We start from the raw sequence: 72089 nt of genomic DNA, 5'->3' as shown, positions 1-72089 counted from the left end.
GCCACTGCCTTCGGCTCAGGTCATGATCTCAGGGTCCTGGGATCGAGTCCCTCATCAGGCTCTCTGCTCAGCAGGGAGCCTGCTTCCCTCTCTCTCTGCCTGCATCTCTGTCTACTTGTGATCTCTATCTGTCAAATAAATAAATAAAATCATTAAAAAAAACTTACATACTGTATGGCGACTGACATAACATGACATAACATAACATAACACAACATAAAAAATAATAATAAAAAGAAAAAAAGTGTTTAGAAGGTTGTGATCCTCTTGGTGTTTCTTTTCTCTATTCACAGGTGGCTGCAGGAGGAAATAAAAATTGTAGGTATTCTAGAATCAGTCCTTTTTACACAAAATCTAGGGATGAAGAGAGCTGCTGCTTTGTGAGAAACACCCAGATCCCAGGTCCCACTGGGGTAGGGGAAACAGTGAGAGAAACTTTCTCTCCTGTAAAAACTATAACCATGTTCTGCAGACTCTAGAAGGAAGTTGTTTATTTAGGTATGGTTTGTGTGTATGAGTGTTGGAGAGTGTCTATGTGCCGTGATTGTAAACATGACTGCGTGTGTGTGCGTGTGTGTGCATATTTCCTCAGGTGCTCTTTCCCACTTAGCACTTTCCCAGTGCAAGTGTAGATTTTCTAATGAGAAAATGAAAATACTCATGCACATGCTTTGCCTACATTAATTCATTCCTGTTTTGCTGCATTTATATCTGGGGGATTCTTCAATATTCCTTTCCCTGACCAAAGATGAAGCAGAGATGAATGGCCCAAGCTCTTGACTTCCTACATGGAATGGTCACAAAATGAACCAGGCCAGGGTCCCAATGTTGATGCTCTATGCTGCTGACCTGCACTTATCTCTCAGCCACAGGATCCTTAGAGAGAAAGGGAGTTTTAATATCCGTGTGCATGATTGGAAGTAGCAGAGTCTACAGAGGTCCTACACCCTGTCCAACATTAGAAAGAGGCCTAGTGGCCACATAGAGTAGGGTAGTTATAGGGCCACCTCACAGCTGATGGGGCATAGCATTGGTGTGGAATGCACCTAAAAAGCCTACATGTTCCTGGACAGTCCAAAGATTCTAAGAGGTGAGAGGGTACATGGAATATATTGCAGGTAACATCTGTTAGTGCTGGGGTCATTGCTTGGACATGCCTGAGGCAGAGAAGAAGCAGTGAGAGATTTCAGTGTATCTCAGGACTTTTTCATAAGCCTGCAATCACACACCCGAGGGATAGTGAGAAATAGGAATGCAATGGAAAACTTGTTAGCTTGGTGCAAATCTCCTGCACATCTGGGTTAGAGAGTATCAGCACACACTCTCCCTAATGGACTTCCCACTGGCTCGATGGCCCATGCCTGTATAATTAGTCCTGGCTCAATGGGCACACATGGACACACAGGAACATACAGACACACACTGCACAGGAAAGGGAGACTGGAAGGAAAATACCACATGATAGAAAATCATGAAACCCAGGGCACCTGGGTGGCTCAATGGGTTAAGCCGCTGCCTTCGGCTCGGGTCATGATCCCGGGGTCCTGGGATCGAACCCCTCATGGGGCCCTCTGCTCAGCAGGGAGCCTGCTTCCTCCTCTCTCTCTGCCTGCCTCTCTGCTTGCTTGTGATCTCTCTCTGTCAAACAAATAAATAAAATCTTTTAAAAAAAATTATGAAATTCTATTCCTGAAACAAAACTACACTATATGTTAACTAACTTGAATTTAAATAAAAAGATGTGGTTCATCGATACAATGCAGTATTACTCAGCCATCAGAAAGCATGAATATCTACCATTTTCCTTGACAGGGATAGCATTGTAGGGAATTATGCTAGTGAAAGAAGTCAATCAGAGAAAGGCAATGATCATATGGTTTCACTGATATGTGGAATAAAAAGAATCGAGCAGAGGGGAGGTGAGAGAAAACTGAATTGGAAGAAATCAGAAAGGGAAACAAACCATGAGAGACTCTTGACTACAGGAAACAAACTGAGTGTTGCAGAAGGAGGGGGTTGTGATAACTGGGTGATACATATTAAGGAGGTCATGTGATCTGATGAACCCTGAGTGTTATACAATTAAAGAATCATTGAAGATATGAGGGAGAGGAGATGCAACATGGGGGGTCGAGGGGGTAGGAGAAGAGTAAATGAAACAAGATGGGATTGGGAGGGAGACAAACCATAAGTGACTCTTAATCTCACAAAACAAACTGAGGGTTGATGGGGGGAGGGGGTTGGGAGAGGGGGTGGGGTTATGGATATCGTGGAGGGTATGTGCTATGGTGAGTGTTGTGAAGTGTGTAAACCTGGCGATTCGCAGACCTGTACCCCTGGGGATAAAAATATATGTTTATAAAGCTGTAAAAAAAAAAAAAAAAAGAAAGAATGAATCCCCAAGTTTTGTAGCAACATGGACGGGACTGGAAGAGATTATGCTGAGTGAAATAAGTCAAGCAGAGAGAGTCAATTATCATATGGTTTCACTTATTTGTGGAGCATAACAAATAGCATGGAGGACAAGGGGAGATGGAGAGGAGAAGGGAGTTGAGGGAAATTGGAAGGGGAGGTGAACCATGAGAGACTATGGACTCTGAAAAACGATCTGAGAATTTTGAAGGGGTGGGGGGTGGGAGGTTGGGGGCACCAGGTGGTGGGTATTGTAGAGGGTACGGATTGCACTGGGCAGAGGGCACTGGGTGTGGTGCAAAAATAATGAATACTGTTATGCTGAAAAAAAATAAAAAAAATTAAAAAAAAAATAAAGAATCATTGAACATTATATTAAACCATTAAAAACTTCAAATTAAAACCACATTGAGATATCACCTTACACCAGTTAGAATGGCCAAAATTAGCAAGACAGGAAACAATGTGTGTTGGAGAGGATGTCGAGAAAGGGGAACCCTCTTACACTGTTGGTGGGAATGCAAGTTGGTGCAGCCACTTTGGAGAACAGTGTGGAGATTCCTCAAGAAATTAAAAATAGAACTTCCCTATGACCCTGCAATTGCAATACTGGGTATTTACCCCCAAAGATACAGATGTAGTGAAAAGAAGGGCCATCTGTACCCCAATGTTTATTGCAGCAATGGCCACAGTCGCCAAACTGTGGAAAGAACCAAGATGCCCTTCAACGGACGAATGGATAAGGAAGATGTGGTCCATATACATTATGGAGTATTATGCCTCCATCAGAAAGGATGAATACCCAACTTTTGTAGCAACATGGATGGGACTGGTAGAGATTATGCTGAGTGAAATAAGTCCAGTAGAGAGAGTCAATTATCATATGGTTTCACTTATTGGTGGAGCATAACAAATAGCATGGAGGACATGGGGAGATAGGAGAAGGGAGTTGGGGGTAATTGGAAGGGGAGGTGAACAATGAGAGACTATGGACTCTGAAAAACAATCTGAAGGGCTTGAGGAGGTGGGGAGGTTAGAGGTTGTGGGAACCAGGTGGTGGGTATTGGAGAGGGCACGGATTGCATGGAGCACTGGGTGTGGTACAAAACCAATGAATACTGTTATGTTGAAAATAAAGTAAAAAATGATTAAAAAAATAAAGAGACATATTGATGAAAACTTGTTAATTGTAGGGGATCTTAACATGCCACTCAGCAACAGATAGATCATCTAAGCAGAAAATCAACAAAGAAATAATAGCTTCCAATGACAGAAATAGCAACCAGAAAACAAAAAGAGATAAAAGTATACAGATTGGTGTTCCAGAATTCATTGTTTATCCACCACACCCAGTGCTCCATGCAATAGATGCCCTCCTTAATACTCACCACCAGACTCACTCCCTCTCCCTTGCAAACCCTTAGTTTGTTTCTCAGAGTCTACAGTCTCTCATGGTTCATCCCCCTCTCCAATTTCCCCCAATTAACTTTTCTTTTCCTTCTTCTAATGTCTTCTATGTTATTCTTTATGCTCCACAAGTAAGTGAAACCATAGATAATTGATTTATTCTGCTTGACTTATTTCACTCAACATATGGGCCCTTAACTCTATTGTCAACTAATCTTTGACAATGCAGGAAAAGATATCCAATGGAAAAAAAGTGTCTTTAATGAATGGTACTGGGAAAATTGGACAGGTATATACAGAAGAGGGAAACTCAACCATTCTTTTACACCATACAAAGATAAACTCAAAATGTATGGAAGACCTAGATGTGAAACAGGAATCCATCTAAATCCTAGAGGAGAACATAGGCAGTAACCTCTTTGACATCAGCCACAGCAACTTCTTTCAAGACATGTCTCCAAAGGCAAGGGAAACATAAGAGGAAATGAACTTTGTAACTTCATCAAGATCAAAAGCTTCTGCACAGTAGGAAGAGTCAAGATGGTGGAGAAGTAGCAGGCTGAGACTACTTCAGGTAGTGAGAGATCAGCTAAATAGCTTATCTAAAGATTGCAAACACCTATAAATCCAATGAGCGATTGAAGAGAAGAAGAACAGCAATTCCAGAAACAGAAAATCAACCACTTTCTGCAAGGTAGGACTGGCGGAGAAGTGAATCCAAAGCGACGGGAAGATAGACCGCGGGGGGAGGGGCCGGCTCCTGGCGAGCGGCAGAGCAACGGAGCACAAAATCAGGACTTTTAAAAGTCTGTTCCGAGGAGGAGTCAAGATGGCGGAGAAGTAGCAGGCTGAGACTACTTCGGGTAGCGGGAGATCAGCTAAATAGCTTATCTAAAGATTGCAAACACCTACAAATCCAATGGGAGATTGAAGAGAAGAAGAACAGCAATTCTAGAAACAGAAAATCAACCACTATCTGCAAGGTAGGACTGGCGGAGAAGTGAACCCAAAGCGACTGGAAGATAGATCGCGGGGGGAGGGGCCGGCTCCCGGCTCCCGGTGGAGCAACGGAGCAAAATCAGGACTTTTAAAAGACTGTTCCGCTGAGGGACATCGCTCCAGAGGCTTAACTGGGGTGAAGCCCAGGCGGGGTCAGCGCGGCCTCAGGTCCCGCAGGGTCGCAGAAGGATCGGGGGTATCTGAGTGTCGCAAGCTTACCAGTATTAGAACGGGGAAGAGCCGAGGAGTGACTCTCAGCTCGGGGTTGCCTTGAACCGGTCGCAGGCTCGGTCAGCTTGGAGCGCGGCCGGAGGCCAGGGTGACGGGAGTCATTGGACGCTGTTCTCTGACGGCGAACTGAGGAGTGGGGCCCCAGGCTCTTGGCTCCTCCAGGCCGGAGACCGGGAGGCCGCCATCTTCATTCCCGTCCTCCAGAACTCTACGTAAAGCGCTCAGGGAACAAAAGCTACCGAAAGCAAACCCAGCAAACCCGAGCGGATTACTCAGCCTGGCCCCCGGTAAGGGCGGTACAACTCCGCCTGGGGCAAAGACGCTTGAGAATCACTACAACAGGCCCCTCCCCCAGAATATCAACGGGAAACCCAGCCAGGACCAAGTTCACCTACCCAGGAGTGCAGTTTCAATACCAAGGAGAGCGGCGGAATTCCAAGGAGAAGAAAGCAAAGCACGGAACTCATGGCTTTCTCCCCATGATTTTTTAGCCTTGCAGTTAATTTAATTTTTTTTCTTTTTCAATTTTTTTCTTTTTCTCTTCTTCTGCTAAATTTTTTTAACTTTTACCGTTTTCTTTTTTAACGTTTTTTAAATAGTTTATCTAAGATATATTTTTTTTTCCTCTTTTTATATTTTTTCTTTATCGGCTTTCTTTTTTTAATAGTTTCTTTTTTTTTCTTTCTGAACCCCTTTTTATCCCCTTTGTCCCCCCTCATGATTTGGGATCTCTTCTGATTTGGCTAAAGCATATTTTCCTGGAGTTGTTGCCACCCTTTTAATATTTTACTTGCTTCCTTCATAAACTCTAATCTGGACAAAATGACAAGGCGGAAAAATTCACAACAAAAAAAAGAACAAGAGGCAGTACCAAAGGCTAGGGACCTAATCAATACAGACATTGGTAATATGTCAGATATAGAGTTCAGAATGACGATTCTCAAGGTTCTAGCCGGGCTCGAAAAAGGCATGGAAGATATTAAAGCAACCCTCTTGGGAGATATAAAAGCCCTTTCTGGAGAAATAAAAGAACTAAAATCTAACCAAGTTGAAATCAAAAAAGCTATTAATGAGGTGCAATCAAAAATGGAGGCTCTGACTGCTAGGATAAATGAGGCAGAAGAAAGAATTAGCGATATAGAAGACCAAATGACAGAGAATAAAGAAGCTGAGCAAAAGAGGGACAAACAGCTATTGGACCACGAGGGGACAATTCGAGAGATAAGTGACACCATAAGACAAAACAACATTAGAATAATTGGGATTCCAGAAGAAGAGGAAACGGAGAGGGAAGCAGAAGGTATATTGGAGAGAATTATTGGAGAGAATTTCCCCAATATGGCAAAGGGAACAAGCATCAAAATTCAGGAGGTTCAGAGAACCCCCCTCAATATCAATAAGAATAGGTCCACACCCCGTCACCTAATAGTAAAATTTACAAGTCTTAGTGACAAAGAAAAGATCCTGAAAGCAGCCCGGGAAAAGAAGTCTGTAACGTACAATGGTAAAAATGTTAGATTGGCAGCAGACTTATCCACAGAGACCTGGCAGGCCAGAAAGAGCTGGCATGATATATTCAGAGTACTAAATGAGAAAAACATGCAGCCAAGAATACTATATCCAGGTAGGCTATCATTGAAAATAGAAGGAGAGATTAAAAGCTTCCAGGACAAACAAAAACTGAAAGAATTTGCAAATACCAAACCAGCTCTACAGGAAATATTGAAAGGGGTCCTCTAAGCAAAGAGAGACCCTAAAAGAAGTAGATCAGAAAGAAACAGAGACAATATACAATAACAGTCACCTTACAGGCAATACAATGACACTAAATTCATATCTCTCAATACTTACCCTGAATGTTAATGGGCTAAATGCCCCAATCAAAAGACACAGGGTATCAGAATGGATAAAAAAACAAAACCCATCTATATGTTGCCTACAAGAAACTCATCTTAAACCCGAAGACACCTCCAGATTTAAAGTGAGGGGGTGGAAAAGAATTTACCATGCTAATGGACATCAGAAGAAAGCAGGAGTGGCAATCCTTATATCAGATCAATTAGATTTTAAGCCAAAGACTACAATATGAGATGAGGAAGGACACTATATCATACTCAAAGGAACTATCCAACAAGAAGATCTAACAATTTTAAATATCTATGCCCCTAACGTGGGAGCAGCCAACTATATAAACCAATTAATAACAAAATCAAAGAAACCTATTGACAAGAATACAATAATAGTATTTCATCCCAAAGCAACAGAATACACATTCTTCTCTAGTGCACATGGAACATTCTCCAGAATAGATCACATTCTTGGTCCTAAATCAAGTCTCAACCGGTATCAAAAGATTGGGATCATTCCCTGCATATTTTCAGACCACAATGCTCTGAAGCTAGAACTCAATCACAAGAGGAAATTTGGAAAGAACCCAAATACATGGAGACTAAACAGCATCCTTCTAAAGAATCAATGGGTCAACCAGGAAATTAAAGAAGAATTGAAAAAATTCATCGAAACAAATGATAATGAAAACACAACGGTTCAGAATCTGTGGGACACAACAAAGGCGGTCCTGAGAGGAAAATATGTAGCGGTACAAGCCTTTCTCAAGAAACGAGAAAGGTCTCAGGTACACAACCTAACCCTACACCTAAAGGAGCTGGAGAAAGAACAAGAAAGAAACCCTAAACCCAGCAGGAGAAGAGAAATCATAAAGATCAGAGCAGAAATCAATGAAATAGAAACCAAAAAAACAATAGAACAAATCAATGAAACTAGGAGCTGGTTCTTTGAAAGAATTAATAAGATTGATAAGCCCCTGGCCAGACTTATCAAAAAGAAAAGAGAAAGGACCCAAATAAATAAAATCATGAATGAAAGAGGAGAGATCACAACGAACACCAAAGAAATACAGACAATTATAAGAACATACTATGAGCAACTCTACGCCAACAAATTGGACAATCTGGAAGAAATGGATGCATTCCTAGAGACATATAAACTACCACAACTGAACCAGGAAGAAATAGAAAGCCTGAACAGACCCATAACCAGTAAGGAGATTGAAACAGTCATCAAAAATCTCCAAACAAACAAAAGCCCAGGGCCAGACGGCTTCCCGGGGGAATTCTACTAAACATTTAAAGAAGAACTAATTCCTATTCTCCTGAAACTGTTCCAAAAAATAGAAATAGAAGGAAAACTTCCAAACTCATTTTATGAGGCCAGCATCACCTTGGTCCCAAAACCAGACAAGGATCCCAACAAAAAAGAGAACTACAGACCAATATCCTTGATGAACACAGACGCAAAAATTCTCGCCAAAATACTAGCCAATAGGATTCAACAGTACATTAAAAGGATTATTCACCACGACCAAGTGGGATTTATTCCAGGGCTGCAAGGTTGGTTCAACATCCGCAAATCAATCAATGTGATACAACACATTAATAAAAGAAAGAACAAGAATCATATGATACTCTCCATAGATGCTGAAAAAGCATTTGACAAAGTACAGCATCCCTTCCTGATCAAAACTCTTCAAAGTGTAGGGATAGACGGCACATACCTCAATATTATCAAAGCCATCTATGAAAAACCCACCGCAAATATCATTCTCAATGGAGAAAAACTGAAAGCTTTTCCACTAAGGTCAGGAACACGGCAGGGATGTCCGTTATCACCACTGCTATTCAACATAGTGCTAGAAGTCCTAGCCTCAGCAATCAGACAACAAAAGGAAATTAAAGGCATCCAAATCGGCAAAGAAGAAGTCAAACTATCACTCTTTGCAGATGATATGATACTATATGTGGAAAACCCAAAAGACTCCACTCCAAAACTGCTAGAACTTGTACAGGAATTCAGTAAAGTGTCAGGATATAAAATCAATGCACAGAAATCAGTTGCATTTCTCTACACCAACAACAAGACAGAAGAAAGAGAAATTAAGGAGTCCATTCCATTTACAATTGCACCCAAAACTATAAGATACCTGGGAATAAACCTAACCAAAGAGACTAAGAATCTATACACAGAAAACTATAAAGTACTCATGAAAGAAATTGAGGAAGACACAAAGAAATGGAAAAATGTTCCATGCTCCTGGATTGGAAGAATAAATATGGTGAAAATGTCTATGCTACCTAAAGCAATCTACACATTTAATGCAATTCCTATCAAAGTACCATCCATTTTTTTCAAAGAAATGGAACAAATAATCCTAAAATTCATATGGAACCAGAAAAGACCTCGAATAGCCAAAGGAATATTGAAAAAGAAAGCCAAAGTTGGTGGCATCACAATTCCGGACTTCAAGCTCTATTACAAAGCTGTCATCATCAAGACAGCATGGTACTGGCACAAAAACAGACACATAGATCAATGGAACAGAATAGAGAGCCCAGAAATGGACCCTCAACTCTATGGTCAACTCATCTTCGACAAAGCAGGAAAGAATGTCCAATGGAACAAAGACAGCCTCTTCAATAAATGGTGTTGGGAAAATTGGAAAGCCACATGCAGAAAAATGAAATTGGATCATTTCCTTACACCACACACGAAAATAGACTCAAAATGGATGAAGGACCTCAATGTGAGAAAGGAATCCATCAAAATCCTTGAGGAGAACACAGGCAGCAACCTCTTCGACCTCAGCCGCAGCAACATCTTCCTAGGAATATCACCAAAGGCAAGGGAAGCAAGGGCAAAAATGAACTATTGGGATTTTATCAAGATCAAAAGCTTTTGCACAGCAAAGGAAACAGTGAACAAAACCAAAAGACAACTGACAGAATGGGAGAAGATATTTGCAAACGACATATCAGATAAAGGGCTAGTGTCCAAAATCTATAAAGAACTTAGCAAACTCAACACCCAAAGAACAAAGAGTCCAATCAAGAAATGGGCAGAGGACATGAACAGACATTTCTGCAAAGAAGACATCCAGATGGCCAGCAGACACATGAAAAAGTGCTCCACATCACTCGGCATCAGGGAAATACAAATCAAAACCACCATGAGATATCACCTCACACCAGTCAGAATGGCTAAAATTAACAAGTCAGGAAATGACAGATGCTGGCGAGGATGCGGAGAAAGGGGAACCCTCCTACAATGTTGGTGGGAATGCAAGCTGGTGCCACTACTCTGGAAAACAGCATGGAGGTTCCTCAAAATGTTGAAAATAGAACTACCCTATGACCCAGCAATTGCACTGCTGGGTATTAACCCTAAAGATACAAACGTAGTGATCCGAAGGGGCACGTGCACCCGAATGTTTATAGCAGCAATGTCTACAATAGCCAAACTATGGAAAGAACCTAGATGTCCATCAACAGACGAATGGATAAAGAAGAAGTGGTATATATACACAATGGAATACTATGCAGCCATCAAAAGAAATGAAATCTTGCCATTTTCGACGACGTGGATGGAACTAGAAGGTATCATGCTTAGCAAAATAAGTCAATCAGAGAAAGACAACTATCATATGAACTCCCTGATATGAGGGAGAGGAGATGCAACATGGGGGGTTAAGCGGGTAGGAGAAGAATAAATGAAACAAGATGGGATTGGGAGGGAGAGAAACCATAAGTGACTCTTTTTTTTTTTAGATTTTTTATTTATTTATTTGACAGAGAGAGATCACAAGTAGACGGAGAGGAAGGCAGAGAGAGAGAGAGGGAAGCAGGGTTCTCGCTGAGCAGAGAGCCCGATGCAGGACTCGATCCCAGGACCCTGAGACCATGACCCGAGCTGAAGGCAGCGGCTCAACCCACTGAGCCACCCAGGCGCCCCACCATAAGTGACTCTTAATCTCACAAAACAAACTGAGGGTTGATGGGGGGAGGGGGTTTGGGAGAGGGGGGGTGGGGTATGGATATTGGGGAGGGTATGTGCTATGGTGAGTGCTGTGAAGTGTGTAAACCTGGCGATTCGCAGACCTGTACCCCTGGGGATAAAAATATATGTTTATAAAATTAAAAATAATAATAATAATAATAATAAAAGAATAAAAAAAATTAAAAGGACATATCATGGAAATAAGAGTCATTTTGGAAAGAAGTAACAAGGTCAATAAACCACTAGCCAGACTTATGAAAAAGCAAAAAGAAACACCCAAAGAAATAAAATCATAAATGAAATAGGAGAGAGCAGAACCAACACCAAAGATACAAATCATAATGACAGCATATTATAAGCAAATATATGCCAAAAAATTTGACAATTTTGAGGAATGTGGTGCAATGCCAGAAACATAAACTGCCAAAACTGTAACAGGAAGATAGAAAACTTGAATAGACCATAAACAGCAAAGAAATTGAGGCAGTAACCAAATATCTCCTGACAAACATGATTCCAGGGCTGGATGGCCTCCCAGCAGAATTCTACCAAACATTTAAAGAATTCATTCCTATACTTCTGAAACTGTTACAGAGAAAAGAAATGGAAGGAAAACCTCCAAACTCTTCCCATGATGCCAGCATTACCTTGATCTGAAAACCAGAGAAAGTCCCCATCATGAAGGAGAATTACAGACCAATATCCATGATGAATATGGATGCCAAAATTCTCACCAAAATACTACATTAAAGGGATTATTTCCCTTTAATTGGCTGCAGGAGTGGTTCATCATCTGCATATCAATCCATGTCCTACTGAACCAAAATAAAGGGATAATTTACCAAGTTTTGAAATACAGCCACACAGCAAAATGTGATTTCAGTGAATTACAAAATCATATAGAAGAGATGAGCAATAGAGTAGCAATCCCTTTCTCACATCTTGCACAAAAATAAACTGAAACGGGATGAAAGACCTAAATGTGAGACAGGATTCCATCAAAATCCTAGAGGAGAACACAGGGAGCAAATTCTTGGACCTGGGTCACAGCAACTTCTTGTTAGACGTATTTAAAGGCAAGGGAAACAGAACCAAAAAATGAACAATTGGGAATTCATCAAGATAAAAAGCTTTTGCACAAGAAAGGAAATAGTCAAAAGGCCACCTGAAGAATGGGAGAAAGTATTTGCATATGTCTTATCAGATAAAGGGCTTGTATCCAAAATCGAGAAATACTTTATGAAACTCAACACACAAAACCCAAAAAGTCCAGTCAAGAAAGGACAGCAGAGATGAACTGACATTTCTCCAAAGAAGACCTACAAATGGCCAAGAGACATGTAGAAAAAATCATCCACATCACTTGGTATCAGGGAAACAAATAAAAAGCACAATGACATAACACCTCACACCAGTCAGAATGGCTAAAATGAGCAACTCATGAAACAACAGACTTGGGTGAGGATGAGTAGAAAGGGGAACATTGCTACACTGTTGGTGGGAATGCAAAGTGGTGCAGCCACTGTGGAAAACAGCATGGAAGTTCCTCAAAAGTTAAGACTATGCTATGATCCAGCAATCACACTTGTAGGTATTTATGCAACGGATACAAAAGTAGTGATCCAAAGGGGCATCTGAACCCCAATATTTATAGCAGCAATGTCCACAGAAGTCAAAATATGGAAAGAGCCCAGATATCCATTGACAGATGAATCAATAGAGATGATAGGGTAGGTATACACAAACATGCATGCACGTACACACACACACACACACACACACACACACACACACACACACACACACACACACTGAAATATTACTCAGCCATCCAAAAGAATGAAATCTTGTATTTTCAATGATGTGGATGGAACTAGAAGGTGTTATACTGAGTGAGTAAGTCATTCAGAGAAACAGAAATACCATATGATTCACTCATATGTGGAATTAAAAAAAAACAGATGAACATAGGGAAGGGAAGGAAAATTAAATAAGAGGAAACCTGATGAAATTGCAAGAGATTATAACCATAGGAAACAAACTGAGAGTTTCTAGAGGGGAGATGTGAGTGGATGGGGTACCTGGCTGATGGGCATTAAGGAAGGCACTTGACAGAATGAGCACTGGGGGTTTTATGAACTGATGAATCAATAAATTCTACCCTGGGAATGAAGAATACAGTATAAGATAATTAAATTGACTTTACATAAAAATTGAAGCAAAAAATACAGTAGTAGCATATGTAGATCCTGGGAAAAGAGATGGTCTTGGAAAAGTCAAACAGATAGTTGCAACTTAGCTGAACTTCCAGTGGGCAGGGGGGCCCTGGAATTCTCATTTTAACCAGCAGGCATTTGGGTGTTTGCCCTTTTTCAGATTAACTATTTCTTATTGATTAGATTCCCTCAAGTGACAATTGAAAGATCACGTTTCCAATTACTTTCCTGTTGCTGTCTTTGCCTTCCTTCATCCAGCAAGCATGATGGTCCAGCAGCAGCTCAGTCCACATTATTAACCACCCATATCCATACACTTTTGCCCATGGTCCCCATCAGGCAAAGCTCCATGAGTCATTCCTGAGCTGCCCTACCAGCATCCTCACGGTTTCTTTGTATCTACCTACCTTCCTTGGGTGATCTGATGGAAGACCTTTCCAGTGACAGTGCAGAGGAAGAGGCCCCATCTTTCCCCAAGGTAAGCTTTCTTTTCTGTATCTGAGGTACACATGTAACCAGTTGATATATACAACTTACTTAGTGGGATGAATGTTAAGGGAAATCTGTTACCTACTGATTCCCGATTCCAAAGACTTTTAAACAATTGGAGTGTCAGTTGAAACACACAGGGTAGTAATCTTTTTACCAGCAATAATTTCTCCCCAACCCCAGAAATAATTTCATAGTTGCCAATTCAAAGGGACTTAGAGCATGAATGCTTTAGGAAAATTTGATGCCTTTGTCCATGAGTAGGTTTCCTCTCTTGCTTTTTGGTTCTCTGTCTCTATCACAGATTCCCATCTGGTTTTATATTGCCATAAACTTAAGAAGAAAGCTCTACAAGCAGGACCTTGGATGAACTGATCTTCAGAGTGTTTTCTTTCTGTAATAGCAGACTGGTCAGGGGGATAGTGAAGGCAGTATGTATTATGGAGTCACTCACTTGCTGAAGAGAAAACTGGTAGATGAGAAAGGTGGGGCTGTCCTGGCGGTTTCATGTTGAGAACCACTTGATTCCAGCTTCATGGTGGGACTGAGAATAGGGCATGTGGTGACACAAAGGGATTTTCTAGGTAAAGACCTGTGGCCATGTTGTACAGCCCCCAGAAGCAAGTGGGGTAAGTTTGCACACAGGGAAGCAGGTGTGTCAGTATGGGAATCCATGTGCAGTGATTCTGGTTTTGATTGTGCATTTTTGTGTATTTCTGTATGTGTGATACATCATGTGTTTCCCTAGATTTATGGTTCCCCTACACATCACAATTAATGGTGTCGACTCTCCAAATAAAAATTTCCATCACCATACATCATTAATGCATAAATATGTATAAATTAATCAAACTGTACAATTTAAATCTTGTTAATGATATGTCACGTACACATCCATTAACCAGGTAAACATGTCTTATCAGTACCCAGGAAGAGAATAACTGTACACAAAAAATTTGGGCTTCACAATTCCTGTTATGGAGTCAGTGACAATTCCATTTAATAACGACTCTCACCTCATGGTAGGTCTCATGACGCTGTGAATGGTCAGAGTCCCTCAATCTTGCCACTTCACTCACTTAAAATACTCTCCATGTAAGTGAGTCTTCCCAAGTTCACCTGATGCACTGAGTGCTAGGGAGGGGCTCTTTTCTTCTTCAAGTGGCCCCTGTTGCTGCCATGTGCCAACTCCCAGAGCTGAGTGGGAGTCTGAGAAGGGAAAAGCACCAGGAATTGTTGGGGGAAATTAACTCTCTTTCTCCACCGAAGTCTAAACTTTACCTTAGGAATAAAGTACAAAAGAATAAAACTCATTCTCGTTTGGAGAATGAGTCTCCCACTACTGATCTGTGCTGTAGTTCTGCTGGGCCACAATGTGTAATATGAAAATTTAACAAGAGGCCTTCTTCAGGGACTGTGCATCAGGGTGTGCATGTGCCTTCCTAGAAAGGAGGATGAAAGGGCACATTTTGCGTGGCACAGTGGGGAAAGAGAACATCAGAGGTGTGACAGCAGTGTCATCACTCATGACCCTGTCCATCAGACAGAGGAAATAGGGTTTTCAATTATTCTGAAGGCCTCTACAAATAAACAAGTAAAGGGAGTTTATTCTAAGTAAATATCAGTAGGAACTGAGCCAAGTTATTGTTTATGTTTTATTTTGGAGCATCAACCCTGTGAGAAAGACATGTCTAAATAATATTTTATTTCCGTATAGGTATTTTCCCCAAAGAAACGAACAAAAGCATGAGATTGCTTGATTTTTTAAATGTCACTTGTTTGCCCCAGAAAGAGTCTACTTGATCCAAGGGTTTCCTAGAAAACCTAAATCTGTAGATCATAGTTTCTACTGCTGGTGGGTGATTCCAAAGATTCAAGATCAGAAAAAGCAGTAGTATCTGAGTGCACCCTGTGCTCACTTTGTATGATATTTGTCCCCTTCCTGGATGGAGATGAGAAAGGACATAGCCTCCTGTTCGCAGGAGTGAGCACCGTGTATACATCTTTAACACCTGCAGAAGGGGTCTCTGTCATCTTCCTCTCCCTCTTCACCTTTTGCTGTCCTCCAAAACGTCCTCCTCCTCTCTTCTTTACTTTTTCTTTTTTCTTTAATTCTTACATTTGTGCTTTATTTTACTTGTAATTTAATTGTGGAAAAAGAACACATGACCTCAAATTTGCAAGTAGACTGCACAGTATTGTTAACTCGGTGCACATGGTTCTGCAGATGGTTTCTACTTCCAACAGGCATGATTAAATCCCCACATGTGTAAAATAAAATGCAACCTTTCCTCCTCTTCCAACTCTTGGCAGCCTTCTGACTTCTGCTTCCATGATATTGACTATTTTAGATTGCTTATGAAAATGCAATCATAGTCTTTTGATTTTCTGTCATTGGCTTTCTTTTTTTTTTAAAGATTTTATTTATTTATTTGACAGACAGATCACAAGTAGGCAGAGAGGCAGGCAGAGAGAGAGAGAAGGGGAAGCAGGCTCCCCACTGCCCAGAGAGCCCAATGTGGGGCTCGATCCCAGAACCCTGGGATCATGACCTGAGCTGAAGGCAGAGGCTTTAACCCACTGAGCCACCCAAGCGCCCCTGTCATTGGCTTTCTTTAATTTAATTTATTTTCAGTGTAACGGAATTAATTGTTTATGCACCATACCCAGTGGCTCCATGCAAAATGTACCCTCCATAATACCCATCACCAGGCTCCCCAAACCTCCCAATCCCCGCACGTTCAAAACCCTCAGATGGTTTGTCAGAGTCCATAGTCTCTCATTGTTCATCTCGCCCTCAAATTTCCCTCAACACCCTTTTCCTCTCCATCTACCCATGTCCTCCATGTTATTTTTATGCTCCACAAATAAGTGAAACCATGTGATAATTGACTTTCTCTGCTTGACTTATTTCACTCAGCATAATCTCTTCCAGTCCCATCCATGTTGCTACAAAAGTTGGGTATTCATCCTTTCTGATGGAGGCATAATACTCCATAGTGTATATGGACCACATCTTCCTTATCCATTCGCCTGTTGAAGGGCATCTTGGTTCTTTCCACAGTTTGGCGACCATGGCCATTGCAGCTATAAACATTGGGGTGCAGATGGCCCTTCTTTTCACTACATCTGTATCTTTGGGGTAAATACCCAGTAGTGCAATTGCAGGGTCATAGGGAAGTTCTATTTTTAATTTCTTGAAGAATCTCCACACTGTTTTCCAAAGTGGCTGCACCAACTTGCATTCCCACCAACAGTGTAAGAGGGTTCCCCTTTCTCCACATCCCCTCCAACACATGTTGTTTCCTGTCTTGCTAATTTTGGCCATTCTAACTGGTGTAAGGTGGTATCTCAATGTGGTTTGAATTTGAATCTCCCTGATGGCTAGTGATGATGAACATTTTTTCATGTGTCTGATAGCCATTTGTATGTCTTCATTGGAGAAGTGTCTGTTCATATCTTCTGCCCATTTTTTGACATGATTGTCTGTTTTGTGTGTGTTGAGTTTGAGGAGTTCTTTATAGATCTTGGATATCAACCTTTCATCTGTACTGTCATTTGCAAATATCTTCTCCCATTCCGTGGGTTGCCTCTTTGATTTGTTGACTGTTTCCTTTGCTGTGCAGAAGCTTTTGATTTTGATGAAGTCCCAAAAGTTCATTTTCCCTTTTGTTTCCTTTGCTTTTGGAGACATATCTTGAAAGAAATTGCTGTGGCTGATATCGAAGAGATTACTGCCTATGTTCTCCTCTAGGATTCTGATGGATTCCTGTCTCACTTTGAGGTCTTTTATCCATTTTGAGTTTATCTTTGTGTACGGTGTAAGAGAATGGTCAAGTTTCATTCTTCTACATATAGCTGTCCAATTTTCCCAGCACCATTTATTGAAGAGACTGTCTTTTTTCCACTGTATATTTTTTCCTGTTTTCTCAGAGATTATATGACCATAGAGTTGAGGGTCCATATCTGGGCTCTCTACTCTGTTCCACTGGTCTATGTGTCTGTTTTTATGCCAGTACCTTGCTATCTTGGTGATCACAACGTTGTAGTAAAGCTTGAAATAAGTCAACGTGATGTAGCCAGTTTTGTTTTTCTTTTTCAACATTCCCTTAGCAATTCGGGGTCTCTTCTGATTCCATACAAATTTTAGGATTATTTGCTGCAGCTCTCTGAAAAATACTGATGGGATTTTGATCAGAATGGCATTAAAAGTATAGATTGCTCTAGGCAGTATAGACATTTTAACAATGTTTATTCTTCTGATCCAAGAGCATGGAATGGTCTTCCATCTTTTTTGAGTGTTCTTTACTCTTTGGTTAGGTTTATTCCCAGGTATCTGATGGTTCTTGGTGCTATAGTAAATGTAATCGATTCTCTAATTTCCCTTTCTGTATTTTCATTGTTAGTGTATAAGAAAGCCACTGATTTCTGTACATTGACTTTTTTTTTTAAAGATTTTTATTTATTTATTTGACAGAGAGAGAGATCACAAGTAGACGGAGAGGAAGGCAAAGAGAGAGAGGGAGAGAGGGAAGCAGGCTTCTTGCTGAGCAGAGAGCCCGATGTGGGACTCGATCCCAGGACCCTGAGATCATGACCTGAGCCGAAGGCAGCGGCTTAACCCACTGAGCCACCCAGGCGCCCCTCTGTACATTGACTTTGTATCCTGCCACATTGCTGAACTGCTGTAGGAGTTCTAGTAGTTTGGGGGTAGAGTCTTTTGGGTTTTCCATATAAAGAATCATGTCATCATGAAGAGAGAGAGTTTGACTTCTTCATTGCCAATTTGGATACCTTTTATTTCTCTTTGTTGTCTGATTGCTGTTGCTAGGACTTCTATTACTATGTTGAACAAGAGTGGTGAGAGTGGGCATCCTTGTCGTGTTCCTGATCTCAACAGGAAGGCTGCAAGCTTTTTCCCATCGAGGATGATATTTGCTGTGGGTCTTTCATAGATAGATTTGATGACGTTCAGGAATATTCCCTCTATCCCTATACTTTGAAGCGTTTTAATCAGGAATGGATGCTGGATTTTATCAAATGCTTTTTCTGCATCAATTGAGAGGACCACGTGGTTCTTCTTCCTTCTCTTGTTGATTTTTTGTATCACATTGATTGATTTGCGAATGTTGAACCATCCTTGCAACCCAGGGGTGAATCTCACCTGGTCATGGTGAATAATCCTTTAATGTGCTTTTGGATCCTATTTGCTAGGATCTTGTTAGAATCTTAGCATCTGATTCATCAGGGATATTGGTCTGAAATTCTCCTTTTTGGTGGGGTCTTTGCCTGGTTTAGGGATCAGGGTAATGCTGACTTCATAAAAAGAGTCTGGAAGTTTTCCTTCTACTTTAACTTTTTGAAACAGCTTCAGGAGAATAGGAGTTATTTCTTCTTTGAAAGTTTGGTAGAATTCCCCAGGGATTCTGTCAGGTCCTGGGCTCTTGTTTTTGCAAGATTTTAAATCACTGCTTCAATCTTGTTACTAGTTATTGGTGTATTCAGGTTGTCAATTTCTTCCTGATTCAGTGTTGGATGCTTATAATTTTCCAGGAATGCATCCATTTCATCCAGGTTGCTTAACTTATTGGCATATAACTGTTGATAATAATTTCTGATGACTGTTTCTATTTCCTTGGTGTTGTGATCTCTCCCTTTTCATTCATAATTTTATTAATTTGAGCTTTCTATTTTTTTCTTTTGGATTAGTTTGGCCAATGGTCTATTGATCTTATTGATTTTTTCAAAAAACCAGCCTCTTGTTTTGTCGATGTGTTCTACTGTATCTCTAGTTTCTATCTCATTGATCTCTCCTCTAAACTTGATTAGTTCCCTTCTTGTGTGTGAAATTGGCTTAATTTGTTGTTGATTCTCCAGTTGTTTAAGGTGTAAAGACAGCTGGTGTATTCTGGATTCTTCAGTGTTTTTTTTTTTGTTTGTTTGTTTGTTTTTGAGGGATTCTTGGATGGCTATGCATTTCCCCCTTAGGACCACCTTTGCTGTATCCCATAGGTTTTGGACTGAAGTGTCTTTATTCTCATTGGTTTCCATAAATTGTTTAAGTTCTTCTTTGACCTCCTGGCTGATCCAAGCATTCTTAAGCAAGGGGGTCTTTAGCTTCCAGGTGTTTGAATTCCTTCTGAACTTTTCCTTGTGATTGAGCTCCAGTTCAAATCATTGTGACCTGAGAATATGCAGGGAATAATCTTAATCTTTTGGTATCAGTTGAGTCCTGATTTGTGACCCAGTATGTGGTCTATTCTGGAGAAGGTTCCATGTGCACTTGAGAAGAATGAGTATTCTGTTTTTTTAGAGGAATGTTCTGTATATATCTATGAGGTCCATCTGGTCCAATGCATCATTCAATGCTCTTGTTTCTTTATTGGTTTTCTGCTTGGATGATCTGTCTATTACTGAGAGTGGCATGTTAAGATCTCCTACTATTAATGTATTCATATCAATATGACTCTTTATCTTGATTAACAGTTTTCTTATGTAATTGGCTGCTCCCATATTGGGGGCACAAATATTTACAATTGTTAGATCATCTTGGTGGATAGTTCCTTTAAGAATTATGTAGTGTCGTTCTGTATCTCTGACTACAGTCTTTAGTTTAAAGTCTAAATCATCTGATATGAAAATCGCTACCCCAGCCTTCTTTTGAGGTTCTTTGGCATGAAAGATGTTTCTCCATCCCTTCACTTTCAGACTGCGTGTATCCTTAGGTACAAAATGGGTCTCTTTAGACAACATATGGATGGGACCTGTCGTTTTATCCAATCTGCAACCCTGTGTCATTTTATGGGCACATGTAGACCATTTACATTGAGAGTGATTATTGAGAGATACATTTTTATTGACACCGTGTTACCTGTGAAGTCTTTGTTTCTATAGCTTATCTCCATATATTTCTGTTCAATGTTAGTCTTAGGATTTTTCCTCTTTTTAGAACTCCCATTAATATTTCCTGCAGTGTCGGCTTTATGGTCACATACTCTTTTAATCCTTGCCTGTCTTGGAAGCTCCTTATCTCTCCATCCATTTTGAATGTCAGTCTTGCTGGATAAAGTATTCTTGGCTGCATGTTCTTATTTATTGCCCTGAATAGGTCTTGCTAGCCCTTTCTGGCTTGCCAGGTTTCTGTGGGCAGGTCTGACGTTATTCTGATGGGCTTTCCTCTGTACATAAGAAATTTTTTTGTCCTAGCTGCTTTCAAGAACTCCTGTCTACAATTATGATTCATCATTTTCACTATCAGGTCTTGAGGTCTTTCTAGATTCTATGATATTGGGGGGATACCGTTCTGCCTCCAGTACACGAATGCTGGTTCTATTCATGAGATTGGGAAAATTTTCATGGAGAATTTGTTCAACTTTATCTTCTAGTCTTCTTTCTTTCTCCTCCCTCTCAGGGATTCCAATAATTCTGACGTTGGAATGTTTCATGCCATCATTTGTTTTCCTGATTCTGTTTTCATGGCTTCTAAGGTGTTTGTTCCCTTCTCCTCCTGATCCTTTTTCTCTATCGGTTTGTCCTCCAGATTACTAATTCTATCTTCTGCCTCAGTTACCCTAGCTTTGAGAGAATTTAGATTAGATTGGAACTCATTGAGAACATTGTGAACCTCATCCCTGGTGGCTTTCAATTCTGCCCTAATCAATACCATTTTGTCCTCCATGGCTTTCTCCAACCTAGCTATTGCCTGGATAATTGTTAGCCTGAATTCCCTTTCTGACATATTGTCTATGTCCATATCCATTAGTTCTGTTGCAGAAGGCCCAGTCTCTGAATTTTTTTTCTTTTGGGCATTCCTCCTCCTAGTCATTTTGGTGAGAGATGGCTGAATGGATGTGTAGCTGAATGTATGGACCATGGTGCAGGAAGGTGCACCCTGGAACACTTCTGTGCAATCAAGAGTCCCCACTCAAAAGAAAGAAAAGAGAGAAAGAGAGAGAGAGAGAGAGACAGAAAAAAAAAGATAAAATAAAAGAGAAGGCCCAGCCCAAATGGGCCCCAAGGTAAGATTTATGAAGTATTCAAACAAAAACAGACAAACAAAAAGAGCGACAAAAGTAGATGACAAGAGAAAAAAATATATATAAGCAAATACAAAGAACCTCATTATAAAGAACCCCAGGTATAAGACTTATATACTACCAGGACAAAATGAAATACACAGAAACACTGGCAGAAGAAAAAGATGGGAGAGTGGTTATAAATTCTCAGTTTGGGCGAGGAAGGTTATTTTGATTCTTCCTGGATGTAATTGATATCTTTGTTAAAGGACTCAACTTTCCTAAGATAAAGGGGGATTAAAAACTCGTTTACCTGTAGGGGTAGCATTGATTGGGGAAAGGGGATTACCATGAAGCTTAATTCTATGAATATTAAGTGGAAAAAATGTAAGCCAAAATAAAATAAAATTAAATTATATTTAAAAAAAATAAAAAATAGAAAAGCAAAAGAAAAACTGAGTATATGTATCAAAAAGTTCAGGTTAACTTTGGAAAACAGTGTGGAGATTCCTTAAGAAATTAAAAATAGAGCTTCCCTATGACCCTGCAATTGCACTATTCGGTATTTATCCCAAAGATACAGATGTAATGAAAAGAAGGGCCATCTGTACCCAAATGTTCATAGCAGCAATGGCCACGGTTGCCAAACTGTGGAAAGAACCAAGATGCCCTTCAATGGACGAATGGATAAGGAAGATGTGGTCCATATACACTATGCAGTATTATGCCTCCATCAGAAAGGATGAATACCCAACTTTTGTAGCAACATGGACGGGACTGGAAGAGATTATGCTGAGTGAAATAAGTCAAGCAGAGAGAGTCAATTATCATATGGTTTCACTTATTTGTGGAGCATAACAAATAGCATGGAGGACAAGGGGAGTTAGAGAGGAGAAGAGAGTTGAGGGAAATTGGAAGGGGAGGTGAACCATGAGAGACTATGGACTCTGAAAAACAATCTGAGGGTTTTGAAGGGGCAGGAGTTGGGAGGTTGGGGGAGCCAGGTGGTGGGTATTATGGAGGGCATGTATTGCATGGAGCACTGGGTGTGGTGCAAAAACAATGAATACTGTTATGCTGAAAAGAAATAAAAAATTTAAAAAAAAGAAAAAAGTTCAGGTTAAAAAGTTATTATGGAATTTGATGTACTGGACATCTCACTGTAATGGTAAGTAGGTTAAAAATTATCTACATAAAAAAATGAATCAGTTTAGTGGGAACGAATCAAAACCAAAAGTTGTATCTATGAAGTAGTGGTGGTTGTTCTCTTGTCGTCTTTTTTTTTCTTTTTTTTTCCTTGTTGGTTTTCTGGGGGAGCGGCCTGCTGCGTGGGTTTTCAGACAATGTTCCCTTGAGTTAAGTCCTCCTGCCCCCCTCAAGGGTGTGGGCTCTGAGGAAACCGGTTTTTCAGGCTTTTGTTCTCTGAAGGTTTTTAGTTTGTTCATTTGTTTTCTCTCCCCTTGGCAGCTTTTGATGGTTTTTGGAGGTTTAGAGGAAAGCGAACAGCACCCAGACCTCCCTCTCAGAGTGAAACTTCAGTCTGTTCCCCTCTGGGTGCTCCAGAGCACATAAATTCCCCTTCTGCCACTGGCAGAGCACGTTCCCAGTCAGGGTCTCTGGGGTCACAGGAACTCCTGCTTGTACCCAAAACCACGATAGCTGCAGCTGTCTGGGCAGCTCCAGACTGCCAGAGAGCTCCCAAGCAGGGATAGCATACTGAGATTTTTCCACTAGCCAGAACTGGGAGTGCTCAGACTCTCCAAGGTTGGAGAGAGCACCAGCTGGTGCCAGCACCCACCTCTTTGGGGGGTGTGTGTGGGGCGTGACTCAGACTCTGGGAGGGTGTTGCATGCACGGAGAGTAGGGCTGAGGTTCTGCTGACTGGCGAGGCTCCCTCACCCTCATGGGAACCACCACCCAGACGCTCTCAGGTGCGCTGGGGGCTCAGGGATCAAGACCTGGCTTCTTCACCTCACTCTCTGGCTCAGCACCAGTGGTGGCTGTCCTGGGTCTGGGACTTAAGTCCCTGTCCCTAACCGCCCCGATTCCCACAATTTCCTCCCATGATCCTTTGCTCTTTTTGAGTGCTTTCAACCAGACTCCAAGTTAATGCTGGTCCCCAATTGCAGGGCACTCTCGTATTGGGGTATTACTTTCCAATGGGTCGCTGCTGGTGGCTCCCTCCCCCTTTTGTTTGTCTTCCAATATCAGTCTGATGTTCCCACTCAGCTTTACCTACCCACTGGCATCTTCTGCCCCTGTAGAGATCCAGAAGTGTATAATTCTAATCTCAGGCTTATTTCATGGGTGATCAGAGTTCTTTGGTAGGTAATCAGCTCTCTTTAGGGTACAGGTTGAAATGGCACCTCCTCCTACTTCCCCGCCATCTTGTCTTCTCTTTTTAGACCTATTAAGCATAGTTCCATTGTCTCTGATTCAGGAAGCAGCCGGTTCTCGTCTTACTCCTCCCAAGTGGGAGCACCATTGGTTTGTTTCTTTTGGAGTCAATTAATTCATGTTTTTTCCCCTTTCTCAAATTTGGTATGTTGCTTTTGTTTCCTTTTTGCACAGTAACACCTTCTCTGATATATGGTTTGCAAATATTTTCTCTCCTTCTGTAGGTTACTTTCCCTTCTTACAATTGCTGAAGAGATTATCCTTTCCCCATTGTGTAGTCTTGGTATCCTTGCCAAAGATCATATGGCAATGTATGTGTGAGTTTATTTTCAGATTCTCTCTTCTGGTCATTAGTCTATCTGCCCATTTTTGTGCCTGCACTCTCCTGGTTATCTTACTGTATGTAGCTCTCTAAAGTGTTTGAATGTCAGCAAGTATAGATCCTCCATTTTCATTGTTTACTCTCAATGTTTTGTGACTCTTTTAGGATTGTATATGGTCCAATATGTATTTTGAGATTGTGTTGTTTTTTTCCCTGAATGACATTGGATTTTTATTAGTGTCGAATTGAATCTGTAGAAGATTTTTTTCTAGGACCTGGCTGTTGACTTTACTGTTTTTATTTCCCAAGGCCTCAAGTAATGCCTGACACTTGTGCATTATCCCAGGAAAAACCAATACATAAATGGTCAGATCAGGCCAGCAACTACTGTGCAAGGAATAGCAAGGGGAAGGGAGGTTATGTCTTCATCTTTGATTCTGGAGCTGTGCCATCAAGATTAATAGCCATTAGATAAATGTGACTCTCTGAAGTTAACTTTACAAAATCATTTATTAACTCAATGAACTAAAGTAAGGTAAAGTAAAATAAAATAAAATAACCTCCCTTTACTGAGACAGAGTAGGAATGTTTCAAGTTTTCTATAACAGATGGAATTTCATATTGCTTAATTTGGAGGTGGGAGGTGGGAGGTAAAATGGGCCTGCAGAACTGAGAATGCAAATGATGATTCCTTTAGCATCTCGGTCTCATTTGAAGATTTGCCACTGTGATCATTGTCCTCCTGAATGGCGCTGGCCACATTGAGCCCAGCAAAGGTCTGAGATCCACTAGAAAGATCAGGGAGATGCTCTATGACCCACCATAATCTCAACTAGCGTGGGAGGGATGTCTAGGCCCCTCTGTCTAATAACGTGTTTTCTCCTGCTTGTGTTTCTAGAGATTTGCTCTAGAGGAAATTTGCTCTAGAGGAAAACATCAAGGACACCAGCAGTGAGATGGAAGACTCTCCAGGTGGGAAATGACACTGAGTAACAACCAATGGGAGAGGGTTCCAGGTAACAGTCAGGTTGTACCTGTTGACATGGAGACTAAGGAAAGTGTATATGAAATCAGAAAAGCAAGGAAAATATGGGTAGGACTTGGATTTGTTCATTTCATAACTTCATGACATAACAGTAAGAGGAATTGCATCCAGGGGCCTTGAATGTGCTGTGTTTTTAAATATCTTCTTGCTTTGCTCTCTAAAAAATATCTTTCCTTGCACTTTCCTCCCTTTGCCCCTATCAAATGTCAAATCCTGGTTTTGTTGGTTAACACTTGGAAATTATGGATGAAGGATTGAGGATCTTCTTGTTATAGACCTATGGTGGATGTCTTCTCTGGTGACACGAGAACACTCTCAGAGGCACTTGTACCTGGAGACTAAGCTCTTCTAGTGTGTTCCAGGTGGTGAGGGATAAGTCAACTTTCTCCTTTGTAACTGAAAGGACTTGTCACATCACCTTCCTTTTACTCTCCTCCATTTGCTCCCCCTTAACAACCACTCTCAGAGCTGGATAGGTGAAGGAATATTTCCACTGGGATTTAGAAACACACACCATGGCCAGGTTCATTCCTGGATAGTTTGTCAGTACTTCTGTGGGGAGGGAGGCCGGACACTTGGAAGTAGTAGTCAGCATGGTCTGAGGATCCTTTGGGTCACATGGTGAGAAACAGTTCTCCTTGTTAGAGTGTATTTGGGACAGGTGGCAGGGACTTTCTGGGGACAAAAAGAGAAGGCAAGGGTCAACATGCTTCCTTGTTCATTAGAATAGGATAAAAGACACTAGCTGAGGGGCGCCTGGGTGGCTCAGTGGGTTAAGACGCTGCCTTCGGCTCAGGTCATGATCTCAGGGTCCTGGGATCGAGTCCCGCATTGGGCTCTCTGCTCAGCAGGGAGCCTGCTTCCCTCTCTCTCTCTCTCTCTGCCTGCCTCTCTGTCTACTTGTGATCTCTCTCTGTCAAATAAATAAATAAAAATCTTTAAAAAAAAAAAAGACACCAGCTGAAGGCAGAAAGTCCTGGAGCTGGCTTTTTGATGCACTTTACCATAACCTATCAACAATTCCATGGTCATAAGAACATTTTCTGGAACAAACCAGCACCTGGTCATAGGGTGGCAAGAGCCTCCACAGAGGAGGTGAGTGGGGTCTATGTGATACTCATCCCTAAAATTGGTGAGTTTTGAAACCCATCTGCTCCTGACATAAAACACAGCAGTACTGTAATGCCTGGCAGGCTGACAGCTTGGACTCAGACAGGGATGGGATGGAAGCTGAAAACAGAAAAGGGGTTATTAATTGCTCTTCTTTGAGGGCTTTCATTTTTTTCTTTCTTTTTTATTTTTAAAATTTTTTAATTGTGTTATGTTATTCACCATAAAATACCTCATTAGTTTTTGATACAGTGCGGGCTTTCTAAACAGTGGTGGATTATGAGCTCCCCTCTCTGGGGACAATGGAGTAAGATGATGCCACCTTACTCTCCCCCACCCATCAGCACTGACCAACTACAGAGAGCCTCACAGTGCTACCAAGTCAGGCCAGAGCCACTTACACCAAGCCATTCACCCTATGCCCTGCAGGTGCATCTTGCTAAGGTGAGTTCTCCTGAGAATCTGTGTAGCTGACCCCTCTTACAGAAGACAAGCACAAATCCCTCACATGCAACAAGTCTACTGATCATAGAATGGCTGCAAAACTTTAGCTCTAAGTGAAATAGATCTAGCTTCCCTTTTATTTAACTCTAGCTTCATTTAACAAGCAGACTAAAACACACTTAATTAAACCTTGCCACACAGTGAACAAAGTTTAGACACACCTCAACGCAGGCAAGGAAAATCTCTGCAGAGGACTGGCCCGTGGGAAGAAGCAGTAAAACCCAAGAGCAGAGTGAATAGTCGGAAACACCTCCTGAAGTTCTAGGCCCAAGACAGTATAGGACATCTTCTTTTTTTTGGTACCTCTTTTAATACAGCCATGACTCAGGAAATAGGAGCAAAAAAGTATTTCCCAGACAAACAGAAATAAAAGATTTTGTGACCACTAAACCAGCCCTGCAAGAACTATGAAAGGGGGCTCTTTGAGTGGGGATAAAAGACCAAAGGCACAAAGCCTAGAAAAGACCAAAGAACATCACCAGACACACCCAACTTTACAGGGAACACAATGGCAATAAATTCATATCTTTAAATAATCAGTCTGAAAATTAATGGACTATTTGACCATAAGTTGTGGGTCCATATCTGGGCTCTCTACTCTGTTCACTGGGCTATGAGTCTGTTTTTGTGCCAGTACCATGCTATCTTGGTAATCATAGCTTTGTAGCTAAACTTGAAATCAGGCAACGTCATGCCCCCAGTTTTGTTTTTCTTTTTCAACCTTTCCTTAAGAATTCAGGGTCTTTTCTGGTTCCATACAAATTTTAGGATTGTTTGTTCCATTACTTTGAAAAATGCCAGTGGAATTTTGATCAGGATGGCATTGAAAGTAGAGATTGCTAACAGACACATGAAAAAATGTTCATCATCATTATCCATCAGGGAGATTCAAATAAAAAACCACATTGAGATAGAACCTTACAGCAGTTAGAATGGCCAGTATTAATGAGACAAGAAACAAGTATTGGAGAGGATGTGGAGAAAGGGGAACCCTCTTACATGGGACTTCCAGTTGGTGCAGCCACTTTGGAAAACTGTGCTCCATGCAATCTGTGCCCTCTCCAATTCCTTAAGAAATGAGAAATAGAGCTACTCTATAACTCTGCAATTGCACTACTGGGTATTTACCCCAAAGATACAGATGTAGTGAAAAGAAGGGCCATTTCTACCCCAATGTTCATAGCAGCAATGGCCACAGTTGCCAAACTGTGGAAAGATCCTAGATGCCCTTCAACAGACGAATGGATAAAGAAGATATGGTCTATATACCCAATGGATTATTATGCCTCCATTAGAAAGGATGAATACTCTGTCTTTTATTTACTGTATTAATATGATTCCTATTTATTTTATTTTCATTTTTTATCTTTTTTTTTTTTTTCATTCTAACTAGGTAACATAGTCTGCCATATTGGTTTCAGGAGTAGAATTCAGTGATTCCTACTGGGTATTTACCTCAAAGATACAGATGTAGTGAAAAGAAGGGCCATCTCTACCCCAATGTTTATAGCAGCAATGGCCATGGTCGCCAAACTGTGGAAAGAACCAAGATGCCCTTCAACGGACGAATGGATAAGGAAGATGTGGTCCATATACACTATGGAGTATTATGCCTCCATCAGAAAGGATGAACACCCAACTTTTGTAGCAACATGAATGGGACTGGAAGAGATTATGCTGAGTGAAATAAGTCAAGCAGAGAGAGTCAATTATCATATGGCTTCACTTATTTGTGGAGCATAACAAATAGCATGGAGGACAAGGGGAGTTAGAGAGGAGAAGGGAGTTGGGGGAAATTGGAAGGGGAGGTGAACCATGAGAGACTATGGACTCTGAAAAACAATCTGAGGGTTTTGAAGGGGTGGGGGTGGGAGGTTGTGGGAACCAGGTGGTGGGTATTGGAGAGGGCACAGATTGCATGGAGCACTGGGTGTGGTGCAAAAAGAATGAATACTATTACGCTGAAAATAAATTAAAAAAAAAAAAGAATTCAGTGATTCATCACTTGCACACAATGCCCTGTACTCATTATATAAATTGCCCTCCTTAATACCCTTCACCCATCCTCCCAGTCTCACCCACCTCCCTCTATCAATCCTCAGTTTTTCCTCTCTCTCTCTCTCTCTTTTTAAAAGATTTTATTTATTTGAGACAGAGAGAGGGAGAGAGAGAGAGAGAGAGGGAGAGAGAGAATAACAAGTGGAGGGAACAAGAGGCAAAGCGAGAGGGAGAAGCACACTCCCCACTGAGCAAAAAGCCAGATGCAAGATCCCATCCCAGTACCCTGAGGCCAGCCCTTAACTGAATGAACTCAGGAGCCCCTTGTTCTCTATTGTTAAGAGTATCTTATGGTCTGTTTCCCTCTCTCTTCCCCACCAACATGGTCATATGTTTTGTTTCTTAAATTCCACATATGAGTAAAATTGGATGGTATTTGTATTTCTAGGACTGATTTATTTTGCTTAACGTAATACACTCGAGTTCTACCCATGTCATTGCAAATGACAAGATTTCATACTTTTGATATTATTGAGTATTATTCCATTGTAAATATATGCCACATCTCCTTTAGCCATCGACCAGTCGATGGACATTTGGGCTCTCTCCACAATTTAGCTAGCATTAGTAATGCTGCTATAAATACTGGGTGTATGTACACCTTTGAATCTGTATTTTTGTATCCTTTGAGTAAACACCCAGTAGTGCAATTTTTGGATTATAGGGTAGTACTATTTTTATCTTTTGTTGGATTATAGGGTAGTACTATTTTTATCTTTGGAGGAACCTCCACACTGTTCTCCAGAGTGGTTATACCACTTTGCATTCCCAGCAGTGCAAGAGGGTTCTCTCTCTCTGCATCCTTGCCAACACCAGTTGTTTCTTGTGTTGTTTATTCATTCTGACATGTGTGAGGTGGTATGTGATTGTGTACTTGATTTGTCTTTTCCTGATGATGAGTGATGTTCAGGATCTTTTCATGTGTCTGTTAGCCATCTGGATATCTTCTTTGGAAAAGTGAGACTGTTTATATTTAAAGTGGTTACTGATGTAGTTGAATACATGTCTACCATATTGGAACTGTGTGTACCCACTGTCCTTGTTCTTTCCTTTCTTATCTTTCACTCTTAAGTTATGTTCTGCCTTCTCTGCTCTTAATTGAGCAAGCTATAGGATTCCATGTTTTCTCCTTTTGTGAGATGCCAATTACGCTTCTTTTTTTTTTTTAAGATTTTATTTATTTATTTGACAGAGAGAGAGATCACAAGTAGGCAGAGAGGCATTCAGAGAGAGAGGAGGAAGCAGGCTCCCTGCTGAGCAGAGAGCCCAATGAGGGCCTCGATCCCAGGACCCTGGGACCATGACCTGAGCTGAAGGTAGAGGCTTTAACCACAGAGCCACCCAGGCGCCCCCAATTACACTTCTTGATTACATTGTTTATTTGGCTTCCTTTAAGTGTGCAATGTAAATTTGCAATTAATCTGAATTCATTCTCAAGTAACACTGCCTTGAACACGTTTCATGTAGGCACCTTAAAACAAAGAATCCTCAATTCTTGTCTTCCATTCGTTATGCAGTTTTTCTCACACATTTCACTTCTCCATGACAGTTATCACAAGTGGAATTTTGCAAGTATATTTTGGACAAAATAAGTCTGTTTTGTCAGTTAAAATAAGAAAATGAAAACCCTAAAATCTATTTAAGATTTCCGTCCTTCATTCCTTCTTTAACACTGTTATTAGAATGAACCTAAGTTTGCTCTATATTGTTTTCTTTGGCAATTAATTCTTCTAATGTATCCTTCAGGAAAGGTCCACTGGAGACAAAAGGAGTGTTTACTTATTTTTATTTATTTATTTATTTATGTATTTATGTATTAATTAATTTATTTATTTATTATTTATTTATTTATTTATTTTCAGCATAACGGTATTCATTGCTTTTGTACCACACCCAGTGCTCCATGCAGTCCATGCCCTCTCTAATACCCACCACCTGGTTCCCCCAACCTCCCACCCCTCACCTCTTCAAACCCTTCAGATTGTTTTTCAGAGTCCATAGTCTCTCATTGTTCACCTCCCCTTCCAATTTCCCCCAACTGCCTTCTCCTAACTCCCCATGTCCTCCATGCTATTTGTTATGCTCCACAAATAAGTGAAGCCATATGATAATTGACTCTCTCTGCTTGACTTATTTCACTCAGCATAATCTCTTCCAGTCCTGTGCATGTTGCTACAAAAGTTGGGTATTCACCCTTACTGATGGAGGCATAATACTCCATAGTGTATATGGGCCACATCTTCCTTATCTATTCCTCCGTTGAAGGGCATCTTGGTTCTTTCCACAGTTTGGCGACCGTGGCCATTGCTGCTATAAACATTGGGGTACAGATGGCCCTCCTTTTCACTACATCTGTATCTTTGGGGGTAAATACCCAGTAGTGCAATTGCAGGGTCATAGGGAAGCTCTATTTTTAATTTCTTGAGGAATCTCCACACTGTTCTCCAAAGAGGCTGCACCAACTTGCATTCCCACCAACAGTGTAAGAGAGGGTTCCCCTTTCTCCACATCCCCTCCAACACATGTTGTTTCCTGTCTTGCTAATTTTGGCCATTCTAACTGGTGTAAGGTGACATCTCAATGTGGTTTTAATTTGAATCTCCCTGATGGCTAGTGATGATGAACATTTTTTCATTGTCTGATAGCCATTTGTATGTCTTCATTGGAGAAGTGTCTGTTCATATCTTCTGCCCATTTTTTAATATGATTATCTGTTTTGTGTGTGTTGAGATTGAGGAGTTCTTTATGGATCCTGGATATCAATCTTTTGTTTGTACTGCCATTTGCAAATATCTTCTCCCATTCCGTGGGTTGCCTCTTTTTTTTCTTGACTGTTTCCTTTGCTGTGCATAAGCTTTTGATTTTGTTGAAGTCCCAAAAGTTTATTTTGGCTTTTGTTTCCTTTGCCTTTGGAGACATATCTTGAAAGAAGTTGCTGTGGCTGATATCGAATGGATAAAAGACCTCAACGTGAGGCAGGAATCCATCAGAATCCTAGAGGAGAACATAGGCAGTTTACTTATTTTTTAAAAAGTCTTTATTTAGGGAGGAGTCAAGATGGCGGAGAAGTAGCAGGCTGAGACTACTTCAGGTAGCGGGAGATCAGCTAAATAGCTTATCTAAAGATTGCATACACCTACAAATCCAATGGGATATTGAAGAGAAGAAGAACAGCAATTCTAGAAACAGAAAATCAACCACTATCTGAAAGGTAGGACTGGCGGAGAAGTGAATCAAAAGCGACTGGAAGATAGACCACGGGGTGAGGGGCCGGCTCCCAGCGAGCGGCGGAGCAACGGAGCACAAAATCAGGACTTTTAAAAGTCTGTTCCACTGAGGGACATCGCTCCAGAGGCTTAACTGGGGTGAAGCCCAGGTGGGGTCAGCCTGGCCTCAGGTCCCACAGGGTCACAGAAGGATCGGGGGTATCTGAGTGTCGCAGAGCTTACCGGTATTAGAACAGGGAAGCCGGCTACAGAGACAGAGCAGAGGAGTGAGCTCTAAGCTGGGGTTACCTTGAACCGGTCGCAGGCTCGGTCAGCTCAGAGCGCGGCCTGAGGCCAGGGTGACGGGAGTAATTGGGCGCTGTTCTCTAAGGGCACACTGAGGAGTTGGGCCCCGGGCTCTCGGCTCCTCCGGGCCAGAGACCGGGAGGCCGCCATCTTCATTACTGTCTTCCAGAACTCTACGGAAAGCGCTCAGGGAACAAAAGCTCCCGAAAGCAAACCCAGCAAACCCGAGCGGATTACTCAGCCCGGCCCCGGGTAAGGGCGGTACAACTCCGCCTGGGGCAAAGACGCTTGAGAATCACGACAACAGGCCCCTCCCCCAGAAGATCAATGAGAAACCAGGCCAGGACCAAGTTCACCTACCCAGGAGTGCAGTTTCAATACCAAGGAGAGCGGCGGAATTCCAGAGGAGAAGAAAGCAAAGCATGGAACTCATGCCTTTCTCCCCATGATACTTTAGCCTTGCAGTTAATCTTTTTTTTTTTTCAATTTTTTTTCTCTTCTTCTGCTAAAAATTTTTAACTTTTACCGTTTTCTTTTTTAACATTTTTTAAATAGTTTACTAATATATATATATATATATATATATATATATATATATATATATATATTTCCTTTTTATATTTTTTCTTTATCGGCTTTCTTTTTTTAATAGTTTCTTTTTTTTTCTTTCTGAACCCCTTTTTATCCCCTTTCTCCCCCCTCACGATCTGGGATCTCTTATGATTTGGCTAAAGCATATTTTCCTGGGGTTGTTGCCACCCTTTTAGTATTTTACTTGCTCCTTCATATACTCTTATCTGGACAAAATGACAAGGTGGAAAAATTCACAACAAAAAAAAAAGAACAAGAAGCAGTACCAAAGGATAGGGACCTAATCAATACAGACATTGGTAACATGTCTGATATAGAGTTCAGAATGACGATTCTCAAGGTTCTAGCCGGGCTCGAAAAAGGCATGGAAGATATTAAAGCAACCCTCTTGGGAGATATAAAAGCCCTTTCTGGAGAAATAAAAGAACTAAAATCTAACCAAGTTGAAATCAAAAAAGCTATTAATGAGGTGCAATCAAAAATGGAGGCTCTGACTGCTAGGATAAATGAGGCAGAAGAAAGAATTAGCGATATAGAAGACCAAATGACAGAGAATAAAGAAGCTGAGCAAAAGAGGGACAAACAGCTATTGGACCACGAGGGGAGAATTCGAGAGATAAGTGACACCATAAGACAAAACAACATTAGAATAATTGGGATTCCAGAAGAAGAGGAAACGGAGAGGGGAGCAGAAGGTATATTGGAGAGAATTATTGGAGAGAATTTCCCCAATATGGCAAAGGGAACAAGCATCAAAATTCAGGAGGTTCAGAGAACCCCCCTCAATATCAATAAGAATAGGTCCACACCCCGTCACCTAATAGTAAAATTTACAAGTCTTAGTGACAAAGAAAAGATCCTGAAAGCAGCCCGGGAAAAGAAGTCTGTAACGTACAATGGTAAAAATGTTAGATTGGTAGCAGACTTATCCACAGAGACCTGGCAGGCCAGAAAGAGCTGGCATGATATATTCAGAGTACTAAATGAGAAAAACATGCAGCCAAGAATACTATATCCAGGTAGGCTATCATTGAAAATAGAAGGAGAGATTAAAAGCTTCCAGGACAAACAAAAACTGAAAGAATTTGCAAATACCAAACCAGCTCTACAGGAAATATTGAAAGGGGTCCTCTAAGCAAAGAGAGACCCTAAAAGAAGTAGATCAGAAAGAAACAGAGACAATATACAATAATAGTCACCTTACAGGCAATACAATGACACTAAATTCATATCTCTCAATACTTACCCTGAATGTTAATGGGCTAAATGCCCCAATCAAAAGACACAGGGTATCAGAATGGATAAAAAAACAAAACCCATCTATATGTTGCCTACAAGAAACTCATCTTAAACCCGAAGACACCTCCAGATTTAAAGTGAGGGGGTGGAAAAGAATTTACCATGCTAATGGACATCAGAAGAAAGCAGGAGTGGCAATCCTTATATCAGATCAATTAGATTTTAAGCCAAAGACTACAATAAGAGATGAGGAAGGACACTATATCATACTCAAAGGAACTATCCAACAAGAAGATCTAACAATTTTAAATATCTATGCCCCTAACGTGGGAGCAGCCAACTATATAAACCAATTAATAACAAAATCAAAGAAACCTATCGACAAGAATACAATAATAGTAGGGGATTTTAACACTCCCCTCACTGAAATGGACAGATCATCCAAGCAAAAGATCAACAAGGAAATCAAGACCTTAAATGACACACTGGACCAGATGGACATCACAGATATATTCAGAACATTTCATCCCAAAGCAACAGAATACACATTCTTCTCTAGTGCACATGGAACATTCTCCAGAATAGATCACATTCTTGGTCCTAAATCAAGTCTCAACCGGTATCAAAAGATTGGGATCATTCCCTGCATATTTTCAGACCACAATGCTCTGAAGCTAGAACTCAATCACAAGAGGAAATTTGGAAAGAACCCAAATACATGGAGACTAAACAGCATCCTTCTAAAGAATCAATGGGTCAACCAGGAAATTAAAGAAGAATTGAAAAAATTCATCGAAACAAATGATAATGAAAACACAACGGTTCAGAATCTGTGGGACACAACAAAGGCGGTCCTGAGAGGAAAATATGTAGCGGTACAAGCTTTTCTCAAGAAACAAGAAAGATCTCAGGTACACAACCTACCGGTTGAGACTTGATTTAGGACTAAGAATGTGATCTATTCTGGAGAATGTTCCATGTGCACTAGAGAAGAATGTGTATTCTGTTGCTTTGGGATGAAATGTTCTGAATATATCTGTGATGTCCATCTGGTCCAGTGTGTCATTTAAGGCCTTGATTTCCTTGTTGATCTTTTGCTTGGATGATCTGTCCATTTCAGTGAGGGGAGTGTTAAAATCCCCTACTATTATTGTATTCTTGTCGATGTGTTTCTTTGATTTTGTTATTAATTGGTTTATATAGTTGGCTGCTCCCACGTTAGGGGCATAGATATTTAAAATTGTTAGATCTTCTTGTTGGACAGTTCCTTTGAGTATGATATAGTGTCCTTCCTCATCTCTTATTATAGTCTTTGGCTTAAAATCTAATTGATCTGATATAAGGATTGCCACTCCTGCTGTCCTTTTATTTTTAAATAAATACTGTTTTTTATATGTTCTACTATCTTGATTTCTCTTTCATTGATTTCTGTTCTAATCTTTATTATTTCTCTTTTACTGCTGAATATAGGCTTTGTTTGCTGTTTTTCCTCCAGGACCTTTAGGTGAAAAGTTCAGCTGTGTATTTCAGAATTTTACTGTTTCTTGAGGAAGGACTGGTTTGCTCTATACTTTCCTCTCAGAACTTCCTTCTCTCTATCCCAAAGGTTCTGAACTGCTGTGTTTTCATTTTCATTTCCCACCATGTAATTTTGAATTTTCCTTAATTTCCCAGTAGACCCATTCATACTATAGTAGGGATGCTATTAAACCTCCATGTACTTGTGTACCTTCCAAATTTTCTCTTGAGATTGAATTCAAGTTTTAAAGCATTCTCATATGAAAATAGGCAGGGGAAAATCCCAATCTTTTGGTACTAGTTGAGACCTGATTTGTGATCCAGTATGCAATCTATTCTGAGAAATGTTCCATGTGCACTGAAGAAGGTGTATCAGTTGCTTTAGGATGAATTGTTCTGAATATATCTGTGAAGTCCCTCTGGTCCAATGTCATCCAAAGCCCCTTTTCTTAAATGTTAAGAATTATTTATATTTACATAAATTTCATCATGTTATAGCTATCATATAAATTGCTTTTCTCCTTTAACAATTTATTTTAGTATTTTTATTTAAGTTCTTGTTACTTAGTGTATACACTCCATTATTAGTTTCAGGGGTAGAATTCTTTTTATATACGAGTCCCCAAGGAAGGAAAGCAAAAGCAAAAATAAACTATTGGGAATTCTTCAAGATAAAACTTTTGCATAGTAAAGGAAGCAATCAATAAAACTAAAAGACACTCTACAGAATGGGAAGAGATATTTGCAAATGTCTTATCAGATAAAGGGTTAGTATCCAAATCTGTAAGAACTAATCAAAGTCGACACCCCCAAACAAACAAAAAATCCAGTCAAGAAATGGGCAGAAGACATAAACAGAAATTTCTGCAAAGATGACATACATGTGGACCACAAACAGATGAGAAAATCACTGACATCACTTGGCATCAGGGAAATACAAATCAAAACCACAATGAGATAACACCTCACACAAGTCAGAATGGCTAAAATGAACAACTCAGGAAATAACAGATGTTGGCAAGGATGCAGAGAAAGGGGAACCCTCTTTTCACTGTTGGTGGGAATACAACTACTGCAGCCACTGTGGAAAACAGCATGGAATTTTATCAATGAGTTAAAAAGAGAAACTACCCTATGACGAAGCAATTGAACTTATGCAATGCATACAAAAGTAGTGTTCCAAAGGGGCACCTGCACCCCAATATTTATAGCAGCAAAGTCCACAGCAGACAAAATATGGAAAGAGCCCAGACATCTATTTTAGTTGAACAGCTAAGGACAAAATGGCATGTGGCATATGGCATATATATATGATATATGTATGTAATATTACTCATTGAAAAGAATGAAATTTTATGATTTGCAAGGACATGGATGGGAGCACAGGGTATTATACTAAGTAAAAAAGACAGAGAAAGACGAACAAAATATGATTTCATTTAGGTGGAATTTAAGTCATGAAGCAGATGGACATAGGGGAATGGAGGGAAAACTAAAATAAGGTGAAATCAGAGAGAGATGACAAACATATAAGACTCAAAATTATAGGAAATAAACTGAGGTTTGCCCAAAGTGGAGTGGGTGGGGAGGATGAGGCAAATGAGTGGTGGGCATTGTTGCTATGAGCACTCATGTTATGAGCAACTGATGAATAACTGAACTCTACCTCTGAACCTCATAATATACTATATGTTAAATGAATGAAGTTAAGCTTTAAAAAGAAGAAGAAGAAATATGTACAGTCTCAACACCACGTTCTTATGATTTTCTAAACAAAAACTGCCCCTGGTCTAGAACTGCAAATTTCTCCACAAACACCCACCTCAGCAAAGTATTTGGAACTAGCTTTTATTTTAGAACAGGATATTAACTTCCCAAGTGCAATGAAAGCCTAACTGATCCAAGGCTTAATTGGGCAAGTGAAAAACCCAGTGACTAAATTCATTAATAATAATACTTTTACTTTTTTTTAACATTTTATTTCCTTATTTGACAGACAGAGATCACAAGCAGGTAGAGAGGCAACTACAGAGAGAGGAGTAAGCAGGCTTCCTGCTGAGCAGAGAGCCCAATGCGGGGCTCGATCCCAAGACAAATATATACTGGTGGAGAGACTTCTAAAAAATTGCAAAAACTGTTAATCACCCAAGTCTGACCTGTCAGGTTAATAACCTGGAAAAATTACTTTTGTTTCTGAGTCTTCAAACCTTCTCACTCAGGACCACTTAAGCACTTCGACTTCATTTGAATGCTACCTAGGATGGGTTATCGATATATTCTTGCTGTGTGTGTGTGTGTGTGTGTGTGTGTGTGTGTGTGTGTGTGTGTATTTATTTATTTATTTTCTGGATGAATTGGAGTCTTTCTTTGCCAAGAGGCTGACACCCTCACAGTGGCAAAGAAACTATTAGGAAACATATTTTCTAATTGGAATTCATGTGCCACAATATCTACTGACTGAGGTACCCACTTCACTGTGTGGGTTTGGCTTTAAATAAAATTGCAACTTTCTTGGAACTGTCACTGTTTCTATCACCCTCAAACATCAGGCAAGGTTGAAGAACTAATGGAATCCATAAACTCAAAAGCTTTAAACCCATGGAAACTACTGGACTCCCTTGACCTGAGGTATTGCCTTTGGCCTTACTATTTGTGGTACCCTCTTTGTGAGATTGTCACTAATAGACCAATATCATTTGGTATACAACCTTCTATTGCTCCCTTGTTTGTACTATAAGTCTTTAGTGTCTTATGCTAAAACCTACCATCAGGAGGTTAAAGAATGTCTTCCAGATCCCAGTGCAAAAAATCTTGGTTGTTCATGATTTGGTAGTTTGGAAATGCCACCAGAAGAACACCACCCTTGAACCCCATTGGAATGGATATTACCAGGTATTCCTGATAGGTCACCCTGCTGCAAAAGTAGAAGGCATTAAACCGTGGGTACACATTTCCCAGCTGAAAAGGCTCTTCCTGACACACGGTCCTCCTCTTGCGTGGGCAATCTTAAAACCGAGTTGGTCAGGATGCAGATGACTTCATGTGGTAGACAGCTCCATTTAAGTTACCAAAACAATACATCATACTTCCACTAACCTCAAACATGAAACTCTTTCCTTTACTCCTTCTTTCACTCGGCATTGGCTTGGAAAGATAATGCCATCATCCCTATCTCCCAAGCCATTGCTAAAGGGAATAACCATTTAGACTGCTGTATTTATCATCAAAACTCTCTCCTCTATCCATGATGCCAGAGACCACCTTGTCCTCCCTGTGACCAATTTTTCTTCCATTCCCAATAAAACCATGAACTACAACTGAAATCACTTATGGAGTCCGAATTTTATGACCAGAACATCCAGAGCCTTTGTTTTAACCTTCCTTCTGTCATCGCTGTACAGACTCAGAGAGACATGAATACCTTTAAAAACATCAATACACTCCAGGGGCGCCCAGGTGGCTCAGTCAGTTAAGCATCTGCCTTCGGCTCAGATATGATCTCAGAATCCAAGGATGGAGTTCTGAGTTGGGCTCCCTGCGCAGTGGGCAGCCTGCTTCTCCCTCTAGCTCTGCCCCTCCCCTGGCTCGTACTCACTCTCTCTCTCTCTCTCTCTCTCTCTCCTCGAAAATAAATAAATAAAATCTTTTTCAAAACTTAAAACATCAGTACAGTCTCACCACCACGTTCTTATGATTTTCTAAACAAAAACTGCCCCTGGCCTAGAACTGTAAATTTCTCCACATGCACTCACCTCAGCAAACTATTTAGAACTACTTTTTATTTTAGAACAGGAAATTACCTTCCCAGTGCAGTGAAAGCATAACTGATCCAAGGCTTAACTGGGCAAGTGAAAAACCCAGTGACTAAATCCATTAATAATCACACTCTCACGGGAAGAGTGTCCCCTAGCAAGGGATTCTTATTTTCTGTGGCGGTTGTGAGGAAAAACATATTTCTTGGGCTTATGAATGCCTAGATGGCTGGCACTTAATCAGACAGTGCCTTTTGGGTTATCTAATTGTACCCCTAACTGCCCACAATCAAACTGAGACATCTCGCTGGCCAGTTCCCCTTAACTTGCCTTATTGAAACAAATGGGAATTGCCAGAAGACCCATTAAAGATTCAGAACTTGCTTCTTTTGGCAGATCCTCACTCTGTGGCTGGGAGCAAGTGCAAATGAGGCTACGATCATGAACCTCTATTTAACTCTCAAAGATATTGCAGAATCTACTGTTAAAGCAGTAACTGCCCAACAAAAGTCCCTCAACCCTCTGGTGAAAGTTGTTCCTGATGCTAGGATAGTCCTTCATTATCTTTTAGCTGAACAAGAAGGTGTTTATGCTGTGGCCAACACCACCTGTTGCACTTGGATGAATGCTTCTAGGGAAAGCTGGGTCTCAGCTACATGAGATCACTGACCCATCCAATTGGTTTAAGAAAGTGACTTCTTGGGGTGCCTGGGTGGCTCAGTGGGTTAAAGCCTCTGCCCTCAGCTCAGGTCATGATCCCAGGGTCCTGGGATTGAGCCCCACCTCAGGCTCTCTGCTCAGCAGGGAGCCTGCTTCCCCCCCGTCTCTGCCTGCCTCTCTGCCTACTTGTGATCTCTGTCTGTCAAATAAATAAAATCTTTAAAAGAAAGAAAGAAAGAAAGTGACTCCTTGAGGGAGGAGTCAAGATGGTGGAGAAGTAGCAGGCTGAGATGACATCAGGTAGCAGGAGATCAGCTAGAGAGCTTATCGAACCATTCAAACGAACACCTACAAATCCAACAGGAGATTGAATAGAAGAAGAGCAGCAATTCTAGAAACAGAAAATCGACCACTTTCTGAAAGGTAGGACCGGCGGAGAAGTGAATCTAAAGCGATGGGAAGATAGACTGTGGGGGGAGGGGCCGGCTCCTGGAAAGCGGTGGAGCAATGGAGCACAAAATCAGAACTTTTAAAAGTCTGCTCCACTGAGGGACATCGCTCCAGAGGCTAAGCCGGGGTGAAGCCCATGCAGGGACAGCGTGGTCTCAGGTCCTGTGGGGTCACAGAAGGATCGGGGGTGTCAGAGTGTCACAGAGCTTGCAGGTATTAAAGCGGGGAAGCCGGCTACAGAGACGGAGCCGAGGAGTGAGCTCTCCACTTGGGGTTACCTTAAATTGTGATCCGTGGCACAGTCAGACCACTGCTCTTTGAGCAGGTACCCCACAAGATCCAGGGAGACCCCCCCACACCCCTCTCCCAGAAGAGTGCAGGGATCTGTGGGGTTTGGAGACTCCAGGTGGGGCTGTGTGCCAGAGACAGAGATGCTTGGTCACAGGCTGGGTGAGCTTGGAGCACAGCCAGAGGCCAGGGAGGCTGGAGTGATTGAGTGATTTTCTCCGAGGGTGCAGTGAGGAGTAGGGCCCCGAGCTCTCAGCTCCTCTGGGCTGGTGATTGGGAGGCTGCCATTTTCATTCCCGTCCTCTGGAACTCTACAGAAAGCTTTCAGGGAACAAAAGTTCCCGAAAACAAACCCAAGAGGATTACTTATCCTGGGCAGTATGGGCAGTGCAATTTCACCTTGGGCAAAGACACTTGAGAATCACTTCAACAGGCCCCTCCCCCAGAAGACCAGCAAGAAATCCAGCCAAGACCAAGTTCACTTACCAAAGAGAACAGTGGAATTCCAGAGGAGGAGAAAGCAAAGCAAGGAATTTATGGATTTCTCCTTATGATTCTTTAGTCTTGCAAAGTTAATTAATTTATTTTATTTTATTTTCTCCTCTGCTAAAATTTTTTAACTTTCACCCTTTCCTCTTTTAATGTTTTTAAACTAGATTATCTTAACAATACCTTTCATGGAAAAAGAACTTTTTTGAACCTTCATTATTATAGTCATCTTTTATCCTTCATTGTATCTAACTTTATTTTTTGTGTACACATAGGGTTTTTTCTTCTAAAAAAATTTGGGATACAGCCTCTAATACATCAAAATATACCCTAAATCTAGCACAGGGCTTTGTTCTAGTCTCCAGCCTGAGCAAATTCTCTCCACTTTCTTTTTCTTTATTCTCCCGACAAACTTATATTATCAACTCCTTTTTTAGAAATTAAAAAAAATCTTTCTCATCTTTATAGTCATATTCCATCCCTTCATTGTGTTTACCCTTATATATATTTTTCATTCTTTAAAATTTGGGGAGGTCTTCTAAGAGACCAAAATACTCCCAAAATTAAGTGGGTGACCCTGTTCTATTCACCAGTCTAATATATATTTTTTTCTTTATTATATTTTTTCTTTAATGTTTTTCTTTTTTAAATTTTTTTCTTCTGAACTTGTTTTTACCCCTTCCCTTCCCTCCACGATTTGGGGTCTCTTCTGATTTGGTTAAAGCACATTTTCCGGGGGTCTTTGACACCCTTTTACTATTTTATTCACGCCTTCATATATTTTTATCTGGATAAAATGACAAGGCGGAAAAACTCACCACAATAAAAAAAAAAAAAAAAAAACAAGAGGCAGTACTGAAGGCTAGGGACCTAATCAATATGGACATTGGTAATATGTCAGATCTAGAGTTCAGAATGATGATTCTCAAGGTGCTAGCCGGGCTCAAAAAAGGCATGGAAGATAGTAGAGAAACCCTGTCTGGAGAAATAAAAGCCCTTTCTGGGGAAATGGAACTAAAATCTAATCAAGTTGAAATCAAGAAAGCTATTAATGAGGTGCAATAAAAAATGGAGGTTCTTACTGCTAGGATAAATGAGGCAGAAGAGAGAATTAGTGATATAGTAGACCAAACGACAGAGAATAAAGAAGCTGAGCAAAAGAGAGACGAACAACTACTGGACCATGAGGGGAAAATTCGAGAGATAAGTGATACCATAAGACAAAACAACATTAGAATAATTGGGATTCCAGAAGAAGAAGAAAGAAAGAGGGGAGCAGAAGGTATATTGGAGAGAATAATTGTACTGAATTACCCTGATATGGCAAAGGGAACAAGCATCAAAATCCCGGGGGTGCAGAGAACCATCCTCAAAACCAATAAGAATAGGTCCGCACCCCGTCATCTAATAATAAAATTTACAAGTCTTAGTGACAAAGAGAAAATCCTGAAAGCAGCCCGGGACAAAAGTCTGTAACATACAATGGTAAAAATATTAGATTGGCAGCAGACTTATCCACAGAGACCTGGTAGGCCAGCCAGAAAGAACTGGCATGATATATTCAGACCACTAAATGAGAAAAACATGCAGCCAAGAATACTATATCCAGCTAGGCTATCATAGAAAATAGAAGGAGAGATTAAGAATCTTCCAGGACAAACAAAAACTAAAGGAATTTGAAAACACCAAACCAGCCCTACAGGAAATATTGAAAGGGGTCCTCTAAGCAAAGAGAGAGCCTAAAAGTAGACCAGAAAGGAACAGAGACAATATACGTAATAGTCACCTTACAGGCAATACAATGGCACTAAATTCGTTTCTCTCAATAGTTACCCTGAATGTAAATGGGCTAAATGCCCCCAATCAAAAGACACAGGGTATCAGAATGGATAAAAAACAAAAACCCATCAACATGCTGTCTACAAAAAACTCATTTAAGACCCAAGGACACCTCCAGATTTAAAGTGAGGGGGTGGAAAACAATTTACCCTGCTAATGGACATCAAAAGAAAGCTGGGGTGGCAATCCTTATATCAGATCAATTAGACTTTAAGCCAAAGACTACAAGAGATGAGGAAGGACACTATATCATACTCAAAGGGTCTATCCAACAAGACGATCTAACAATTTTAAGTATCTATGCCCCTAACATGGGAGCAGCCAACTATATAAACCAATTAATAAAAAAATCAAAGAAACACTTCGACAAGAATACAATAATAGTAAGAGACTTTAACACTCCCCTCACTGAAATGGACAGATCATCCAAGCAAAAGATCAACAAGGAAATAAAGGCCTTAAATGACACACTGGACCAGATGGACATCACAGATATATTCAGAACATTCCACCCCAAAGCAACAGAATACACATTCTTCTCTAGTGCACATGGAACATTCTCCAGAATAGATCACATCGTGGGTCACAAATCAGGTCTCAACCGGTATCAACAGATTGGGCTCATTCCCTGCATATTTTCAGACCACAATGCTCTCAAGCTAGAACTCAATCACAAGAGGAAATTTGGAAAGAACTCAAACACATGGAGGCTAAAGAGCATCCTTCTAAAGACTGAATGGGTCAACCAGGAGATTAAAGAAGAATTGAAAAAATTCATGGAAACAAATGACAATGAAAACAAAATGGTTCAAAATCTGTGGGACACAGCAAAGGCAGTCCTGAGAGGAAAATATGTAGCGATACAAGCCTTTCTCAAGAAACAAGAAAGGTCTCAAATACACAACCTAACCCTACACCTAAAGGAGCTCGAGAAAGAACAACAAATAAAGCCTAAACCCACCAGGAGAAAAGAAATAATAAAGATCAGAGCAGAAAAAAAAAAAAAAAAAGATCAGAGCAGCAATCAATGAAATAGAAACCAAATAAATAAAAAATAAACAACATAAACAACAACAACAACTAATAAAACCACAACAGAACAAATCAACGAGACTAGGAGCTGGTTCCTTGAAAGAATTAAGAAGATTGATAAATCCCTGGCCAGATTTATCAAAAAGAAATGAGAAAGGATCCAAATAAATAAAATCATGAACGAACGAGGAGAGGTCACAACCAACACCAAGGAAATACAAACAATTATAAGAACATACTATGAGCAGCTATACGCCAGCAAATCTGACAATCTGGAAGAAATGAATGCATTCCTAGAGACATATAAACTACCAAAACTGGACCAGGAAGACATTGAAAACCTGAACAGACCCATAACCAGTAAGGAGATTGAAGCAGTCATCAAAAATCTCCCAACAAACAAGAGCCCAGGACCAGACAGCTTCCCAGGGGAATTCTACCAAACATTTAATGAAGAATTAATTCCTATTCTCCTGAAACTGTTCCAAACAATAGAAATGGAAGGAAAACTTCCAAACTCATTTTATGAGGCGAGCATTACCTTGATCCCCAAACCAGACAAGGATCCCATCAAAAAAGAGAATTATAGACCAATATCCTTGATGAACACAGATGCGAAAATTCTCACCAAAATACTTGCCAATAGGATCCAACAGTACATTACAAGGATTATTCACCACGACCAAGTGGGATTTATTCCAGGGCTGGAAGGTTGACTCAACATCCGCAAATCAATCAGTGTGATGCAATACATTAACAAAAGAAAGAAGGAGAACCATAGATGCTGAAAAAACATCTCTCAATAGATGCTGAAAAAGCATTTGTCATAGTAGAGCATCCTTTCCTGATCAAAACTCTTCAAAGTGTAGGGATAAAGGGTACATACCTCAGTATCATCAAAGCCATCTAGGAAATACTCACCGTGAATATCATTCTCAATGGAGAAAAACTGAGAGCTTTTCCGCTAAGGTCAGGAACACAGCAGGGATGTCCATTATCACCACTGCTATTCAACATAGTGCTAGAAGTCCTAGCCTCAGCAATCAGACAACAAAAGGAAATTAAAGGCATCCAAATTGGCAAAGAAGAAGTCAAACTATCACTCTTTGCAGATGATATAATACTAGATGTGGAAAACCCAAAAGACTCCACTCCAAATCTGCTAGAACTTGTACAGGAATTCAGTGAAGTGTCAAGATATAAAATCAATGCACAGAAATCATTTGCATTTCCTTACACCAACAACAAGACAGAAGAAAGAGAAATTAAGGAGTCAATCCCATTTACAATTGCACCCCAAACCATAAGATACCTAAGAATAAACCTAACCAAAGAGGCATAGAATCTATGCTCAGAAAACTATAAAGTACTCATGAAAAAAATTGAGGAAGACACAAAGAAATGAGAAATTGTTCCATGCTCATGGATTGGAAGAACAAATATTGTGAAAATGTCTATGCTACCTAAAGCAATCTACATATTTAATGCAATCCCTATCAAAATGCCAACCATTTTTTTTTCAAAGAAATGGAACAAATCATCCTAAAATTTATATGGAACCAGAAAAGACCTCGAATAGCCAGAGGAATATTGAAAAAGAAAGCCAAAGTTGGTGGCATCACGATTCTAGACTTCAAGCTCTATTACAAGGCTGTCATCATCAAGACAGTATGGTACTGGCACAAAAACAGACACATAGATCAATGGAACAGAAGAGAGAGCCCAGAAATAGACCCTCAACTCTATGGTCAAACTAATCTTCGACAAAGCAGGAAAGAATGTCCGATGGGAAAAAGACAGTCTCTTCAACAAATGGTGTTGGGAAAATTGGACAGCCACATGCAGAAAAATGAAGCTGGACCATTTCCTTACACCACTCACAAAAATAGACTAAAAATGGATGAAGGACATCAATGTGAGACAGGAATCCATCAAAATCCTTGAGGAGAACACAGGCAGCAACCTCTTTGACCTCAGCCGCAGCAAAACTTCGTCCTAGGAACATCGCCAAAGGCAAAGGAAGCAAGAGCAAAAATGAACTATTGGGACTTCATCAAGATCAAAAGCTTTTGCACAGCAAAGGAAACAATTAACAAAACCAAAAGGCAACTGACAGAATGGGAGAAGATATTTGCAAACGACATATCAGATAAAGGGCTCGTATCCAAAATCTTTAAAGAACTTATCAAACTCAACACCCAAAGAACAAATAATCCAATAAAGAAATGGGCAGAGGACATGAACAGACATTTCTGCAAAGAAGACATCCAGATGGCCAACAGACACATGAAAAAGTGCTCCACATCACTCGGCATCAGGGAAATACAAATCAAAACCACAGTGAGATACCACCTCACACCGGTCAGAATGCCTAAAATTAACAAGTCAGGAAATGACAGATGCTGGCGAGGATGCGGAGAAAGGGGAAGAACCCTCCTACACTGTTGGTGGGAATGCAAGCTGGTGCAGCCACTCTGGAAAACAGCATGGGGGTTCCTCAAAAAGTTGAAAATAGAGCTGCCCTACGAGCCAGCAATCACACTACTGGGTATTTACCTTAAAGGTACAAATGTAGTGATCCGAAGGGGCACGTGCACCCGAATGTTTATAGCAGCAAAGTCCACAATAGCCAAACTATGGGAAGAACCTAGATGTCCATCAACAGATGAATGGATAAAGAAGATGTGGTGTATACTATGCAGTCATCAAAAGAAATGAAATCTTGCCATTTGCGACGACGTGGATGCAACTAGAGGGTATTATGCTTAGCGAAATAAGTCAATCGGAGAAAGACAACTATCATATGATCTCCCTGATGTGAGGAAGTGGAGATGCAACGTGGGGGTTTGGGGGTTAGGAAAAGAATAAATGAAATCGGGATCGGGAGAGAGACAAACCATAAGAGACGCTTAATCTCACAAAACAAACTGAGGGTTGCCAGGGGGAGGCGGGTAGGGAGAGGGTGGTGGGGTTATGGACATTGGGGAAGGTATGTGCTGTGGTGAGTGCTGTGAAGTGTGTAAACCTGGCGATTCACAGACCTGTACCCCTGGGGCTAATAATGCATTATATATTAATAATATAAATAAATAAATAAATAAATAAACTTAAAACACAAAAAGCAGGAAAGAAAGAAAGTGACCCCTTTCTCTGATTTATTTGACCCTGATTGGTTTGGTCTTGAGGACCATGATGACTCCAAAGTGTACTCCAGACATTGGCAATCATTCTACCTATAGTAATCATCGCAGTCCCCGTGGTGCACTCTGTTCACGCAAAAGCTTTAAATGCATGCTTGCATCCACTAACCACCAAGGGGATAATCTCCCTAATATTGTAAATGTCGGAGAAGTTACAAAGAGAATAACCAGTTTAATGAATGTGAACCTGGCATCGTGGCCTATGATTACCACACAGAGATCCAGCAAAAACTGTGAGTATTCTAGAACAGTAGCTGGGAGTAGTGCTAATGCCTTAAATTTCGGTTCATGTCTCTCAGTTAGGCTGAGAGTCTGATTTAAATGGGGTAACTGTTAAAGACAAGACAAGAACACCAAAAGGGAGTTGCTTATGCTACGCCCCACATCATCAAAATGAGACTTAATTTACTTACAGTTTTGGTGACTTACTTACATCTTCGTCTCCCAGACATGGACTCTGAAACCAGTCTGTTAAAGAACAAAATTCAAATTTTGAATATCTTACTGGCTTTATTCAGTGAATCATTAATCAGGCAGCACCCAGTCTAGCAGAGAGAAAGAAGCTTCAGAGAGTTCTACAAGACAATACATTTTATAGACGGAAGGGAGCAAAAACAAGGATGTTACACTAGACAAAAAGGTAGGTTGGTTATTACAAGGCTACTTTTTTTATAGGGGATGGTAGGGGTTCTTATCAGGCACATTACCTAATTAATGCTGATCAGGAAAATCCTGGTTGACTGGTTTAAGATTCCATTTCTGGGAAAGCCGAAACTGTAACTAAGTTCCAGTGTGGTGACATGAGGTGGAAGAAGAAAGGGGGCCAGGGAAGGGTTGACCGCTCTGACTCCATCTTGCAACAGCCACTGTTTTGTGGAGTCCTTAGAAGAGCAGACGTTTCTTGGCATCGTGATAAGTACCTTGAGGTGTACACACCTGAAAAGTTCCCTCTCTCACAATACTGAGCAAAAAAGGTCAACCAATCACCAAGCTACCCATAGGAACTGAATTTTTTCCTCCGGTATGGTTTTAAGCTTTAAAAATACCACCTCCCCTGGTCCTCTTCAGTCGGGCACACCAATTGAATTGGGTTGCCCTTCCTGGTTTGCAAACCTAAATAGACTTGTCTCCTTTTTCCTTCCTCATAGGCTCACTCCTGACGTGTTTGCGTGTGCGTGTGCGTGTGCGTGTGTGTGTGTGTGTTCCTAGCATAAGAAACTCCATTTTGGGCCTTTGATTGACTTTAACAAGTCAATCAAGATCTTCCTGATTATCATGAGTTAGGTAATCTACCCGATAAAACCCTGGCATCCCCTAGAAGTGAGACACCTAGGAGACGGACTTAGCATAAGTCACGCCATTTTTGTAAAAAAGCGGCCATTTCCTAACACAGTCATGTTATTGCACTCGTGTTATCGCAACCTTGACAGAAAAAGACGCAAAATATTCCAGATACAACAATTCCAGGAAAGGTACCCTACCCTAGATATCTGCTTAACCCAGCTTTTTTGCTTCTATACTGTGCTTGGCGATTCTTAGAAACTGGCGACAGGGTGTGGTTTATGCCTTTATAAGCCTAGCCCTGAGCTCATTCGGGGCTGTGAGATTTTGGAGTACGTGAGCCCCCTCGCAGCCGCGGGCTTTTTAATAAACACTCCTCAATTTGGCCTGCTGAATATGGTGTCCATCTGTATAACTCGCTGCTCGGAATATAACATAAGGAAAGTCACATTGCAATAACCAGTCTACTATACAAGTCTAGCCTTGTATAGTGCTTCCAGCTCCATTCTTTCTGTCTGCTAGACTGGATGCTGCCCAATTGGTGAACTCCTGAATAAAAGCCAAGGAGATCTTTAAAATGTACTCAGTTGGGCGCCTGGGTGGCTCAGTGGGTTAAGCCGCTGCCTTCGGCTCAGGTCATGATCTCAGGGTCCTGGGATCGAGTCCCACATCGGGCTCTCTGCTCAGCAAGAATCCTGCTTCCCTCTCTCTCTCTCTCTGCCTGCCTCTCCGTCTACTTGTGATCTCTCTGTCAAATAAATAAAATCTTTAAAAAAAAAAAAATAAAATAAAATGTACTCAGTTGAATTTTGTTCAGAAGAAAACCCCTGGAAGCCACGGGAAGGTACAGTTTTTGTGCCCCTGTGGTCGGAAATCAGCATCCTGTGGCCCCCTTAACAACTCTCCCTTTGGCCAGAACCAGTCAGCTAGAACTTAGTGCCTCCCTATTTTGACCTCTAGTTTTGGATCCCGTTCTTGGCGGGCGCTGGGGTGGGGAGGAGAAGGCCTGGAGGGCAGCGAGGCACACACTTGCAAGGGATGTGGTCAAATTGGGCAAGGCCCGTAGAGCTCTGGAGCCTGACAGGGCATTGGATTGAGGAGTGGAGGGCAGGCGCCCGGGGCGCGGGTCTCGGGGGGAGTGTTGGGGACCAGCCAGGCGCTCACAGGCTGGCGGGTATTGCACCGGCGCCAGGGAGAAGCCGAGACGCTGGCCCTCCCGGCTTCCTAGAGAGGCTGCCGAGGACCCGGGCGGCGGCGCGCGTGCGCGCCCCGGGCTGACGGAGAGACCGGCGCGGGGCAACAGGCCGTGGCGCGGTGGTGTGGTCTCAGGACGAGCTGGCGGGGGCCTGGGGAGTCGGTGAGCGGCCGGGCGGGGCGCTGGGGCGTCTGGGCCCGCTGGCTGGCGCAGGGTTCGGGAGGGCGGCGGGGGTGTTTGGCTCCTCCCGGTCTGAGAGTAAGGGGGCGGGAGGCGGCTGAGGCCGGGCCTGGAGGCTGCGCCCGGGGCGGGTGGTTTAGCCGGGAAGCCGGTGCCCGCCTCGGGGAGGCGCGTATCTGGAAGTGCTTTGCAGCCCGGGGCAGAGAGTTGGGAGTAATGGCTTCTGCGCTTTATCCTTTCTCCCAATTACGCGAACAAAGCTACTCATTATGGACAATTAGGTGACGCGGGTGAGTGCCAGAAAAGTAAGAGTAAACCGCAGTCCGCAAATAGTTTCGTCTGGATGCTTCCTGACAGTTTAAATTTGTTCATAATTATGCAAACTCATACACATAAATATATGTTTGTTTATTTATTACGAAATTGGATCATACCATTGCTTTTAAAAACTTCTTTTAGTATTCTTGTGATACAGTAATGCTGTGATAAGATATGCATATTATTTACCGTAGGCTACAATAAAATTTACCATTTTAACCATTTTAAAGTGTGGCATCATTCAGTGGCATTAAGCACAGTCATACTCTTGCCTCTTGAAAATTCCGGCGGAATGCATTTGTTCACTTGGTGGTCAGAATTGGTGCCAGCATTATGGCATCCTAAGACATATTTCTGACTGTGATGGATAGAAAACACTTTGTTTGCAGTTTATTTTCCTTAGCACACATTGCATTAAGCTGTGTTACATAAAGCGCAACAAGTGACGTTTGTGAAGAAAAATAGCAGTCTTGTTTATTAGGGTGATTGTCTCTTTTCAGAATGAAAAGTGAAGTGTCCGAGGGGGAAGTTTTTTATTTTTGTGATATAGGTTTTTTTTTGTACAGATTTTATTTTAATAAAGGGGAATTTTTAAACAGAAGGTACAGCTCTAACTTAAAACTCCGTACTGTCTCTGACCTGCGTAGGCCCCGGAAACCAGAGTGGTCTCCTTCTAGGTTAAAAGGGGTGGCCAGGAAAGAAACCATCTTGTTTCAAACTCTTTGTAGTTCAAGAGTGAAAATTTGCAGGGAAACGTCAGCAAGTGGTTTTAGTTGTAATTTGAGGAATGAATTTCAGAGGACTTGGCGTCTGTTTGCACGTGTCTGTATCTCTGGGTGTACTGAGAGTCTGGTGAATAAGGGTGCTCTTACATGTCGTGTTAATGCTGGAGAAAGGCAGAGGAATTTTGGTTAAAAACCGTAATCCTTCCTGTGGGTCGTAATGATCAGAATGTTTTCCTTCCCAGATCTTAAAACTTTTAGCCTCCTTTCTTGTTTTATTAAACTGCATTGCTCTGGACACTGTTAACATACCTGTTAACATATCTACACTTCATTGGCTGTCTTCCTGTGAGCTCTGGAAGGCGGTATTATTATCATTATTATTATTATTATTTTGTATCATTCACCACAGAGACCTTAGTGCCTGGGGCATAGTAGGTGCTCAGTAGATATTGTTAAGTTAATAAAAGAATGACTCTAAATTGGAGACAAGAATGACAGTATTTGGTATCTTTGATTGCCAAGTTAATTTTTAAGCTAAGAAAAAAGTAAATCAGAGAAAAACGGTAACACACTTCCTCAATTCAAAAAACTTTTTTCTTTTGAGTAATTGTAGATTACTCAATTGTAGAGTTCCCTTATAGTCTTCGCTCAGTTTGCCTAAAAAGTTAACATCTTGCATAACCACAGAACAGTCATCAAACTTAAGAATTTCACAGTGGCGCAGTACTGTTAATTAAACTGCTGACTTTACTATTCAGAGGTCATCAGCTTCTCACTAGTGACCTTTTTCTGTTCCAGGATCCAGTCTAGAATCCCTCGTTGCGTTTAGTAGTCATGTCTCCAAGTTTTCCTTTAGTATGTGACGGTCTCTCCATCTTTCCCTGTTCTTCGTGACCTCAATGCTTCTGAAGTATGTTGTGCTGGTATTTTTAGAATGCTCCTCACTTTGTTTTTGTCAGACATTTTCTCCTGCTTCGATTAGGATGGTGTCGATATGTCCTATTACTGTTGATATTAATTTTGATCTAGTGGTGTCTGCCACGGGTCACCCCTGTAAAGATACTGTCTTTCCCTTTGTAACTAGCAATTATTTGAGGGAAGATACTTTGAGACCTTGCATAACAATATCCTGTTTCTCCTTAAGTTTCACCTACTAATTAGCCTTCCTGGTGGATCTTATTAGTGTAATGGTCTAAAGGTGACTTTCATTTCTGTTATTCCCCTTGCAGTTATTAATTGGAATACTTTCTGAGGAAGAGTTGTGCCTTGTTTCCCTTTGTTTTGTTTATTCAGTTAGTTATATCAGTGTGTGGTGTTGGGTATGTATCCTTTGAGCTCTGATGCAGTGCTGATATTATTTTGTTACTTGAATTATTCTAGCCTGGGCCATTGGGCGCTCTTTGCAGTTGGCTCCTATTTCCCCTTGAAGTGCCCACATCCATTTTGGTGTCTTTCCCTGACTTTCCGGTACCACAGAATGCTTGTGTTGTATCTCTCCCTCCCTAGCCCTGAAGACCACCACTTCTCCAGGGAGCCCTAGTTCCGTTTACTGGAGAATGGTGTGGAGAAACCAAGTTTGGGACGCTAGGTTTGAGTTCATTTCTTTAATTGATGGATTTGTTTAACATAACATTCCAGTTATGTACTGGAAGCAGTTTTTCTTGTTTCCTTACCAGTGTATAAAATAAAGCATATGTACCCTGACACTGGTAGGAAAAACACAAGAGTAAGAGACTGCTTAACGAGGATTTTAAAAGAAAGCAAAACCACATTGTGTATGAGTTGAAGAAGCAAAAGGATGAAAGGGAGGGAGTAAGGGAGGGAAGGAGGAAGGAAAGAAAGAATGAAAAGAGAAGAAGGAAAAAAAGAATGCCCCTGGAAAATGCCCCGATAATTGCTTGGGATTTTCCCTGTGCTTTACAAAGCCATTTTCACTGTGGGATCGAGACTGGGATAAGGTATGAAGCTCTGGGAGAAGAGGCCTGATCAGCTCAGGTTTCCTCTTGGGTTTGGGATGAGTGAAGTTTTTCTTCTGTTCTCAAAAGCTAGTTGGGACATGGAGAAACCCTGAGGCATTAGGATACCTGAATTTAACCTTGCAGATTCAGCTCACTGGCCTCCCATGTCCTTACTGTGCTCTGTGCTCTAGGTCTTTCATCCAGAGTCCAAAAGGCCCTGGGGTCTTCTCCGTGTTCAAGGTTGTAGAAGCTGGCCTAACCTTTTCTTTGGTCGAAGGCCTGGAATCCTTTGCCACATTCCTGGCGTTTGCCCTCAGTTTCCTGTCTGTCAGTCTTCTCATCACCGCTGTCCAGATACTTCACTGACCTCTTCAGACATTTCTATAACAGCTGCTTCAGAAAAGGTCTGCTTGGAGGCTTAGTTTTGATGCTTATTGTGCTGTGGGTCTCCATTTCCTGAGATAGGTCATGCCATTTATATTTCCTGGTGGATGCATTTCTTCAAAATATTTGTCTCTGACCTTGAGTTCCATCTCTTTAGCCTGAATGCCAGGTTTCTGGTCACCTGAGCAGTTTTCTAGTTCTTTCATACTTCTGTTTCTTTCCCTTCTCCGGTCTGTTCTATAAGTTTGTGAGGGAAAGTCCCTGTCCCTCTTTCTCTTGACTTTTAGTTTCCTTCTGAGCAGCTGTTTCTGCACCTGTTTGTGCTGCTGGGGCTCAACAAGGCTGGAGCCTGCCCCTCTTGCGCCTGAAGCTCCCTTTCCTCTCAGCCTTTTGTTGTTGCTGGTCTTCAAGTCTGTCTGTGGGCCTTCAGCCACTTACTTTATCATATCCCTCCTTTTCCTTTGCTTTTGTTTTCCGAAATATTTACTCTTCTTTTTCTCCCCTAGTTTTTACAGCAAGGCTTCTTTTCTCTGCTGGAGCTTTAGCAGACTCCTCAGTGTGCATGATCCTTAATATAGTCCTTTATTTTACTCTTCATGCCCTGAGAGCAAGAGTGTAGTTTCTTTCTGTTAGTGGGATGGCTGTTTGCTTTCTGGTGTGAGCCTCTTTCCATCTGTGTTTAGTCATTATTTTTTGTCTGTCCTGATAGCATTGGCTGAGTCTAGAAGATGTTGGATAGGTATTGGTTTATAGCAAAAAGGGGATGGCTTTTGGGTGAAGGTAGTGATTTCTTAAATGTGCTTAGTGATGGAGAGAGATGGAGGGTGGTTTCAGGGGGAAATGAGTGTCATTTGTGACATGGTGCACTGAGTTATGAGGCCATGATGTAACAGATGCCAAGTTTTGCTGTCTTTCTATGGTCTGAAGTAGGGGTCAATCTTTATCCTTTTTGTATGCACATCTAGTTGTTCCAGCACCACATGTTGAAAAGTCTTTTCTCCTTTCAGTGTTCTTAGGACTTTTGTCAAAAATAAGTAACTGTGGATATATGTGTTTATCACTCGATGCTTATTCTGTTAATGATCTCTGTGTCTGACCTTATGTCAGCACTATACTACTTTGATGACTGCTACTTAGTAAATTTTGACATTGGAATTATAAATCCTTCAGCTTATGTTTTCCCAGTATTCTCATAGCTAGAACTCCTTGGTTTTCCATATGAATTTTATTATGAGATTGTCAGTTTCCAATAGGAGCCATTTGGAGATCTAATAGAGATCATGGTGAAACTAAAGCTTAATTAGGGGACTATTTATGGATGTGAGTTTAAGGAAAGAGAGGGAATGGGAGATGTCTAGAATCATTGACAGAACTTGGAAAGTCAGGATAGGAAGATGGTAAGATTGTCCATTTTTGACTGAATATAAGATAAAGAGGGACACCCAAATGAAATGTCCAATAGGCCACTGGAAGTCTGTAATGGGGGTCTAGAAGAGAGCTGGAACTGGGAAAGCAGCATTAGAGCATTGAGAGTCCATGAGATCTCTGCCAGAGCAAAAAGGGATGCTTTGAGGCCCCGCGCCTGCAGCATCCGTAATGAGAAGCCAAAAAAAGGAAGGGAAATCAGGAATGAAGGGCCAGAAATGTGAGGGGCAAATCAGGCAGGGCTAATGCTAATGAAGCCATTGGGAGAGAAAGTGGGCCAAAGTATAGCTTCCTTCAGAGAGTTTAAAATGAGTGAGGGCTGGGAAGAATGGCCAATTCTCACTTGGACCAGAGAACCCTCTTCACTCTCAGAGTAAAACCTGCATGGAAAATTCACAGCACAGTCAGAATAATGCCTGTATGGAAGAGGGATGAGAGGTAGTGTGTGGAGCTGCCTGGGTTCTCCTGAACCCACTCCCTGGAATACAGACCTTATTGGAGCCGAAGCAGGGCTTGTCCTCATAGCTCTCTTTTCTCCCTCAGGTCAGTGTCCTTCCCAGGTGCCTGCCCTTTTCCAAGCTGGGAAGTCAGGAGATCAGGCAGTGGCAACTATGCTTCAGATGGTCAGGCCCCAGGTGAGCTGGACTCTGTCTTCCTTGAGTCCCCAAGGCTGTGGCCTGAGAATAGCTAGCGCTCATCTCCAGGGCTCTGGCCAATTCTGAGATTAATCCTGTGGTTTCCCTGCCTAATTGCTTCCTCTGGAATTGGGTCCTGCCTACTGAGTTCACGGATTCTGTCTGGCCCTGGACTTGTCCTCTTAGATGTGTCATCCCAGCTTCTCTGCTTCCCTCACCCCTATACCCACCAGGGTCCTACCTGGGCTCTTAGTACCCTGATGTGATGTGCCTGCCCTTCAGGCTGGGAATATCCCTGAGCAGTAGAAGCTTATCATTCCAGGAATCTGCAGCATACCAGTTCCTGCCTGTGCACTATACTGAGAGGAAGTGGAAAGGTCCAGCCCTCAGTCAGAGAGCTGTGTACTGGTGCATCATGCCGGAAAACTATTGCAGCACGGCCTCATTGGTTAATGATTCTGTTTGCCAGTAATACAGTCTGCATTCTTTTCTTTACATTTTCTTTATTCTATTTTTTCCCAGCTTTTTTATTATGGAAAGTTGCAAAGATGAGAAAAGGTAGAGAGAATACTGTAATAAACCTCTTTGTGTCCATCACTCAGCCCTAAGTTATCAACATTGTCTTTACTCCATTATTAATTGACCTAGGGTGGTTTGATTAGAATTTGTAGTCGTAAGGAATAGGGGGCCACTCACGTTATTGTAAGTACTGAGCTGTGCTACTTAAATAAGGCTGGAAGGAGTGGAAACCCTGATCAGACCTACCACTTAGACCGTCCTTTGGGAAACAGGACCCTCAGCAACAACAGCAAATAATTTTTATGCCAGAGAATGTAAGGCACTTGCTCCCTGCATATCTGTTTTGTCTTCCCATTTTCTTCACTCTGAATCTCTTGTGCCCTCATAGCTACTTCTTTATTAGATTTCCCGTTCCCATATACTTTCTGCATGCTATGGCCCCTAATGGCTTGGCTTCTCTCCATGCCTCATTTCAGTTTAGAGTGGCTTCTTGTTTTAGTTCTCTTTATTTTGCCCTATTTCCAGCTCAGATTTTACTTAGAGAGGGCCTCCAAGGGTGGTTCAGCCATTAAGTATCATCTCTGTTTGGGCAGAACTTTGCCCCTGGCCACAACAGAGGCTGAAGTGTAACATACAGAGAAGCTACACTTGGGCATGGTGCCCTGGTCTAGTTGGTTGTGGTCTGAGATGTATTGAGACCAGTTACATGGCTGCCTCATTTTCCCCTTCAGGAAAGACTGAGGCAGGACAGCTTCCTGGAATGGAGTGTTTTCAGGGCAGGTTCTCTGGCTGGCAAGTCTAGGACATTAGCCAACTCTGGAGAGGGTGGATGGGCTTAGGAGTCCAGGAGCCAGATAGCTATAACTTTCCATATGCTAAAATGCCATGATGGCTTGTGGCCCTGGTTAAAAGGAACCAACAGTTTTGTGTTCAGACATGACTGATTGCTTGCTACTTCTACCTTTTCCAAATTCGAAAGGAAATATTCAACTATGTAGTTTCCCGTGCTTCCGGATTATCAAGATACCAAAGACGTATTTTGATTCATATTTCAAATTATCAATCCGTTTCTTAATTTTTTTAGAAATGTAGTACTTAAAGTACTGACTTCTGCCAGTCTAGTGCATCAGAGACTAGGGGAATCCCCACTTTTACAGCTTTGCTGTCCCTTCCAGAATACTTTTCCCCCAGTATTTCCAAACCTGTGAATTCTCTGAATCTTGTCACTGTCTTCACATGTAAGACTCATTTTTTGGTACATTTTTTTCTAATTGTATTTGCCCATACTGTTTCTCATATTTGATTTGAGGTATTTTCCCCTCCTTTCTCTCCCCACTATCTTTTTTTTTTTTAAGATTTTATTTATTCATTTGACAAAGATCACAAAGAGGCAGAGAGAGAGAGGAAGGGAAGCAGGCTCCTTTCTGAGCAGAGAACCCGACGCGGGGCTTGATCCTAGGACCCTGAGATCATGACCTGAGTGGAAGGCAGAGGCTTTAACCCACTGAGCCACCCAGGCGCCCCTCTCTCCCCACTATCTTTGCCAGGAACCACAGAACCATACAGTGTCATGATTGGAAAGGACGTTAGAGTTCATCATTTTACTAAGTGATTTCTGTAAGATCACACCACCTTTACAGTCTGCTCTCTTGCCTTCCAGCTGCTCTTTTTGATTGGACAAATAAGTGGGGGCAATTAAGAGCTGTCAGGACAGAGCTCTGTCCTGATAGCTCTTCTTCCACCCTTTCCCATTGACCTTCTTTCCCCTCTTTGTCTTTCTGTCCATGAAGAAGAGTTTGAGCTATTTCCCATCTTTCTCTTGTTCTTAATATTTCATTTCTTAATGTATCCCCTAACATGAAGGTTTTCTCAGGTCCACAGACTCCTGATTCTGTTTCATCAGGAGAAAAAGAAATTAATAAAAGTATTCTTCTTTCTTTTGGCAGCAGGTGAGACTAGGATGTGGCATTCAGAGTTGCCTGCAGAGCAGGAAGTTTCTAAAGGACCGGTGTCATCTGATGGGACATCTGGAGGCCTCTGTGGAGTAGTTTCTGGGGAGCCAGAGGCAGGAGCTGCCTGTGAAGGTACTTTAGAAAAGCTGGAAGGGCAACCCTCAGAGGAAGAAGGGAGCAGAATGGAAAATGAGCTCTTCAAAATAACACACGAGGAAGAAGATAAGTCCACAAAGGATGGATGTGATGACTATAATGAACTTGGGAAACATCCGGATCTGTCCTCTAGTGCTGTAGAATGTCAAGGAGTTCTAAAGGGACAGAAATTTTATCAGTGTAATGAATGTGGTAAAGCTTTCAATTGGAGTTCACACCTCATTGGACATCAGAGAATCCATACTGGAGAGAAACCCTACGAGTGTAATGAATGTGGTAAGACCTTCAGGCAGACCTCTCAACTCATAGTTCATCTCAGAACCCACACAGGGGAAAAGCCCTATGAGTGCAATGAGTGTGGAAAGACTTACCGACACAGCTCCCATCTTATTCAACACCAGAGACTCCATAATGGTGAGAAACCATATAAGTGTAATGAGTGTGGAAAAGCTTTCAATGAGAGTTCCAAACTTTTTGACCACCAGAGAACCCATACTGGGGAGAAACCTTATGAATGCAATGAGTGTGGGGCTGCCTTTAGTCGAAGTAAAAATCTCATCCGACATCAGGTACTTCACACTGGTAAAAAACCTTACAAGTGTAGTGAGTGTGGGAAAGCTTTCTGTTCTAATAGAAATCTTGTTGATCATCAGAGGATCCATACTGGGGAGAAGCCTTATGAGTGTAATGAATGTGGCAAGGCTTTCAGTCGGAGTAAATGTCTTATTCGACATCAGGGCCTCCACACTGGACAAAAACCATATAAATGTACTGAGTGTGGGAAAGCCTTCAGTCAGATCTCTCAACTTGTTGACCATGAGCGAATTCATACTGGAGAAAAACCTTTCGAATGTAATGAGTGTGGTAAGGCATTCAGTCTCAGTAAATGTCTTATTCGACATCAGAGACTTCACACAGGTGAAAAACCCTATAAATGTAACGAGTGTGGAAAATCCTTCAATCAGAACTCATACCTCATTATACACCAGAGAATTCACACTGGTGAGAAGCCTTATGAATGTAATGAGTGTGGGAAAGTCTTCAGTCATAATTCTAGCCTTATGGTTCATCAGAGAACCCATACAGGGGAGAAACCCTATAAATGTAGTGATTGTGGGAAAGCTTTTAGTGACAGCTCACAGCTCACTGTGCACCAGAGAGTTCACACAGGAGAGAAGCCCTATGAATGTATTGAGTGTGGGAAAGCCTTCAGTCAGCGTTCCACTTTTAATCACCACCAGCGAACTCACACTGGAGAGAAGCATTCAGCTCTGGCTCGCTCAGTTTGTTAAGAAAGATTCCCCAAGACAGAGCAAGATATTTTGAGTTCATTTTTCTTTGTAAGAAAGATACCCTGATCTCCTCTTGGAATCACTAATCAATGAGGTCCAATCCCTGCATTCTTTCTGCTGGGTCATGAAGGTGGAAGAGTCACGGGGCCATCCTTCCCAACTATGAGGGAAGTAAGGACTACACATTTCTTGTACTTGTAGGTTCCCTCCCTACCTTTTTCCCTCCCTCCATTCCTACCTTCTCTCTCTTTTTTGTTTAAAAATGTATCTCTGGTTTTAGTTAGGAATCCCATAATCAAATTGTGTGCTTTTCAAGGACAGTAACTAAATGCTTCCTTTCTTTCTAGATAATTCATTTGCATAAAGTCATTCTCCAGTGCTCTGATTCTTTCCTATCTTGGGTGTGGCCTTTTAAAAAATTCTATTACAGTCTAGATCCTCATCACTTGTATTTCCTATCTAGAAAACCTTTTCCTCTTCCCGTGTGCTAATCTTTATCTCTCAGACCCTTTAAGATCCAGCTCATCTCAGAAAGACTTTCTTCTTAAGATGCTTTTTCCTTCCTCCTAAATGTCTATTGATTTGACTTCAGTGCTTCAAATTAGTCTGTGCTACAATTTGCAATTGTTATTAAATTGCATTCAGAATAATTGTCAAGGCATAGGTATAGACTTTCATACCAACTTAATGTAGGCTCTTTGAGGTTAGGTATTTATTTTATCATATAGATAATTTTCAGATGCTAGTTTAATAATTTTTTAAAATTCACCTTTCCAATTCAACCATTCTTAAACTGGCATGTACTTCCCTTCTACCACTGGATCTAAGACTTTTAAAGATGGATATCATAGGATACCACAGACAAAGGTGTCATTCATATCTTCTGCATATACCTCTGGGAGTTTTAGTGCTGTTGCCTCAGCCTCAAAGAACTAACAATTTATGCTTGAGCATGCCTCTATGCGTGCATATCTGTGTGTGTTTGTCTAGGTTTTGGAGTCAGCAGTTATCCCACTGACATGTACTTTTCCCTGCTTTCTGTGATTTGTACTCAGAGTGACTCTGATTTCCTTACTGTGTAGTTCAGTCTGCCTGTAACTGCCATCTAATGTCAAGGTGAGAGGAGTACATTTAATTATTGTAATAATTTTCTGGGCCATCAGGAGGTCTTTTCAGAGTCCTATAGTCATATGAGACATTAGCTTGGACACCTATCCCTTCCACCAATGCAGGAGTGCCCCAGTGCTGGGGAGCTTTGCCTCTGGTGTCTTCCCCGTTTCTTTTAGCAGGACAGTAGGATTGACAGTGTGGCAGAGGAGGAGGTTAGATGGGCAATGTCAGATTATGTAACCTGGAGAGGAGAGATTATTGTGAGCTCTGATTTATATCTGAGACAATGGAGAAGAAAAGGAAGAGAATTGAGGCTAAAGAAAATAAGAATTAGATGTGATTTGGGGGGAGGCATCTCAGAAAAGATTAGGAAGAATGTTATTGGGGAGATCTGTAAAAACTACTGAATGAAGTATATAGCTAGAAATTAGCCATTTAGAAATAAGTGTTTTAAATTAAATTTCTGTTTTCAGATGTATTTTTGCTGTTTGTTTCCATTTTCCTTTACAAGATCTGCAGATAGGACTTTCTTAAAAGTTTTTTATCTTGGGAGTATCCAGATTCTGAGAAGGAGCCCATATTAGCACATCCCTATTCCTCCACTGTGACTTGCACATTGCTAGTCATGTCTTCAGTAGAACCCTCTGCCTATTGTGGTAACACTACCTTCTGTTTGTTGTTTGCTCATCCTCTTACCACTCTTGAGTCTGGATGGGGAGAGCCAGCACTATTCATAAGCATATTACCCCCCACCACCAGTCTGGTGTACATGTTCAGCAGGAATGAATGTCCTTACTTCCTTGAAAAGTACTCCGGCTCTTGGAGGAAAATGGGCTATATATGAAAGCCACCTCAATTTCTATTGGTTATTGCTAGTATTTTTTAAAAGTATTGAATTTTAAAAATTTTATCTGGATCCGGTTGCCATGCTAAATTATTTTTAGTTGTAATGTTTTTTAGTTTCATTTCCTAGTTTTTCTAAGTATACAATAAATAAGGGTTAATATTCTTTTCATTTCCAATCTGTGTGTCACTTAAGTTGTGTGTTAGCAAAACTATCTAAAAAAAATTCTTTTTGGATAGTGAACAAATTTTTTTGCATTCTAAAAATCAAGTCTATTAAGTCATGAAATATGTGTAACAACGGCATCTATTTAAAGTATATGGTTGAATGAGTTTTGATAGATAACTCCATTCAGAAAACCATCTCCACAATCAAAATACAGAACGTTTCATCATCCCTAAAAGAGTCCTCTTGTAGCAGATTCCTGCTCTGGCCCCAGTCCCAGGCAACTACTGATCTACTTTTTGTCACTGTAGATCTGTTTGCATTTTCTAGAATTTTATAAAAATGGGTATATATCTCTCTCATAAATGAAAGCTGGGGAATGTCTCTGGCATGTGCTAGGGTTCCCCACCTGGGCTCCTTTGTGAAGGCCTGAGGAAGCGGGTATGACTGGAGCCACTAGGAGATTGTAGGCTGCTGGAATCCTTGAGAAGAGTTTGTTAAGAAGGATCTGGACAGTACTGTCTCCTTAAGGTAGAAAGAATTAGGAAGTAAATCTGGAAAGACAGGGATATCAAGTAATGATAACTGAGTCATATTTATCTGTCTGCATAATTTCTGAAACATAAAGAGGCAAAGTTTAAACTAGGCAATCAGTCACACAGGAACCAGGGAGCTTGGGAAGGTGGCAGAGTAAGAGGACCCTGAACTCACCACATTTTCAACTAGATACTATTCATATCCAAGTCAATAAACTAGAGTGAACTGAAGGTTAATGGAACAAACTCCACAACTAAATATAGAGAAGAAGCTGCATCTGAAAGAATGGTCAGAAAGGTGGAGGGAGACTACCTGCAGGAGGGAGGGAACTGTACAAACAAAGAGGGCAGAGAAATGGGCCCTTGTGCCAGGGAACTCACATGGGAAAGACAAACCCATAGCATTTGGCTTTAAAAACCAGAAGGGCTGAATAATGTGTTCATAAAACCAGTGAAACTTGAAATGAGGGGCTTTGGAGGTAAGCTGATTAAACATGGGGCAAACTGGGAGGTTAAGTGATAGCTAGGTTGTTGCCCTTAAAGAGACAGCAGCTTGTGCAGAGAGGAACATAAAAGCAGTTTACACAAAACAGTGGCAAATAGAAGATCTGTTCATACGACTTCAGAGTGTTTGGGGAACTATGAAAATAACCTGGCAGGTGTCATTTTCCTCCACTACCCCCAGTATAAACACAGGGACACCTGGGGGAGATAGGATGGCATAGACACTTGCTACTTAACCTGATAGCAGGGCACTATGCCCAAGTTCTCCTAAGGGCTCACCTACTCCAAGCCTGCTAGGCTTGGTCATGGACTCGGCAAATTTTCTTAAAGCCATGTGGGCATCCAGCTGTATGCCTCCAAGTCATCCTCGTGTATTTCACCCAGCTGCATTCCCCCAGCTACAATCATATGCTGTGCTTGTGTGACTGTTTTTGTGCCCCCAGATGCCATTCCACACCACACCCAGTTGCATACCCCAGCTGTAATTGTGTGTCCCTAGTTGCAGTTGCACACCCTGCACAGCCACCAGATACACAGCTTCTGCCTAGCCCAACCACTGCATCGGGGGCAACCACCACAGCACAGCCAGCTGTACATCCCTAGCCATAGCAGCACTTCAGGGGATCCTGCAAAAGACTAGTGACGCACTGCGAATTTTGCTAACACCATTGCCTCACCCCCTGAACCCGCCAGATTTCCCTGGCGGGCATAGACCTCACTCCCAACCAGAGCTGGCCTGCCTATGTTCCACTAATACCACAAAGAGCAGGCACAGCCCACAGCAGGCAGAATCGGTGCACATGAATGCACTGAAAGGAAAAGAGACAGACACAACAGCAGGATGTAAGCAATACATATAGAATACTCTGCTGAAGTGCCAGGTTCTGGTGAATAGGGGACACTGCACTACGGGATACTCCAGGAACGCTTCTTCATAAAGTTACTACTTTGAAGAGCAGAAGGCTTTTCTATCCTGCTGTTCATTGCAGCAAGTGTGTTTCTCATTGCATTTATTGTGCTTTTCATCTTGACTTTCTTAACACAGAGAAACAGACAAAATGAGGAGAGAGGGAAATTTATCCCAAAGGAATGACTAAGATAAGGCCACAACCAGAGAGCTAGGCAAAACAGTTATAAGTAACATGCCTAATAGAGAATTTAAAGCAATGATCATAAGGATGAAATGAAATGAGAAACACACTTGATAGAATGAACAGCAGGATAGAAGAATCAGAGGAACAAATTAATGACCTGGAAGACAGAGTAATGGAAAATAGTCAAGTTGAACAAAAGAAAGAATTACGCAAAACAAGAATGGACTTAGGGAACTCAGTGATTCCATGAAACATAATATTTGTACTATAGGAGACCCAGAAGAAATAAGAGATAGGGGGCAGAAAATTGACTTGAAGTAATAGCTGAAAAATTTCCTAGTCTGTGGAAGGAGGCACAGAGAACCCCTGAAAGAATTAACAGAAGCAGACCAACACCGAGACATATTTAATTAACTTTGCAAAATATAGTGATAAAAAATGTTAAAAGTAGCAAGATGAAGGAAGTCATAGCTGACAAGGGAGAACTCATAAGGCTAGCAAGAGATTTTTCAACAGAAACTTCCAAGGCAGAAGAGAATGGCATGATATATTCAAAGTGCCTAGTGAGAAAAATCTGCAACCAAGATACTCTATCCAGCAAGGTTATCATTCAGAGTAGAAGGAAAGATAAAGAGTTTCCCAGACAAACAAACACTGAAGGTGTTCATGACCACTAAACCACCTCTGCAAGAATTAGTAAAAGGGACTCTTTGGAAAGGAGAGACCAGGGGGAGGGTTAAGATGGCAGAGGTGGAGGGCAACCCTAACTTACCTCCTCCCTTGAACACAGCTAGATAAATATCAAATCATTCTGGACACGCAGGAAATTGATCTGTGGACTGAGAGAACAAATCTGCACCTCTACAAGCAGAAAAAAAGACCACCTTGTGGAAGGTATAAACTGCAGAGAGTTGATTTGGGAGAGAAAAGAGCCACAGCCATTGTGGAGGGGAGGGAAACCTGACCACAGAGAGAGGAGTGAGAGAGAGAGAGTGAAAACAGGGGCAGAGGATTTCACAAGAAAAACTATTTCCCAAAACCACTAACTGAGAAAAAGGAGAGGATTTAAATAATCCAAATAAAATAACCAAACTAAAAATAAATTACCACAAGTTTTTTATAAACAGCAGAACACACTCTGAATTTTCGAGGGTCAGTGCCATCACCAGGTTCACGCTGGGCGAGCTGAGTGGTGCTCTGGCGGGAAAGGAGAGTGGAAACCCAAAGGGGGCAGCATTCTGAGGATCCCCTCAACTGCATGGAGATAAATAGTTCCCCTCCTTAGAGTGCACTTGGTAGAGGTGATATGGTCTCTGTAGTGGTAAAAGACGTGGCAAGTGCCATTGAGCTGCCCCATTCACCAGCATAGGAACAAATATGCAGATTGAGGGTGGCAAACCTTGGCACCAGCTTTGTGCTGTGATTTACCATAAACTCTGAACTGCTGTGCAGTTATGTGACCATTTCCTGGGACAAGCCGGCACCAGCCACAGAGCAGCAAAACCCACCCCTAAAGTATCAGTGTGGATCCACACTATGGGGGGGCGGGGCAGTCTCTGAAGTTTGGAGTTTTGAAACCCAGCCACACCTGAGATAAAACAGAAGTGCTGCACCACCTGGCAGGTAGAGCTCAGACACAGGGTGAAGGTGGGGATCTGATGAAAGCCAGGGAGTGATTGCTCATCTCAGAGAGCTTAACTGAGGAGTGGGGGACACAAGCTCCGCCCTCTGGAGAATGGGAGGGGAGTTGTTTTCACTGACCAGCACTGACCAACCTCAGTGAGGAAAAGAGCACCACCAAGTGGATGCCAGAGCTGCTTACACCAAGTCCCGCTGCCTGTGCCCTGCAGGTCTAACTCCACTAGGGCAAGTCCACCTAAGAATCAACAGTAGGCCTCTCCCCCAGAAGACAAGCACAAAACCTTTGCACACACCAAGTTTACTGATCAAGGAATGCTGCAAAGCTTCAGCTCTAGGGAAAACAGGATTGAGCCCTCCTTTTCTTTTTTTTTTTTATACAGAAAACACAATTTTTAATTTTATTTATTATTATTTATTTTTAATCTTTTAACATTCAAATTTTTTTTAATTGATCAAGCTTCTGTTAATAAACAGACGAAAACACATCTAGGATCTAGCTTCCTTTTTTTTTAATTATTATCTATTTTTTTTAATTTTTATTTTCTTTGACATCAAAAATGACAAGACAGAGGAATTCACCCAAAAAGAAAGAACAGCAAGAAGTGATGGCCAGATATTTAATTGATATAGATATAAATAGGGCGTCTGAGCTAAAATTGATAACAATAATTATTTTTATAATTATTGGCTGGACTTGAAAAATAAGAGACTAGAGAATCCTTTATTGCCGAGATAAAAGAACTAAAAACTATTCAGACCCAAATTAAAAGTTCTGCAACTGAGATGCATTTCCAAATGGATACCATGACAGTGAGGATGATTGAAGCAAAGGAATGAACCAGTGATATAAAACATAAAATTATGGAAAAAATAAAGGTGAAGAGAAGAGAGAAAGAAAGGTATTGGATCACAGGCGCATCTGGGTGGCTCAGTGGGTTAAGCCTCTGCCTTCAGCTCAGGTCATGATCCCAGGGCTCTAGGTTCAAGCCCCACATCTGGCTCTCTGCTCGGCAGGGAGCCTGCTTCCCCCTTTCTCTGCCTGCCTCTCTACCTACTTGTGATCTCTCTCTGTGTCAAATGAATAAATAAAATCTTTAAAAAAAAAAAAAAGAAAGGTATTGGATCACTAATGTACACTTAGGGAATTCTAACTCCTTAAAGCATAATAACATTCATATCATGGGAATCCCACAAGATGAAGACAGGAAACAAGGAGGCAGAAGTTTATTGGCCAAATTAGGGCTGAAAAATTCCCTAACCTGAGGAAGGAAACACACTTCACAATGCAAGAAGCACAGAGAATTCCCATTAAATTCAACAAAATCCAGCCATCACCAACACATGCAGTAGTCAAATTCACAAAATACACAGACAATGAAAGAATCCTGAAAGCAGTGGGGCAGGGTCTTTAACATACAGGGAAGACAGATCAGATTTGCAGCAGATCTGACAACAGAAACAGGGAAAGCCAGAAAGAAGTTTCAGAATATACTCGACATGCTGAATGGAAAAAATATGCAGGCAAGAATACTTTATCTAGCAAAGCAGTCATTAATAATAGAAGGAGAGATAAAGTGTTTCCAGAACAAACAAAAACTAAAAGAATTTGTGAACTCTAAAACAACTTTGCAAGACATATTAAAGAGGATCCTTTCAGGGAAGAGTGATCCCAAAAGTAATAAAGACCAGAAATGAACAGAGACAATCTACAAAAACAGCAACATTACAGATAATAGGATGGCACTGAATTCATATCTTTCAAAAATTCCTCTGAATGTAAATGGAATAAATGTTCCAAAGACATAGGATATCAGAATGTATTTTTTAAAAGCAAGACCAAGCTATATGCTGTCTACAAGAGACTCATTTGAGACCTACAGACACAGGCAGATTGAAAGTGAGGGGATGCAGGGAGGAGGGGCAAGATGGCAGAGAAGTAGGAGACCCTGTTTCAACCAGTCCCCTAAAGTGAGCTAAATATCTACCAGAACACTCTGAACAACCATGAAATCAGTCTAAGATGTAAGATTACATACTTCTGGATCTCTCTGAGGAAGAAGACATCAGTGGAGAGGTAAAGTGGAGTGGGAACACTCAAACTGATATCGGAGGATAAACAGAATGGGGAGGGAGCCACCAGAAGTGACCCATTGGAAAGTAATACTGCAATACGAAAGTTCCCTGTGATTAGGGACCACCATTAACTTAGAGTCTGGTTAAAAGCACTCGAAAAAAGCAAAAGATCTTAAGGGGCAACCAGTGGAATTGGGCGGTCATGGGCAGGGGCCTAATCCCATGTTCCCAGAACTGTCAATGCCAGTGACCACCCATGCCAGAGAGAGTCCTGAAGGGCCTCCAGTCCATGGTCAGGGAGACCGCAGCTTTCTGCTGCTTACACCACCACTCTGCTGGGTGCACACCTGAAAGAGCCTGGTGTATGCACCAGCCCGCGATTTCTAGGGCCACAGTCTTTCACAACCAGTGCGACTGCGAGGTCTGAGCACACTCCCACCAGCATCTGAGACAGCCTTGTGTGGGCGCCAGGAACCTGGCTCTAGGACCACAGCCTTCTGCGATCCACCACATGGTCTGAATGCTCCCAGGCCATGCCTGAGAGAACCAGGCTGGATCTCTGGTCAGGATCCCTCAGCAGCAGCCTTCTGCAACCTGCATGACCACTGGGTCTGAGCACAGCAGACCCATGCTGGGTCTGACCAGCATGGGCCTGGACTCCAGACAGCAGCCCCAGCAAGGGCAACTACCAGAAGTGGACTTACCAGACCAATATAGCTCACAGTTTTAGTAGCACAGGGGTACAGAGAAAAGCAGGAGCCTCAGGTGACCACTGGGATGGTGGCTGGGAGTGCGTACCACCTGTGGGAGGTTGCGCTGTTTAGCAGAGTTTGCAAAGGGGGAGTCTGTGTGTTCTGGACCACCCAGAGTGAAACAGTCTGAGGCTTCTCCCTGAGGTGGAGGTTTTGGTGCAGACAGATTCTTTCTTGGCTCTGACACTCTGAAAAGCCACAAAAAGCTGCCAAACAACAAAAACCTCCAGAGAACAAAAGCCTGAAAACCAGTTTCCACAGAGCCCAGCCCCTTGATAACCTGCAGGGTGACTCAACCCAAGCAATACAATTCAGCAGGCCCCTCACACAGGAGACAAGCCAAAAGAACTAGAGGACAATGAGCACAGGGTCCCCATAAAACTGTAAAACCCCAACATCAGGAGAAAAGCTCCCAGTATTGCCCTAAAACCTGTATATTTCATAGATACAGCTTTTTTTTTAATTTGCTCTTACAATTCTTGTTCATGTAATTTTTTTTTAACCTTACCATTACAACTAGAGGCTTAAAACAACAAATTCCATAATAACATTTTAACTTGAACTTTTTTCATACATACACTGTTTCTTTTTCTTTTCTTTTTAAAAAAGTATACCTATAGATATAAGCTTCAAGGTAATCTTTTTTCCCTATTCAACACTACCCCTATATATAAACCAGTTTTAATTTCCCTGTATCTCTGGAAAGTTGAGTCCTTTCACAAAGATATCAAGATATACCAAGGAAGAACTGAAATAACCTTCTTGCCGACATCAAGGGTTTAAAACCACCCTCCCATATTCTTTTTCTGTCAGTGTTTCATGTATTTGTTTTTCTTTTTTCTGGTATTATATTAATCTTACTCCTGGGTTTCATTTTGGCTGTGTTCTTTTTTTTTTTTTTTTTTTTTTTTTTTTGTCATTTATTTTGTCGGTCTTTTTGTTCATTTTTTGTTTATATACCTTAAAAATCTTAATTCTGGATCTCATTTTGCCTGGGTTTTCTTTTTTTTCTCTTTTTCTCTCTTTCCCTTTCTTTTTGCTGGTGACTTCTGATTGCTCTGAAACATTCCAGGGTGCGCCTTGCCTGGATCATGGTAGATATATTTAGCTATACGTCCTCTCAACCACTTCTCATAAAAATGACTAGGAGGAGGAACACCCAACAGAGGAAAAATTCACAGACTATGCCCTCTGCCACAGAACTATTGGATATGGACATGAACAGTATGTCAGAAAGGGAATTCAGGGTAACAATTATTCAGTCAATGATAGGTTGGAGAAAACCATTAGTGACAACATAGAATCTCTAAGGGCAAAAGTGAGAGCCAACCTGGCAGAAGCTAAAAATTCTATCAATGAGACCAATCTAATCTAAATACTCTAACAACTAGGGTAGCTGAGACAGAAGATAGAATTAGTGATCTAGAGGACAAAATGATAGAGAAGGATAAGGAGGAAGCCTGGAACAAACAGCTTAGAAGCCATGAAAACAGAATTAGGGAAATAAATGATGCAACAAAACATTCCAATGTCAGAATCATTGGGATCCCTGAGGGGGTGGATAAAGAGAGAAGATTAGAGGATAATAGTTGAACTATATGAAAATTTCCCCAATCTGTGGAATGGAATAAGCATTCGTGTCCTAGAGGCAGAAAGGACACCCCCCCCCCCAAGATCAATGAATCTAGAAAGAACTCCAGACACATTATTGTGAAATTCATAAATCATAATTTTAGAGAAGAGGTTCTAAGGGCAGGTACAGGGAAGAGATTCCTTACGTACAGAGGAGGGTACATCAGAGTAACATCAAACCTGTCCACAGAACCCTGGCAAGCCAGAGAGGACTGGCAAGACATATCCAGAGCACTAAATGAGAACAATATGCAGCAAAGAATACTTTATCCAGTAAGGCTGACATTCAGAATGGATGGAAAGATAAAGAGCTTCCAAGACTGGCAAGACTTAAAAGAGTATGTGACCCCCAAGCTGGTACAACAAGAAATATTAAGGGAGGGTTCTGTAAAAGAAGAAAGAACCTAAGAGTGACATACAACAGAAATATGCAGAAATAATCTATAGAAACAAGGACTTCACAGACAACATGACATCAATAAAAATGTATATTTCAATAATAACTCAAATATGAATGGCCTAAATGTTCCTAATTGGCACAGGCTTGCAGATTGGATAAAAGAAAAGGACCAGTCCATATGCTGTCTGCAAGAGACACATTTCGAACCTAAAGATATATCCAGACTGAAAGTGAAGGGATAGAGAGGAATCTTTCATGCCAAAGGGCCTCAAAAGAAAGCTAGGGTAGTTATTCTCGTATCAGATAAATTAGATTTTAAACTAAAGACTGTAGCCAGAGATAAAGAAGGACACTACATCATTCTTAAAGGGTCTATCCACCAAGAAGATCTTACAATTGTAAATATGTATGCCCCCAATATGGGAGCAGCTAATTACATAAGCCAACAGTTAATCAAAATAAAAAGCCATATTGACACGAATACATTAATAGTAGGGGATTTTAACACACCACTCTCAGTAATACACAGATCATCCAAGCAGAATATCAATAAAGAAATAAGAGCTTTGAATGACATATTGGACCAGATGGACCTCATAGATATATACAGAACACTCAACCCTAAAGCAACAGAATACACATTCTTCTCAAGTGTGCAGAGAATTTTCTTCAGAATAGACTGCACATTGGGTCACAAATCAGGGTTCAACTAATACCAAAAGATTGAGATTATTCCCTGCATATTCTCACACCACAATGCTTTGAAACTGGAACTCAACCACAAGAAGAAGTTTGGAAGGAATTCAAACACTAAACACTTGGAAGCTAAAGACTGCCTTGCTTGAGAATGTTTGGATCAACCAGGAAATCAAAGAAGAACTTAAACAATTCATGGAAACCAATGAGAATAAAGACACATTGGTCCAAAACTGATGGGATATAGCAAAGGCTGTCCTAAAAGGGAAGTACATAGCCATCTGAGCCTCACTAAAAAAAATTGAAAAATCCAGAATACGCCAATTCTGTTTACACCTTAAAGAACACGAAAATCAACAACTTAAGCCAACCCCATGCATAAGAAGGGAAATAGTCAAGATTAGCAGAGATCAATGAGTTAGAAACTAGAGATACAGTGGAACACATCAACAAAACTAAAATCTGATTCTTTGAAAGAATTAATAAGATCAATACTAATCCAAAAGAAAAGAGGACCCAAATTAATAAAATTATGAAGGGGAGAGATCATGACTAACACCAAGGAAATAGAAACAAATATCATAAATTATTGTCAAGAGTTATGTGCCAATAAGTTAAGCAACCTAGAAAAAATGGTTGCATTCCAGGGAACCTAGAAACTTCCAAGACTGAAAAAGGAAAACTGAGAACCTGAATAGACCATATCTAGTAGAAAGATTGAAGTAGTGATCAAAAACCTCCCCAAAAAACAAGAACCCAGGATCTGATGGATTCCCTGGGGTATTCTATCAGACATTCAAAGAAGAAATAATACCTATTCTCCTGAAGCTGTTTCAAGAAATAGAAGCAGAAGGAAAACTTCCAAACTCTTTCTATGAAGCCAACATTACCTGGATAGCTGATCCAGGCAAAGACCCCATCAAAAAGGAAAATTTCAGACCAATACCCTGATGAACATGGATGCCAAGACTCTCAACAAGAATCTAGATAATAGGAT

General features: G+C 41.3%; 1 protein-coding gene across 5 annotated transcripts; it reads left to right on the top strand.

Moving 5' to 3' along the window:
* Positions 1-50081: 50081 nt before the first annotated feature.
* On the top strand, positions 50082-66281 carry ZNF852 (zinc finger protein 852). Of its 5 annotated transcripts, none has more exons than XM_047742540.1 (3): positions 50082-50263; positions 55635-55726; positions 58195-66281. In XM_047742540.1, exon 3 carries the CDS (start codon positions 58206-58208, stop codon positions 59643-59645), a length of 1440 nt encoding a protein of 479 aa, XP_047598496.1. In that variant the 5' UTR covers positions 50082-50263; positions 55635-55726; positions 58195-58205; the 3' UTR covers positions 59646-66281. The 5 variants fall into 5 exon arrangements, with proteins under 5 accessions (XP_047598496.1, XP_047598476.1, XP_047598485.1 ...); XM_047742520.1 differs by having other exon boundaries at positions 58192-66281; XM_047742529.1 differs by lacking the exon at positions 55635-55726 and having other exon boundaries at positions 50136-50263.
* Positions 66282-72089: the final 5808 nt, after the last annotated feature.

This window comes from Lutra lutra, chromosome 1 (genome assembly GCF_902655055.1).
Source record: "Lutra lutra chromosome 1, mLutLut1.2, whole genome shotgun sequence".
Classification (NCBI taxonomy): domain Eukaryota; kingdom Metazoa; phylum Chordata; class Mammalia; order Carnivora; family Mustelidae; genus Lutra; species Lutra lutra.
The sequence above is the reverse complement of the archived record's forward strand: the minus strand, read 5'-3'. Positions and strand labels throughout refer to the sequence as shown.

What these genes read in the sequence shown, in the direction of transcription:
- ZNF852 (XM_047742547.1), top strand. Translation starts at nt 55,992, where the DNA reads ATGTGCCTGCCCTTCAGGCTGGGAATATCCCTGAGCAGTAGAAGCTTA. An exon ending in ATTGCAGCACGGCCTCATTG is followed by an intron (nt 56,175 to 58,199) that starts GTTAATGATTCT and finishes GCAGCAGGTGAG; the next exon opens with ACTAGGATGTGGCATTCAGA.